At 40.0% G+C, this 62,400-nt stretch overlaps 1 protein-coding gene across 1 annotated transcript; it reads right to left on the bottom strand.

The window, feature by feature from the left end:
- Positions 1-6,771: 6,771 nt before the first annotated feature.
- On the bottom strand, positions 6,772-45,547 carry KIAA0232 (KIAA0232 ortholog). The gene is made up of 5 exons (XM_010157126.1): positions 45,042-45,547; positions 29,178-29,315; positions 13,090-13,156; positions 11,715-11,796; positions 6,772-10,135 (listed from the first exon to the last, which is right to left on the bottom strand). The coding sequence occupies exons 1-5, from the start codon at positions 45,270-45,272 to the stop codon at positions 6,772-6,774; spliced, it is 3,882 nt and encodes a 1,293-aa protein (XP_010155428.1). The 5' UTR covers positions 45,273-45,547.
- Between the last annotated feature and the right edge of the window lie 16,853 nt (positions 45,548-62,400).

Genomic DNA, 62,400 nt, shown 5'->3' with positions numbered 1-62,400 from the left:
ATTCTATGATTCTATGATTCATCAGCATCTAGCTCACATCTGTTCCTTCCAACATGATTTTATGTCTGTTTTCTCCCATTCACCTTCCTAAGAACCTCATACCACAGCAGGGCTGTCCACTTCGGTCTTTTATCCAACATCTCCACTGAAGCCTTCCCTATACAAAAAAAACACCATTCTCTACGAACACCAGTACAAATACTTTCTAAAGGAATAAAAGCAAGTACTAGGTTATTTTCAACTACAAATTCTAGTGCTGCCTCAAAGACCCAACTGCAGTGGAACAACCCTGTAATCTAGCTGGAGTAAAGCAGCTAACACCAAGGAGAGACTTTGTGAGCTTAGGTGGGTAACGACCATTTTAAACAGCATATTCATCTCCAGCCTCACTACGGAATAGCAATTCAGTATTTTGTTAAGGATCCAGTTGAAAAAAGGGAACACAAGCAGAACCATGAATGCCACTTCCAACAGCTGATGAGATTTCTCCTCACCTCTCCCACCCACACACATATCTGAAGCGAAGCAGCCACGGGCGATGACTGTCCTACACAATTTTGCTCTACCGCTGCTTTCTTCACAGGGCTGCTACGGACAGCACTAGGGAGTTCACCCGCTGATGAAGCTGCACCGCGAGAACGCAGCAGGATGTTGTATTACACTGATCTGGGGAAAAGGACACGCCGCTCTGGTGAACACACATCAGGCTGCAGAGCAGGGCTCACCAGAACCCATGCCCATTTTTCTCTTTTCACTGATTTTGCTTTCGTCAACTGTTCCACACTCCTTATCCAACACCACACTTTTCAGCTGTGGCCGGGAGGCAGCCCCCTAACAGCACATCTGAGTGGCACTGTTGGTTTGCTAACCGAAGATGGAACTTAATTAGCTGCTGTATGACGGGATACACTAAGCCTTTGGTGTACTTGTAGGAATATCTTTGACAGGGGTATTTAGGCAGGGGAGGAGACTGACTACCAAAAGTTGGGAAAGATCAGGTCTAGATGTCTGAAAGCAGAATTCAAGAAAAAATAACCCATTCATATGATAAAATGATAAACCTTGTACTGTCACATCTCCAATATGAGAGTTTATTATCTGAGTGATAAATGTGCAGATGGAAAAGCCAAGAAACAAAAGCTAAGAGAAATCTGGAGGGAACATGTGTGGGAAATTCCTTTCCCCTCTCATTATCTATGCAGACATATTTAAGGGAAGTTTTGTTGATAAATTAAAAAAAATTATTTGTATTTTGTCCTATATCTCTATATAAATATTTCTCCTCAAGTAAGAGCTTGATTACTCATACAAGTAGTTCATTAAGAAATCACTTTATTCTTTTGTCTTAGCAGAAAATAGCAGATAATTTTGCAACCTCACATTTCTTAGAGAGCATTTATTAGTACGCAACACATCTTTTCTCCACCAAGAACTGGTATAGGATGTGCTTAACAACTTACATGTTATGTATCAACAATATGCATAGGGAGAGATACTAGTATGATTTTTTTAATTTTTGCTGTTCCTTAATGAACAATTTTGTACAAGGCAGCAAGCAGTTTTGTTGATTCCCTTGCTTCCATCACAACTTTTTCCACAGTTACAGACAAAAGCCTACAGCAAGTTCATACGGCAGATTAGTCGTTTCCTAGCCATAAAGTTTGCATTGGTCCAAAATTTATTCTGCAAGCAGAATTTATGCAAAGCATCTTCTCAGAGCTGGGAGCTGGAGTTTTAAGGAGCTTCTGCCTGAAGGTCTTAAAACCATGGAACTTCCAGTGTTTTATGAAAAGTTTTATTACATTTTCCAGCTACCCATCTGAATAGTTCTTATTTTTCATCTGAATGGATATGCTTTTCAGGACAGACAGTTCGGGCTTTAGGCACCCATGTGAAAACACCAGCACTGAGTATTTCTACTCTTTCAGAATGCCTGCTGACAAGGGGGGAGGCAGTGACAAGTTTCACAGAACCCAAACCGAGTAAGCACTGAAGCCTCATCCCGATCTGAAGATTCTCTGAGGTGTTATGGCTGACAGTTTCACAGCCAACCACAGAAGAAGTAAAAGTCATACTAATCTGCAAGTACACATTTTCTCCAACTTGCTCTGCAACCCCTTACTATCAGAAACGATACATGAAACACATGAATAATTTAGAGGTCAAAGCAGCAAAGAACCCATTGAGTCCCACTTCAATGGATCACGTCCTAAGTTGAGTTCATCAGCTACCCAGGAAACAAACAGCTGGCTCGAGAAGCTGGTCATCGATGGACAAAGGGAGCCGAGTCTAGACTTTGTGTTCTTAAAACCTGTTTGGCAGTCACCTAGTTCTTAAATTTCATTGAAAATATATGTGTAAGGGACCCTATGAGATCACCTGGTCCCTACTCTTGCACAAAGCCAGAACCAGCTACAATGCACTATACCTACATGCTACATCTCTTCAAGACAGAATTTCCACTGCTTCACTCAAAATAATTGAGCCTTACAGTAAATTCCTTTTCTGGTTAGAATTCTCTTGCTTCACTTTCCCTTGCTGTGATTTAAGTTCATCACATCCACTTCCTTTGTGTCTGCCAGAGCCTACAGGACAAGCACAGCTTTTCCCATACATCCTGCAACTACAAACACAGCTTCTGCAAAACTGCTGGGTTCTTCTTGAAGTTTCTCATTTTCTTGAGATAAAACCACCCCAGTTCCTTCACTCTGTTTTCAAAAGTGGTCATCTTTGTGTTGTTCTCCTCAGGACATCTTTTTTGCCACAAGGTAATGGGAGCTGAGCCCACACGCCACTCTCTCTCACATCATTTCCTCGCCTGCCATTGTTACTCACTGTGTTTGTAGAGAGGATTATTGTTTGCTTTAGAAATCTGTGTTTGTCCCTGCTGGATTGCATTTTATTTGTCAAGACCATTTCTCCAATTTGACAACTTTTGATTCTAATCCAGTCTTCCAGTGTAACTGCACTTTCCCAGTTTGATATCATCAGGGATTTTCAAACACGTATTTTGCTCCCCAGAGGAGAAGAATTAATCATCTCCCTTGTCCTTTACTAAGCCACGGACTGTTATTTTGAGCAGGCTCACAAACACGCATTTTGCCAGTAAAATTTCCTCATCCTCAAATGCATTGTCCTAGGTACGTTCAAACCTCAAAAGTTTGGTACCCGACCGCACAAAACCCACAAGTCCCTTGATCTGTGCCAAGGACTCAATTACACAAGCATCCTTAGTGCACACCTACTGATCAGAGCTCACACAAAACTGCTGATGAAGAGATCAGTGTTGTTATATTAGAGACCGTCAACTGGACCAGATTGTGTACTTACCCAGGAGTCCACAGCTAAATGCTAAGAGCATTAACTTGGAAGAAAAAGGGCTGTACTAAAGGGGCTGTACTTCAACACGTATTTTTTGTGTTTTTTTTCTTGTTTGGGGAGGTGGTGGTTTTTTTCCTGGTGTTTGTTTGGTTTTAATCTTAAGGCTAGGTATACAATTATCCTTCACTCCTGAAGAACATCTCCAGGAGCTATCAGCAAATTCCTTCAGCAAAATGTGCTACAAGACTAAAAGAAGCGCTCTAATATCGACGGTAAGAGGGAGGAAACCGAACCAGATTCTCCTACACACGTGTAAGTAGGAGGAACGCAAAGATGTGTGTTTGCACAGCATGTATATAATTCAGGTTTATGTGATGCAAAACAGAAGGTTACACTGTGGTCTACATTAGTATCTTCACATCCATTAGTTATGCAAAATTATTAAGGTACCTCAAACACCACTCGAACTTTAGGTTAATAACAGTGAGTTAAACAATTTTTATCGTAAGTCAGTAAAAGGAAGCACAGAAGTTTCATTAAAAAACAAAACCTTTACAAATATTGATCTATACTAATCCATCAATTCCATAGCCTCTGCTCAAGTTGAAACTGTTTGCCCCATGCAAGTATATGTGGGGTATCCAGGAAAAATGCTTCTCCTAAACCACTTTAATTCTACGTAGTTTATATTAATTTTGTTTAATGAGCATGAAAATAAGTAACATCACTCTTAAAAAGAGAGAAGTTCGCACAGAGAAGACACAGTTGCATGACATTTGGGCCCTTCCTGCACATGGCCGTCCTCATCTTTACTGTCTGAAGTTTACTTCATAATCAACATGTTGTGCTAATGCTTAAAAAAACCCTCTTCTTTTACAGACAGAAAACTACAACAATCCATTTAGATACAAATTTCTCAAGCCAAAAAGCCCGTTATCTTCCGATGGCTCTCAGAAAAGCCCAGAGTGAGAACACACCCTCCTGAGACAGGCTAGACACAGGAGGGCTAGTTAACCCGGTTGTTCGGGGTCAAGGTTGTTGTCAGGCTCCTCAAGCCCCCGAGGAAGAGTTCAATGACAAACCAAACTGAAGTGTAGACTGCTGGGATGGCTGTTGGCCCTCTGTACTCCTTACTGACTTATCATTCTGAAGCTATGAAATGCCTACCAAGTGATGCAACCTGAGCAAGGGAAGCAGTTAGCTTTCCTCTCACAATAAGGAACTTAAAAAAAACTAAAATACCAGAGCTTTTTGAGCCCTATTCAGTACCAAGTTTTTCTTCAGGCCTCACAGCTCCCGTAAACTATGGAACCCCTGTAAACTTATACCAGCCTCTTAGCACTTCCTTGAATGGGTGGGTGGCGGAAGCAAAGATGAGAACAAATATCCTCATGGAGCAGTAAGCATCCAGAAAGGAGATCTGAAAAGGGCTGGAAGGAGCTTTAGAGACTTGCTGTCACAAAGAAGTGTTGGTATACCATCTGTTCATTCATTATGTCCTACTGCATGGTGAAGTTAGATTCTGCTTACTCCTAGTAAAAGGTAATTCCAGAATCTGTTCTGACTTACGACCATTAATTTTTTTGGTGACTGTTTTTGCACGGACTAGCACAAACGCAGCAACTTCCCAGACTCCAGAAAAGACTTTGAGCCACTTCATCTTCACTGACTTAACAGAGCAGCAGGAACCAAGATGCCTATAAGGGCCCTGGAAAAGTCACAAATTTCATTCTCTTGTGCAAGCACCAGACAGCGACTTAACTGACAGTGGGAGAAGCTACAATAGCCATTAATTTAAAGGAGGACGAGAGGAGAAACAAATAGGGAAGAAAGAAAATAAGGAACTGTGATTTTGTTCAGCAAAAAGGTTAGCTTTAGCAAGAAAGGTTAGCTTTCTCATACATGAATTAGTGTTTCAAAGCTGTAATTAAGAGTATGCAACTGTACAATGCAAGCTGGGTGCAACTCTTCAGCCGACAGTGAAAAAAATTTCCCCCTGATGTAGATACTACAAACTACTGAGTATGTGGAAGAGGAGGCTGAAGAGGAAAAGAAGAAGTAAGAAGCGACTTGTAACTAACCAGACGACATCTCTGGGCTGGCTGCACAGCTATATTATTTTACAAGAGAGTACACGAGGACACTTCAGTTGGAAGGGACCTGCAAGGATCATCCAGTCCAACTGCCTGACCCCTTCAGGGCTGACCAAAAGTTAAAGTCTGTTGTTAAGGGTGTTGCCCAAATGCCCCTCAAACACTGACAGGTGGGGGGCACCGCCCACCTCTCTAGGAAGCCTGTTCAGTGTTTGACCACCCTCTCGGTAAATCTTCCTAATGTCTACTGTAAACCTCCCCTGGCACAGCTTTGAACCATTCTCACGCATCCTGCCTGTCGCTGGATCGCAGGGAGAGGAGATCCGCACTTCCCTCTCTGCTCCCCATCCTCAGGAAGCTGTAGAGAGCAATGGGGTCACTCCTCAGCCTCCTTTTCTCCAAACGGGACAAGCCCAGAGTCCTCTGCCTCTCCTCACAGGACATCCCTTCCAGCCCTGTCACCAGCACTGTTGGTCTCCTCTGGATGTGTTCAAGGACCATCATATTGCTGGCCAAATATTCCTTCTCAAGAGCAGAGGGAGCTCACAGCAGGAACAACCTGGGTATTTCTGGCTGGAAGGGATTTTTGCTCTTGATCATTACTTCACCTACAGCTAAAAAGAAACAGTCTGACCTGCAAAGAAAGACTCTCAGCTTAACCCGAGGGTATAGCCAGGCCTCCTTACAGCGACGTGGTAGCGATGGGTATTTTGCATCCATGTTTTGTTTCTTTTTGTGTCTATGCTGAAGAAAAATCTTAATTTCCAGACAATTAGGCCTTTCCACAAACTCTTCTTTCCCGAAATTTACACCCAATAATTCAACTCCAAATTATTCTACTTGGAAGTAACTAAAATTCATACTGCAAAGACCCCTTCTGATCTTCCTTTTCAAAACAGGTTTGAAACAGAATCAGTAATATCTCCCTACTCAAACTTCAGGAGCATTCTAACATAGCATATGTAAACCAGATAAGCTAAAAACCTAAGGTAAACCGATTTTAAAGTCACATGATTGTACACATGCATGTATTTCTAAAGGTATGCAAGATGACACCGAAAACGCCAGAAGATGGTTAATTTTTCACAGAATGACTGAGGTTCAACAGGAACTCTGGAGGTCATCGTGTCAGGCTCCCCCTGCTCAAGCTGGGCCCCCAGGTTGCCCAGGACCACGTCCAGATGTCTTTTTGAGGATCTCCAAGGATGGAGGCTCTACAACCTCCCTGGGCAACCTGTGCCATAGCTAGGTCACCGGCACAGTAAAAAAGCTTTTCCTTACGTTCAGGTGGAACCTCCAGTGTTTCTACAAAACTGAGTTTTTTCTAGAGAACTATACAAACATTTAAATTGAACTGTCACATGACAAACCGCTGGTTATCGGCTGCCAGCTGCACAGTACATAATTCTATATATCCACATACCTCTTCAAGCTCTCCTGAAGAAACAGGATTATCCTCGTACGTGGGGAAATGGCACCCTGCTTTACAACTGCAAAACCTGCTAGTCTCCTCACGTGGCTCCACTATTCTGCAGTTTACTTTAGAGCTCTCCATCGCCCTCCCGTCTAGAGATTCTTTCATACTGCATTCTAAACAAGGATCTTGGTTTCCTACTGGCAACATCCCAGCCGACTCCTCTTGGGAATCCAACGATGTTTGCGCACTCTTCTCCATTCCAGACTTCTTTAATCTGGGAAGGAACTTCCCAGATTCAAGCTCCGATTTTCCGTAATAATGCCCTTCTTTTTCTGCATCTTCTTCCAGAGGTTTGAGATCTGCTTGCGGATCCTCAAATACGTCTACTTGAGAAGGGACAGCAATACCGCCCTCATCTTTTTCTGACTCAAATTCTGACTCACTTCCACCACCTGGAGAAAGTTCAGATGCAGATATTGGGCGAAAGTGAGTCCTTGGAGAAATCCGTATAGCCCTGTACTGCGTTCGATCAACACCGCTTATCCTGGGGTGTAAAACCTCACTGTCTGAGTCAGAGCACAGAATTGACTTCGGTTTAAAACTAGGGCTGAATGATGCAATTCCTTCTGGCTCAAACGAACACTCTACATGAAGAACTTGTGAAAATGGATTGTTCAGGTCAAAGGAAGAGAATGAGTATTCAAGCCCTGGTTCTTCAACTTGAAAGTTACCACAAGCTCCCAGTAAGTCTTCATGGAAGATAAAAGAAAAACCCTTATTTATTCCATTATCTCCACTCTTGGATTGCTCGTTCTGCTCAAATGATACAAATGGCCTCCATAATTGCCTATGGCCAGGGGCAAAGCTGTTACCTGGAGTCATGAAAACATCTGTACCAGCTATCGTCACCACGTCCGAAGCTGCACACTGCAATAAGCTCCCTTTAGAGTGACCGGGTGGCACCACCGCCCACTCCCCATCACTGTTAAACGTTTTCAGCTCCCCATACACACCGCCAAGTATAAACGAGTTTTCTTTCTCCTGGTTAACGTCCCAAGGTTTTGATGGTGTAGTGTAGTCACCACCATCTACTTTTGATAACTCATTTGAGACAAAGGCTCGCTTCTCTAAATTCTCCTTTTGACCTTCCCAGAGATGATACTCTGATCTCTGCACTGCTTTATTGGGCTCCTGGAGGGTTTCAACTTTTGCTTCTGTATCCAAACAGCAGCAATAGTTATTTACATCAGCTGGAAACAATTCATCTTCTATTCCTTCTATTTCTACCATCGCTGCAGAATTTCTGTCTGCCATATTTGTCCAAATATCTTTAATAACCCCTGAGCTGTAGCCATCTCCACGCGGACTGCTTTCACTACACCCTTGTGTAGTTTCATAGTCTTTGCTTTCTGCTTTTTGTTCTAGCTGAATACCACAGACAGATTCTAGCTTGGATTTTTTTTTGAAAATCAAAGTGGGCATTTCACCTAAAGTTCTAGCTTGTTGCTGGCAGGTTTCTTCTGGCAAGAAATCTAGAATTTCTTCATCTACATAACTCGAAGACACTCTAGGAACTACATAATTAATATCTTCTGCATTAAACTGCGTTGATTCTTCATATGGAATATTTAAAGTCTCATTGTCTGAACGTGTTTCTTCCGAGTGTGACCATGGACTACAGGTTCTTGTTGACAGATTGGAACAGTGTTCATTTTCATCAAAGGCACTATTTTTGGTCCATATTAGCAATCTAGACTGTGTTTTCCCAAGAATATTAGCAGTGCTACTAGAATCTGCATTTTCATTTCCCAAGTTGAGTGTTTCAAAAGAAAATGGTAAAACAGAGTTACTGCATTGCACTTCAAACACTGAAAAACAAGAGTTTATACCAGACCCTTCATTAATATCTGAAAAGAGCTCTTGATTGCCAGCAAGCATGTGTGAATTAAGCATTGTGCTGTCTAAGATGGGGGAGAATCTGATCGGAGAATCTCCTCCAAAACTTTCCCCGTCTGCATCACCAGAACTAGAAGATGAACAGCACTCCCAAAATTGAGCTAAATTACTAAGATCTTGCAAGAACCACCCTTCAGCACCAACAGAGCTGGTCGAATCTGTCCATATTGCACTTTCCCCTTGCAACTCCATTCCATCTAACACTATGCAACATTCTGCCTCAAAATCAGTTTTTTCTTTACTCTTCTGTCGAATCATATTTAAAATCCGACTCTCCCCTTGCATCGTATCTGAGGCACCAGGATCCAACATGGATTGATCAATATCCACTTCATAGAAGTGTGTTAGTTCTGACAGATGAACATCATCTAAGTATTTGTCGTCCTCTGGTTGAGAACATAGTGAGGTCCCAGCGAGGTCAATATCCTCATTTAGAACTGCAGGCATTTCTACAAAGTGACCATCGATGAAAGTACCTGCTGCGAGGTATGTTTTATGAATATTATTGTTGCTAATACAAAGACCATGCACTGATTCAGACAACTCTTCTACAGCCTCTGATGTGACGCCACATATATCTTCCCTGTTGCGGTATGTAGTCTCCAGCTTGCTTTTTCTGCTGAGAGGAACAAAGTACTCTGTAATCGGCTCAGTATACCACAAGGGTTCTTCTTTATACTCCTTTTCATTCCCGCTGTCGAGATACAAATCTTTTCCATCACTACCGCCACCTTCTTTTCTTCCGATTTCTTTTAATGGCCTTTTACCTCTTTTGCACAGCTGTTTGATGGACCCGCTGCTACTGCTGCTGCTGCTTCCGCTGGGGACTTTTCTATCAGCCTTTTCACCAGATTTCACGGAAAGCCTGCTTTGCCCATTACGCCCTTTTTTATTTCGAACCTCTCTTGTTTTGTGTCTTACTTTAATGCATTTCATTGATGCCTTGTATTCACCTTGATTACCACTAGAACTTGAGCCAGCCTCACTGGATCCAGATGACCAGGAGCGAGGACGCATCTTTCCCTCAGGCTTATGTCGGACTTGCTTTTTGTACAGAACAGGCTTCTCTTCAACGGTGTTGTTACTGAACTTGTTTTCTTTCTCGTTTTTACTTTTCTTCTGCTGTGTTCTTTCCTGTACAGTGGCAGATACCTTGTTACTTCTGTCTTTAGTTACTTCGCTTTCACTATTGCAGTCCTTCGGAGAAGATGTATCCGTGCTAGTTGGTGGAGCAGTGGATGAAGATGAGGAGCTAGAGTAAGAGCATACTTTGGATTTATTCCATACAGTCATAATTTCCTGCAGGCAAACTGGCTTTTCTGAAAGAGGAGGAAATGCTTCATAGTACCTGAAAGCAAGACAAAAAGGTGACATTCAGATCGCAGAACTTCAGTCGGGCATTAAGAGTAGAAAGTGTTACTGAAAACACATCAAAACATTACCCATCTGATTGCCAAAAAATCTAGTTTCCTCCACATATACACCTGCCACTCACTGCACTGTTTATCTGAATGATAACAAAAGGAAGATCAAGATAAGCTTTACGAGTGCTGATACATTAATATATGTTTGAAAAATACACTGCCATCTAAAACTGTCCCATTTTTAGGGAGAACCAAACTTCACTGCAGACAGAAACTGTGGATGCTTAAAAGAGTGAAGGCCTGACTCCAGATTTATTAGGTCATGTAGCAGTTCCCTACAGTCGTCTTAAACTCCTGTTTGATTTACAGTATAAATGACACAGTCCTGAATTTCAGTCAGTCCAGTCCTGAATTTCTGTTTTTTCAATTCTCCTTTCTGAAATGAGGCATCATCATTTAAGTTCTACATAGTTTGATCCCCCAGGTATTAAGAAAAAGCTATGCCAAAACACACTATTCTTGAGCAGTTTAAGATGCTTAACAGCTTTGTGCAACAGGGACAAAATTAAAATACGGTTTTCTGCAACATTATAGTAGCATGTTTGATAGTGAAGAGGTTTATACTTCAATGCAAACATACTAAAACTGATCCAGAGGTCAGTTAAGTTAAATGCACATTAGCACTGTCACTTCCCTGAGGAAGTATCATCCATTTAGCAACACCCCTACTAGACTTGCTACCAGTGGTCATTATGAAGAGATACAGATGCAGTCATAAGAGAAGCCAATGATAAACTCCTGGGCACTTCAGTAACACTGAACTCGGGTACTTGGTAACTAGTCTGGTTACCTGGTAACAGGTTGGTTATAGAGAGTTTCAAGGTTATAAAAGAGTTTCAGTTTCCCATTTCTGCAACAGAAAATAGAGTTCTGAACAAGGTAAGACAAGGGTAATGGTTTTGAACTAAAACAGGGTAGATTTAGATTGGACATCAGGAAGAAATTCTTCCCGGAGAGGGTGGTGAGGCACTGGAACAGGTTGCCCAGAGAAGCTGTGGCTGCCCCATCCCTGGAAGTGTTCAAGGCCAGGCTGGATGAGGCTTTGAGCAACCTGGTCTAGTGGAAGATGTCCCTGCCCATGGCAGGGGGGTTGGACTAAATGATCCTTTGTAAGATCCCTTCCAACCCAAACCATTCTGTGAACCCAGGAAACAGATTATTTCCCTGCAAGTCTAACGTGTTTAAAAGCCTTTGAAACAGCATTAATTATTTGTCTAGTTGACTTAGTCTCAAGACAACTAAAATACAGTATGTTTGAGTTCTGCACATAGTACAGAAAAAAAAGCAGTCAGGACTCTGCCAGAAATTAAACTAGCCCAGGGTACCAAATGTTCATGTTTAAATATAAAAGATTAACAAAGTAGAATGTCAGGAAAAAAATATATTTCTTAATACCCACAAAACTCCGTATTCCCCACTAAGTTAACGTCACCATGTTAAAATACGGGCATAAAAGAGAAAAGAGAAAAGCATCTCAGATAATAATAATAAAAAAATGCATACATTTCTACTTGATCCTTTGCTGTGGGAGATAAATCAGTCTCAGGAGACAAAGAGCCTTCTAACTTCTTGTGAATCTTCTCCTCTGTTTTGGAAGAAAATTCCGAATACGTAACATAAAAATTCACAAAGCCCGTGTATTTAATAACAGTATTAACATAAAGCACCAGGACATACACCTGCAACAGTAGTAAATTCCCATTAAACACTGTAAATAACAACAGTTCATAGCGTGGTTGTTATACATAAAGCAATTACAAGTTACCAGCCAAGATTCAAGTTTTCCACAGCTGTCTCCTTAAGCCCTGCATAACTGGCTAGCAGCTGCATGCAGCTTCATGGTCAGCAGTGCCCCCACTAGCAGACTTCCTACTGAATTTTTAGTTATTTCATATCCAAATCCTTATCTCCTCCTTGCATCACTACATATATTTAAAAAAAAAAGATTTTTAAAACAATCAACTATTTACTTCTCATGCATCTCACTAAAAGGAAGAGCCCCTGCAGCAGTTGCTGTGCTTTGGGTGGATGTAAGAGGTGACTGTAAAGATTCCTAATTCTATATATTGAAATCTGTAAAATACCAAAAAAGTGCTGTGAAATATACACTAATTTTACTTTTTTTCCAAAATACATGATCACCATCACCACAGCTCAGTGAAAGTCTCACAGCACAGCAGTATGAAATACTAAGAGCTGACTAGTAACTACTCTTGAAAAACAGAAAAGGGGATGGAAGCAGCTTAAAGTCATGCTCTGAGCAGGTGTAAACACCAGTAAATAAGGGAAAAACATTTACTACATGATAAGCGTATTAATTTTACCAAGTGCCAAAGGCTGCTGCTATGCATGTAAACAAGCATTTATGGGCTATGAACATTCACTGCAGACACCACAATCTTATACTGTGCTCCCTGCCCTAAGCCTGACAACATAGAGCCCCTGACATTCCCCTAAAGCCTGGAAATTAAGCCCAACTCTCTGTGATGCCTTCTTGGATGCTTTTTAGAGGAATAGCTAGTATATAACAATTTTGAGGCAAATCCACTCTTCAAAAAACAATACACAAAAGGAACAAAATCAAGTCTACTTTATTTTGGTTTCTTTTGGAGGGGAGTGGTGAATATGGAATATTTACTAAAAAAAGCAAGCATAGCTGGATATGAACAGTTACAGCTTTCCAGGAGGAAAGCTCCATTTGTGAAAGGCTATCTCTTAGGTAAACAGACATACTAGTGCAGACTGAATGAAGTTCTTCAGTGTACTTTCAAATTGCACAGCCTGCATTAAGAGCTACGGAATTCACAGCCTGCCCCACCACCCCCGCGTCAGTTGAGAAGTTTAATATACATCAGAAATGTCAAGTTTTATTCCTCACCTTGCTTACTCTGAAGGTCTTTCAGTCTGGAGCAAAGCTCCTCCACTAACGTTTCAATCCCAGAGCTCTGCAAAACAAAACCACGGGGAGGGGGAAGGAAAAAAAAAAAAGAAGAGAGAACCATAACTTAGTAAAAAGAATATTCATTTTATAGAAGGATATCAATTCAGGAAACATCTTAGCAGACATGTATTTTTCTTTTCGCATGGTAAGGACGCATTAAAAAGCAATAAAACTCATTACCAGGTATAAATCCATTCCTATAAACACATTAATTACAGGTCAAAATGATTCCATACGGTCAGAGAGAGGTTTCAAACTGCAAGGCACATTGTTGCACTACTGCATATCCAAGGTTTTGCTAACTGCCCTGTCACATTTACTGCACTCGGATTTACCCAAGAATCTCAGGAAGTTCAAGAATTAAGTGATCACCATGTTAAAATATCTTAAAATAGCTGTGAGAAAGGGACTGTTAAAAGGATGCAGAGGGTGGAAAGCAGAACACTATGAAGACATGTACACATAGGTGGCAGAGTGGGAGAGGAAATGCTTCCAGTGTCTTCATGCAAAACCTCTCCCATAGTTTTGCCAGTTTACAATGCCCAGCTTTTTTCTTTTTAAGCATCACGTTGTTTGCTCAGGAGAGCAGAGGAAAAAATAAACACCTTATTCATCCTCACTATAAACTTCCATTTTCCTCTTTTATTCCTCCACATAAACTTTCCATACACTGAAGCTTCCCATTAAATCTCATTTCCGTGGTAATCACACATGCTTCTGCTTCTATTATCTGCCTAGACTAGCAAGCAGTTCTAGGTAAAGCAGCAGCACCGGAACATTAAAATACTGAGAAATACACCACACACAAACCGGTACAAACCAACTGTCCCACAGCAGAAAAACACATGCCATCCTAATGGAATGAAAGTTGAATTCCAGTCAGCAAAATACCAGCCTACAGCCTGAAACACCCATTCCCATCGGCAGGAGACTTAGGTGAGGTGGGTACTGTGTCGATATGGAGTTGTTAGTATGTCGATGCTCAGGGGTTGTGTGGGAGACTGCACTCTGCACCTTCCCTGACTGCAAACAGAAGGCTGGAATCACGCTAAACGCAGCAACCTGAAACAAGTGAGGAGGAGGCACCAAGTGCCCTGCACACTACCACCCAGCTGGGACCGGGAGCGAGGGACAACCGCGCAGCTCCCTGTATCCTGGGCACAGTTTCCTCAGTAACAACTCTGGCATCTTGTCCCTATCACACTGGGACATTCCAAATCCTACAGAATAATCCCACCTTCTGGATTTGACATGATCTTGTGTGCAAAAAGTCACAGAACATGCATTCTCTCCGAAGGTAACGCAGATCAAACATCAAGTCACAGAAACGCATAAAAGAGTTTGATTTGCTGTGTCACTGTGGTGGTATAAGGATCCCATTTTTCCACAATCTATGAGTTTCTCCTCTCTCCTGATTACTGGCTAGAAATTACCGAGAAACGGTAATGTCGCTAAAGCACAAGACAGTATTATGGAAAAGGAATACTAATTTATACAGTGAAACTAGCTTGTTTAGTTCTCCATCAGAAACACACGCTTGAAAAATCATACACTGAAGCAATGACTTATGTGCCAACTTCTAAATTTTCATTATTTGCAGTCGAGTGAGAAAGCAATTTTCTACTCCTAACTGCACTGCTGCACTGAAGTGCTAAATATAAACCTTTATGCCACATACTTCACTGAGGATGACTTAGCAATATTAAACTTCAGAAGGCATCTTCTAAATCTGTAGATTTACCAACACCAATTTAACTGTTTAGGAAGAACCAAGTAGCACAGTAACATGGGCAAACTATGTTGTTATAATAATCGTCACTTTATGCCTCTACAGTCCTGACTCCCCCCTCCTTCTCCCCAAATGGGGAGCAGAGGAGGAGCTGGCCTTCTTTTTGCCCAGCACTCTGAACTGGCTTAGCAAAAGGACACCTGTAGCAAATAATATCTAAGGAATACAACAGATTCACTTCCTTAACTTAATCATAACATCATGCAAAAAAAAAATTAGATTGAAAACTCCCCAAGCCCAGCCATAATATGCTCACCATTACACCGAAGAAGTGAAAACTTAGGGAATCAAACGCTTCATTTCCCCCTGTACCATGAAACTAATACTTGAGTCAGCTGACATGCCGCACGCTGTCCTGCCTAGCACGCTGCTGCAGCTAGTGCTAGCTTGGAAAAAAAAAAAAAAGGGGGGGGGAAGGGGGGGGGGGGGGGGGGGGGAAGCCACTGTGCAGAATCTAGAGACTAGAATCTAGACACTGTGCAAGTCTCTAGAGACCACTAGATCAACTTCTTACTGCAGCATAGAAAAACCAGACTTAACGTAACGAATGGCTCAGCAATTAGTTTGTACAGGACGACACTGTTCTCTGCATAGCAGATTTAGTTACTCTATTTTTCACTGTTTAAGTTAACGTACTGTAGTATTCCAGGCACTGCTGGGTTCCGTAGGACACAAGCAGTTAACAACATGAGGTGATCTATCTGAACTCTTTTACTTACATTCAAATTTAAAGAGAGCTCCAAATAGTACAAATACAGGGGTACCTTAAAAACATTTTGCAACATAGACGTGCCTGATTATGATCGCTTTTGTAATTCCAACACAAAAGGCTTCAACCTCGTTACTATCTGTAAGATGATTTAAACTACTGACCCAGATATCTACTAACCCTTTTCTCCCATTCAAACTCCTAACGGCAGCACGTCAATGTAACAGAACTTCCTCCACAATGAAAACACCTTTTTCTTCTGCTCTACTTTTCCCCAACATCCCTCTATTTCCTTTCCCTGCTTTAACAAACAGCTAGTTCCATCTAAAGTTTTCTTTTGGGCTTTTCGTCAGCGGGCTGAAGCTAGGGAAGGACTGCATGAAGGATAGGTGTTGTGTTACTGGCACAGGAGTGACCGTCCTAACGGATAAATTAAGCTTCTGAACTCACCCAGCACGGACAAGAACAGTCAATCTGACTGCTGGAGCTACAGGACTCTAAAAGCCAGCGTCTTGCTTACTGACCAACAGGACTATTCAGAGCCAAATTAATGCATTTCTGCGTAATGAGGAATGACAGCAATTAAAAAACGTAGCACAGCTACACTTTTTTTTAATATATATGTGTAAGTGTATATATATATATATGGGGGGGGTGTTGTTGGCCTTTTTTTCAAACTATTCTTTTTACACACCCGCACATCTGTGTGTAATGTCAAATTTTAAATTAAAGGTCTTTTTAACATGGAAGTAGAGCAGTCAGAGATGGCAAGCCGTAACTCATTAGCCTTAAAGCAACCCAACTGCTCTTGTATGTATGCTCACACCCCCCTGTATAGCTGCAGAAAGTGTTCCCCGAAAGGATGAAACTTTTATATTTAGATACTTCTGGAATATTGTTATGAATATAAAATAATCAGTTGAATTAATTGTGAACCATGGAAACAAAATAACATTATGTACATCAAATTCAGATCCACTAAAAACTGTTGCCTGTGTTACCAGTGGGCATGGTATGTTCTTCGATGTTCTGAGAGTTTTCAGTAACAAGCTATGAAACACTAGCTCCTCTCTGATTCTTGACAAATCACTTCTTGCTGACATCCATCTCTGCGAGCAGGTTACTTCTGAATGGTGCAAATAAGCACTGCGCAGTCACCACTCAGGAGACTGAACATGTTCTTCCCGAGCTTGATGACAAATGCTCACACCCCACTTGTTTCACACGGTTCTGCTATGGAACTGAAGGTCGCATTGGTCAGCAGCAGGTTTGTTGTCAGTCAGCTTTCATCCCTTCCTCTAACCCAGTAATGATGGCTAGTTATGGCTCTCGTACTTCCAGCCAGAAAGTGCCATGCAAATATATACTCTGTTCTGTGGATCTGCACACATAAAACAGCCAAAAATTCCAGACAAAATAAGGAAAACAAAGTTGTGATAGCCAACATTTAGAACGAACAGGTTGCCCAGAGATGTTGTGGATGCCCCATCCCTGGATGTCTTCAAGGCCAGGCTGGATGAGGCTTTGAGCAACCTGGTCTAGTGCAAGGTGTCCCTGCCCATGGCAGGGGGGTTGGAACTAGATGATCTTTAAGGTCCCTTCCAACCCAAACCATTCTATGATTCTATGATTCTATATTTGATGTACCATAAACATATACAGAGAAACAGAAATTCCACAGGATTATACAACTCAAAGCCAAGCTTCCTCCAGAAGCTTTGAACTGTGTACCATAAATATTTACTAAACATGGCTTGTTACTTCAGGCCTGTCAGGTACGAGGAAAGTTCCTTGATCCTCTTTAAGCTTTTTGAGAAGACAAAAGCATTACACTTCATTTTACCTTAATAATTAAAGTAATAACTCCTTTGCTTTTAGGATTTTGAGAGCTTTCTAGCTTTTTTCTTCCCTACTCTTTTCCAGGCGCACAGAATTGTTTAAGTTGGAAAGGATCTCTGGACATCATCTAGTCCAAACCCCTGCTGAAGCGGGGTCAGCTACAGCAGGACACAGAAGCTCCTTTCACAGAGCGCGAGTTCAAACGATCAAGAAATTAAATCAATATATTCATAGTTTCAAATAATTCTTTTATCAGGGGTCACAGGACTCTCTAGACAGAGATGGTACTCTGTAGCGTACCAGGACTGTTTTCTTGGCATGCAGCCTGTCACCAAGAGCAGCATTAGGTAGCAGTTCTGTATGAATCAGCTGTTAAGCCACGTGAACTGAATAAGGCACAAAATGTGATTCATTGCAACCACCCATCTATTTCTGTATTTTGTAGGATGATGAGAGCTAGATAAAAGTCTAGGGTTTCATTTTCTAACATTCTGATATTGTATAATTCATCTGATTACAAGTACTCTCCAAAGAAGTGCTCAGAAGGACGGAATTTAGAAGAGACAGAAGGACTAAAAAAGGACTAAAATAAAATCCCTAAGCCCAAGATCACCACAATGTACATAAATTAATATATAAATCAATCCAAAACAGCAGCCTCCTCAGGATGCTCAACCCAGTCAGAGTTCAAAGGAATAAAACAAGGTTCCAGTCACAGAATCATAGAATCACAGAATGGTTTGGGTTGGAAGGGACCTTAAAGACCATCTAGTTCCAACCCCCCTGCCATGGGCAGGGACACCTTCCACTAGACCAGGTTGCTCAAAGCCTCATCCAGCCTGGCCTTGAACACTTCCAGGGATGGGGCATCCACAGCTTCTCTGGGCAACCTGTTCCAGTGCCTCACCACCCTCTCCGGGAAGACCTTCTTCCTGATATCTAATCTAAACCTCCCCACTTTCAATTTAACCCCATTACCCCTTGTCCTGTCACTACAGGCCCTTGTAAAATGTGTCGTCCCCCCCCAGCTTCCTTGTAGCCCCTTCAGGTACTGGAAGGGGCAATAAGGTCTCCCTGGAGCCTTCTCTTCTCCAGGCTGAACAAGCCCAGTTCTCGCAGCCTTTCATCATCGGAGAGGTGCTCCAGCCCTCTGAGCATCTTCGTGGCCTCCTCTGGACTTGCTCCAAGTGGTCTATATCCTTCTGATGTTGAGGGCTCCACAGCTGGATGCAGCACTCCAGGTGGGGTCTCACAAGAGCAGAGTACAGGGGCAGTCTGCATTATGGGATTTGCCTCCAGCATAAGATGGATGACACTACAAAACATTCAAGAGGATGTATTTGTGCAGCACCTTTTTGACCTTCTGGTAGCGAGAACACAATCTTTACCTTTTCACTTGAATAAATAACCATTTACAACAAAGACATTGGAGCAGTCAGAAAAACAAATTCTGTTTATTGATTTCTCTTTTGGGGCTCATGAATCCTTGATCCAAGTAATGTTCAACAGATGTGCAACCTTAGAGTATCTATTTCCAAGCCAACAAACTGACTGTATCCCAAAAATCCAAGCAATCAAGCAACATGCAACAGCTCTCCAACAAGGAGATAAAAATACTTTCTTGCAACCCTCTTACTCCTGTCTTCTGGCCTAAAACAGCAATAGGTAAGGTAAATCACCGAGGAACAGGCTCAGATTTCAGATCCGTAATTCACCAGTGTATGTTATTTACTGATTCTAGATAAAAGAGGCCAACTGCCAGCTCAAATGAACTTAAAATGAGCATGCTATTCCTAGATGTAGGTTACTAGAGCAGCTGATCTGACTTCTGTTATTTAAAACTTAATTCTTGTAGCTCCCTCCCATAGCAGGCTACACTGAGATAGAAGCTATCCCCCCAAGAAAGGGTAATTCCTCTCTAGAAACTATTTTTTATTATTATTCATTGCTTATAAACAAACATGCCAACTTCAAAGCCAGAAAAGACTTACTATCCTTGCAAATAGTGCTGCTGTGAGATTTCACTTCATCTCAGTGCTTCAGCTTGTGGATGCCAAAATGTCCTTACCTATATTACCAATGAAACAGGGCACACTTCATGCGTGTTCCTACCGACTGCGTGAAAGTTATTTTCTGCACCACGTGAAATGCAGGAAGGACACTTGGAATTTCCTCAGTATGTACTCTGACACATCCACTGAAGTTCGCTTGTGCATATGGTTAAGACCACACAGTGGACTCCAAAGTGTTGGTGAAAACGATTGCCCTGCGTTAATGAAAATGATAATCCAATAACACTGTCCTGTGATGAAACAGAAGGCATTACTCAGGAGAGCTCTGTAACGCGCGTTCCTGTCCGTAGCTGTGTATCTGTATCGTGTGCTGCCTTCTCCCTCCATGTAAAGTGCATGCAAAGACTTTCTGTCCCAGACCTACTGGGGAAGCTGCTGGTGAGAGAACTGCCTTGCCCCGTGTTACTTTGATTATCACTGGGAGCACATGCAAGGTGAAACAACTTTAGTCACACCACACAACTACTTTCAGCCCCTGAAAGAAAATTATTTATTCTGCGGGAGATACTTAAATAAAAGAAGCGTAAGATAAGCATGACTTTATTTTTGCTGGCTTGATGTAAACTGAGAAACAAATGCCCAAAAGTAAGTTATGAAGCAACTTCCGTGTAGATCAAGCTCCCAGAGAGAACTTCACCAGTTCAATATATACCTTTTCTAGATCAAGAAAATTCACACAGAAAGTGGAATAATCACAACTTTTGTCGACTTCCATTAAAGTGACTATTATACTCCGAGTAGCAGCTTCAGTAGCTTGACAAATTAGGTATGTGGTACCATGAATTTAGACACTAAAGTCATAGGGAAAAAGGAACAGATTTATTGCAGTTATTTCATTCTGTGATGCCTACCTTGGCAAGACAAATTCACTTCAATTTCCTAGACGGTATCTAAAGTTATAAAACAGCGGCTAACACAGTTTGCCAAACTCAACACCACACAGCTTACTTAGGATGTGAAAGGGGAAAGAAGGAAAACTTTTTAAGCCAATGGGTTCATAATACAGAGCCAATACAAACTCTCTTACACCAATACAAATTAAGTTATAATTGAAATACAATGACTAAGTGGGAAGAATAAAATCCTGTGGTGCCTTCTCACAAAAAAAGCTGCATGACATCAGTCCTAGCTTGATTTTGTATTTCAAAACATACATCTTGTCCACAATTCTTCTTAATTCCTGAAAAGTTTTTAAATCCTTTCCTAAATAATGCTGTGTGTTCTGAAAAAGTTAGCATATCCCTCTCCAGAAACCTAACTGGCTATGACCCAGAAGAAAGATAATATTCCCTGGTTTTGTGAAGTGTTCTGGCATTTCCTGGAAAACAATTGTGATCATCCTTAGACACTTCCTACTGAGCTAGGTGGGATATATGCTTCAAGAAGCATTATGGTTGTTTTGGAACTTTAACTTCATTTTTTTGCTTTAGTAAATTCAGACCTTTCAACAGCAACTTCAGCATTTCACCTTTCTGATGTGTTAAGGTGACTTTTACGCAACTTGCTTCATTCTTGTGCTGTCCTTTACCTTTACATTAACAGTGTTCATCCTAGCACTTTGTTACCCTCCTCACAGGGCTTTTTGACCAACTTTTTCCACTTATTTTTACAAATAAGACAAAATAAAATTAGCATTTTCTTTACACATCTCTTGTTCATCTCAGTTCTAGTTCTAAAAAGACGCATAAGTTAAATCACTTAAACCATCTGATGTTTACTACTTGATTCCCTGGTACCCCAGAGTAGTAATCAGAATGTATTACCTAACGAAAACTGGCCTACATCAGAGAAGCAGAGAAAAGCAGGAATAAATCAGTGATTAAAATTAATTTTAAATAATCTAGTTAATCTGACATCCTATGTAAGAAGAAATGCAGTCCCTGCGCTACAGGCTCCACAAGTCCTTTTGCCTCAGTTCTTGCACATCACTGTTGGCAAGTGCAAGACAGACCAAGGCATTCTTGCATAACCTAAACTGGCACACAGATACCGTAAGCTTCAGAGGCTACAACAGCTGGCCAGAGTAACCCACCAGTAAAAACATGCTCAGACATGGAGTGGTGGTCCAGAACTCAGTGCCTGAGTGGAGATCAGTAACGAGCGGCGTTCCTCAGGGGTCAGTGTTGGGACCAGTACTGTTTAACATCTTCCTTAATGACATGGATGATGGCATTGAGTGCACCCTCAGCAAGTTTGCTGACGACACCAAGCTGTGTGGCGTGGTTGACACACTGGAGGGAAGGGATGATATCCAGAGGGAGCTGGACAGGCTGGAGAGGTGGGCCACTGCCAGCCTCAGGGAGTTCAACAAGGCCAAGTGCAAGGTCCTCACAAGGGTCACGGCAATCCCAAACACAAGTACAGGCTGGGCAGAGAATGGATCGAGAGCAGCCCTGAAGAGAAGGACTTGGGGGTACTGGTGGACGAAAAGCTGAACATAAGCCGGCAGTGTGCGCTGGCAGCTTGGAAAACTGACCATACCCTGGGCTGTATCCAGAGAAGTGTGGCCAGCAGGTCGAGGGAGGGGATTCTGCCCCTGTACTCTGCTCTGGTGAGACCCCACCTGGAGTGCTGCATCCAGCTGTGGAACCTTTAACATCAGACCAGTTGGAATAAGTCCAGAGGAGGCCACAGAGATGCTCAGAGGGCTGGAGCACCTCTCCTGTGATGAAAGGCTGAGAGAGTGGGGCTTGTTCAGCCTGGAGAAGAGAAGGCTCCGGGGAGACCTTATTGCAGCCTTCAGGTACTGGAAGGGGCCTACAAGGAAGCTGGGGAGGGCGGCTTTTTACAAGGGCCTGTAGTGACAGGACAAGGGGTAACAGGTTTAAATTGAAAGTGGGGAGGTTTAGATTAGATATCAGGAAGAAGTTCTTCCCGGAGAGGGGGGTGAGGCACTGGAACAGGTTGCCCAGAGAAGCTGTGGATGCCCCATCCCTGGAAGTGTTCAAGGCCAGGCTGGATGAGGCTTTGAGCAACCTGGTCTAGTGCAAGATGTCCCTGCCCATGGCAGGGGGGTTGGAACTAGATGATCTTTAAGGTCCCTTCCAACCCCAACCATTCCATGATTCTATGACTAATTTGGATTCAGGGCATATATTCAAATGAAGTTTATGTGCAGAACTGTAGTAAACTAGATGGAAAGTTTGACAGTTCTGCACTTAAGAGTAAGAAAGATGACAAATGCTAAGAAATCTTCAACAGAATCTTATTTTAGACACATCTCCATTTTTTGCTGAAAGCAAGGTACTTTTGTGAACAAGACTACTTTCAAATTTTTAACACCACTGTTCATCAGAGCTACATTTGTTCCTCTAAGTGCTCCCGTGTAACACCACAGCTATCACAAGGGTCATACTGCCCCTCATAATCCAAAGCAAGAGAAGCCAATGCTCCAAGTAACAGCATGCCCCCACCTGACCACATTTCAGAGAAATTACTGTTACGAAGTTTCACCATTCGTGTTTCAGTGTTACCTCCAAGCAGTAGCCTCTTACAACAGTGGGATGGAAGGCACTGTTGGCTTTTGTCATGTTTATTAGAGCAGTGCTCTTTCACAATTCCTTATGGAATCTACCAACCAAGACTAGTTCTTCATGAGGCAGTTAACAGATTTTGAGAGCCTGGTTAGTTCCGAAATGGACCACACTGCCTGAACCCCATTAGGGTTCATTGCCTTGAGAGATCAGCACCACTGGACACCAGCAACGTCTCGGGATGCGCTGTGGAACCACTTAGGGGAGGTGGAGTCTGGGAGATCTGGCTGCATCAGCGCAGAAGGAAAGATACATAGGAAGCTGTCTCCTCTGCTCATTCTTAAAACGTCCTTGTAGAGCTCAGCAGTGTAAGGATACACCGACTGCTTGAACCGAAACGCTAGCACCACCTTGGGGTGGAAATCCACTACACATTACTAGAAGGGTTCAGTGAATGAACTATAGTAGACAGGAACTGCAGTAACACAGCTGGAAACCGGCTTGCTGTATTGAGCAATGCAACCTTTAGCAGAAAACGAGCCAGTTAAAAGGTAATTGAGCTTGCATTTATGACCAATAGGCAGGCAACATGAGTTATTTTATTACTATTAGTACTGAAAAGTCACATGCATCAGTCTCAACAAGTAACCTCGACCAATCTTGCTCAAACAGTATCCACCTTGCAAAAGTTGATTCCTAAACTATTACTGCCTTTATTTAATAAACTTCCAAGTCTCAAAGATAATGTTTTCTGTCTTGTTACTAGCAAGTTTCATTATTCAAACATAGAATAAATTTACAGACTTCCAGAATTAGGAAGCTTAAAAAAAAAAAACCCACAGTCATTTTAGAAACTGTACATGAACAAACTGACCTCCTTAGATTTAGGTGTACCAGACAGGAATTAAAAACAAAGGCCACTAACAAAGCAAAAGGACTTGGGGGTACTGGTTGATGAGAAACTGGACATGAGCCGGCAGTGTGCGCTGGCAGCCCAGAAGGCCAACCGTATCCTGGGCTGTATCCGGAGAGGCATGGCCTGCAGGTCGATGGAGGTGATTCTGCCCCTCTACTCTGCTCTGGTGAGACCCCACCTGGAATGCTGCGTCCAGCTGTGGAGCCCTCAATATCAGAAGGATATTGACCACTTGGAGCGAGTCCAGAGGAGGCCACGAAGATGCTCAGAGGGCTGGAGCACCTCTCCTATGACGAAAGGCTGCGAGAACTGGGCTTGTTCAGCCTGGAGAAGAGGAGGCTCCGAGGAGACCTCATTGCAGCTTTCCAGTAGCTGAAGGGGGCCTACAAGGGTGCGGGGAGAGGACTTTTTACAAGAGCCTGTAGTGACAGGACAAGGGGTAATGGGTTTAAATTGAAATCAGGGAGGTTTAGATTAGATGTCAGGAAGAAATTCTTCACAGAGAGGGTGGTGAGGCACTGGAACAGGTTGCCCAGAGAAGCTGTGGATGCCCCATCCCTGGAAGTGTTCAAGGTCAGGCTGGATGTGGCTTTGAGCAACCCAGTCTAGTGGAAGGTGTCCCTGCCCATGGCAGGGGGGTTGGAACTAGATGATCTTTAAGGTCCCTTCCAACCCTAACCATTCTGTGATTCTATGATTCTATGAAAAGGTCATTTTATACTGACAGAAACAGATGGTTTTACTTAAAATCTAAGGCAGTAATTTCAGGATAAAATTTCTTATTTTCCTCAAAGGACTTTCACGGAAATACTCCCCAGTCCTAAACAGTTTAGGGGTTTTACCCAACATTTTGATTAAAATTAACTATCAAAGTAAGGGTATCCATTCTAAAGTTTCTTCTAAGTAAGATAAAGTCTCTACTCAGAAGCTTTTTAAAAATTTAACAATTCTTCAGCATTTCTTTGAACTGCTATTTACACTCCATGCAAGTGTTTTGAAAAAAAAAAAAAACTTTAGGACTGCAGTAAAAATAACAGCTGATTACTACATGAAAATACTTGTCTTGAAAGTTCTTCTCACCATCATTCTGTTTTCATCTGCTGGCAAGCTGCAACGTACTTGCATTTTCTCTGTTTCTGACTGCACCGAGAGCATTTGCAGCCGAAGATTCATACAAATGCAGACAACTTGAGACACCAAAATGCTTGTCACACAAGAATTACTGTCCGCAGGACATACGTAAGTTAATAATTGGCTTTCTTACACATACCAGATAGTTTGTCAAAATGAGGACTCCTCTCACAAAAGCACTTCGTCCACAACACTTTGCCACTGCGAGCCAGTGATGCAGAGCAGTCAGGAATCTGCAGCCTCCCTGACTTGTCATACTCTAACTTCGGACACATTTTAGAAATAAACGCCGAACTGTAGGCTTTCGAAAGTAAAATGTTTTGTTTTCTGCACCACAAAATTATTACTAGTCTTGGATTTCTGTCTCTGACTAATGCTTTAGAGCGTGACTCTTTTTTAGTAAGAGACAAAAACTGAATTCAAGCAAAACTAAGCTACCAAATCCCTAAGAATGAACACTACGTAAATGAAAATCAACAAGAGTCAAGATATCAAAATATTTTTCAATCAATAAATGAAAGACTGTCAAAACAGTATTTAGTGTTATCAAGTCAATTTTCATCTAATCTGTTTTATGACTTTCTTCCCCATCAAGCATCTTTTTGAAGTGATCATCCACTTTTAGGGCCTTTGATTACTGTTAGGGGGGAGGAGGCATACCCTCTACAATTTCTCAACACGTTACTGGTTTAAATAAATATAAACATCAAAATTATGGTACCTGGATCTCTGTCATTTACTATGAGCCTTCGAAAAGTTATTAACCCTCAAATACTCTTTCATCCTCCACACATCCTTCCCCCTAAAGTAGATCAGGCTGCAGAATCCTAAAATCTTCATGTAATTGTCTCCCTATTTTTGGTATGGTCTCTGTGTGTGTACACATACATGTGTGTACACATACTGTCTCTACAGACACACACAGGGTAAACATTCTAACCATTTCACTTAAGTATATTCAAATAAAATTGTACTTAAGTTCAAATTCCCTAAGCCTTCTTTCGATTACTCCCTCAACCCTGCTTGCCTTGCTCCACTGCTAGGCTGAAAGAAGAGGTTAGGCTGGGAGAGCAAGCACTCCGTATCTGCATGAGGATACTGGTATTTCTGTATCCACTTACTCTGAGAAAAGGATCACAGAAGAATACCAAACCAAGAGCTCCAGAACTGCACATGTGGAGCACTGTCAGACCCCTTGCAAGAAAAAAAACTGGGAGAACAAAGATGCTAGTTGACATATTTATGAAGATCCTGATGAACACATCCAACTTCTACCTATCTGACCAAAAACACACCCCAGGTTTACAGGTAAACATTTTCAGATGATTCCGAAAACAATAATTTAAAAATACTCAAGTGACATTGGAAAACAGTATTTATTTGTATCTCCACATCAATTCTGGCTACAGTTCAAGAGTGTTTTCAATCTTTTTGTAGAGATGAAATCATGAACATTGCATGGGGCAGCCGGAATGCCTCAGCAGAAACAAGCATTGTAATGCTATGTTTCACAGTCCAAAAACTACTAATTGTTCCCAACAGATTAGCACACAAATCTAAAGTACAGAAACCCAGCCAACACAGGAAACGTGTTTGAAAAACAGAAAGAAGAGATACCTTACAAGTTACTTTAAATCAGCATCAAAGCAGGATCTCCTTTCCCCCTCAACTCTGGGGGGGGAAATATCAGTCTTTCTTACGCAATACAGGTGTTAAACTACCTACAGAACAGCATTAAGTAAAAACTTTATTTAAGGTTTAAGGGTTCCACCCCGTGTTTTAAAATACATTTTAATGAAATATATAACCTACTATTTCCTTCAAGACAACAAATGTGCAAGCTGAATTGTCTAGGTGTGCAAAAGAAGCCAAAATAGCCCTGAAATAACACAAGTCTGCACGTTGTAGATTACAGGTTAATGCTTAACACTAAAAATCTGACAAGGTGGCAGGAGTCAAAGGAGGAAGTTACTTGTTCAACCTTTCAGATCACCCATCTTTTTAGTCTTTCCAAACTCTAGTTGAAGGGTTTCTTCCCTTCCTCTGCTTCAGATTATACGAACCTTCAAGTGGAGGCAGACCAGGGATTATTACTACATGTTTGAAAGATCTTGTTGGAGCAGAGTCCAGAGTAGGGCCACGAAGATGATCAGGGGCTGGAGCACCTCTCCTACAGGGACAGGCTGAGAGAGTTGGGCTTGTTCAGCCTGGAGAAGAGAAGGCTCCGGGGAGACCTTACTGCAGCCTTCCAGTACCTGAAGGGACCTACAAGGAAGCTGGGGGGGACTTTTTACAAGGGCCTGTAGTGACAGGACAAGGGGTAACGGGTTTAAATTGAAAGTGGGGAGGTTTAGATGAGATATCAGGAAGAAGTTCTTCCCGGAGAGGGTGGTGAGGCACTGGGACAGGTTGCCCAGAGAAGCTGTGGATGCCCCATCCCTGGAAGTGTTCAAGGCCAGGCTGGATGAGGCTTGGAGCAACCTGGTCTAGTGGAAGGTGTCCCTGCCCATGGCAGGGGGGTTGGAACTAGATGGTCTTTGAGGCCCCTTCCAACCCAAACCATTCTATGTTCCTATGTTCCTATTTACCTCCTTCCTTTTTCTTTTCAACTGGATTACTCTGTATGATATAAATTTAATTCTAAGTGATTCTCCTTGATTTTCAGCAATATGACGATTCATCAATTTCTACAGCTGAAAATCATCAGTATTCCTGTGGTCTACATATGAGACTACTACTTTTTGTTGTTTGTAAAATGGGCATACAAAGATAGCCATATCCTCAAGAAGGACTTGAATTCCCACAATTATTTCTTCGGATTTCAATTAACTTGTACAGTAGTCAGAGTGCTGACCTCAATATTTTGTAACTATGAAAGCAGATCAAATTACCAACAAAATTTTGCATCACTTTGTTTGGATATTAAGTAATGGGAAAATGGGAGTTCAGAAAACTGCCAATTCATCAATTAGCACTTTACTAACTGAATAAATGCTCAAGTAGCTTCACAAACGGTAAGCCAGTACATGATGGCAATGCTGCTGAAGGTGGTGATGGTGGGAACAACCACATAAATCGACTTCACTTCCTTTATTATTCTTGGCCACATACCTTCCCCACTCTTGCTGGCACAAGCGTCTCTGCTACAAATCTGACCACGAAAACTCCCTGGGTTAACATTTCCTCCACCCCAACCAGGTTAATCTCAGGCAACTGATTCACTTTCCCAATCCAGTTCTCCACACAACCAGAGAGATGCTTGTGCAAGCACAAACTGTGACTAGGAAGCTGTATGGAGCAGTAATGTCCTGAGGCTGCATAGGCAAGGTAGAGTTTCTTCTTACAGTAGAGGCAGATCAAAGTACTTGTAGTTCTGTAAACTAAAAGATAGACTTTCTCATTTCTGCTGTCTGAAAAATCTCCCTGAAGAGCTTTCATTGACCCTTGCTACAGGTTGTTATGTTGTTTTTATTTTCTTTTTCAACATTTCCTCCAACGGTCTCTTCCTTTCTCCAGTTTTCCACTCAGCTACATGGTATCTGCTGCCTCTGGTATCTTCCTTCCACCTGCTGCTTTCATCTCTCCCCACCTTCTCCAGTCAGTGCACTTCAAGTCCACTTCCACCCAATGATGTATTCTAGAAAGTGAACATTTGCTAGTGTACATTGCATTTTATTCAGCTAGTCTGGTCTACACATACAGCATGCACAAAGCAAGATGGCTTTCTGCCCCTATGTTCCATTCCTTGCTGCACTACACACAACACAAAGACAATTTACAATTTTAAGAAATATCTTTATGCAAACCTTTGTGGTTATTTCAACACCAACTGTTGCGCTGCAACTGCCCTGACAGGAATAGTTGAGGGCTTACAGAAGGAAAGCATGACACTACATAGCACAGAACCTTTTGTGAAATCCTGCTGCCATACACAGATTTCATCATTTCCTAAAGAAAAATAAAGAACTCTCAGAGAACTCTGGAGGAACTTGCATTTTAAGAAGCCACAAATTAAAAGATAAGCATCACAAGCTAAATATATCTATCACAAAGAATGGCATAAAGCCTAAGAACCCATTCAACAGTCCAAACTTACTTCATCAGATGCAGAGCGAAGACACTGGACAGCAGCCTGTTTTTTCATTTCCTCTAGTGTTAGATCAGAGCGTTTTTTCTTGCTCTTTCCCCATTTCTTGTAAGCTCCCTTTTCCCAGCCCAGGAAGATGTCATTCTCCTAAAAACAAAATAAAGAAATTACATTATTTAAAATGCAAGATATCTCAATAATATAGCAGAACAGGACTGCAAATAACATCCTGTTCAAAATATAAACAACCTCATCCTAGCTACTAAAAACTACTTTTTCCCAAATTAGAGATTAGTTTGATTACAGAAAACTTGCACTTACTACTCAAAAGCACATATATTTTCCAAAGGACATGGAAACTACTCACACTTCACTGCAGTATTTTCCAATTGCTAAGCATATCCATAAAGATCATTTTATGGCCAATTTATGGTTGAATGTATTACTGTAATTTACAAAAATAGGCTAGAGTTTCACTGATCTCTGAGATAACAAGGATGAAAAGCAAGCAGTTCAGAGTTAGGATCCAAGCTGATAAAGCTAGACGAGCCAAAAGACAAAAATGTAATGTTAGATCCCAAAACTTCCAACGCAGTCTCCCAATGAACATCATGATGACTAGAGATAGCAGTGCCTGTCTTAAAATGAACCTGAACTAATTTCAGAAGAAAATTAGACAGTGTGGGGTGGGGTGCTGTGTGTCTCCCGTACATGTAAGAACATTTAATTAATAATAATAAAGAAAGCTACTGTATTACATGTAATTATCTGAGGATACCTAGTATCCATTTTATATTGCTTTTCAGGATTTATTATCAGACTTACTTTTCACTGTCCATTCGCATATATATACACAACTCAAAGAAATATTTTCTTCTACCAGCAAAATCATCTTCAATGCCTTTTAGTGTACACTGGTCTAAATCATCTTCTTCAGAAAGATCCACAAACACCTGACAACTTTCAACATACCTGTTTCATACTTTTCAACATACCTGTTACTGCTTCTAATGAAATCCAGGCTAAGGCCTAACCTCATTTAAACCAACTCCCAATTCCCCAAGGCTTCAAAATGAAGTAAAAACAAGTTGTCAGTGAAACGACTTGTCTCTGTGCAATCAAAGAAAAAGAGGAGGGAGAAAAAAGGGGTGGAGAAGCACCAGTCACCTTCAGAAGCAGCCTTTGAAACAGCTGCCATTCATGATTTTACATGACAGAGTCCTTCAGAAGAGAGTAATTTGCTGAATTTATTTCTTCAAGTTCTATTTCATCACCAAAACTGGAGAAATGGATTTAGTTCTGAAAAAACCCAAAAAGCTACCAGTCACTCTGGTTTTCCTTATACTTGTGCAAGACGCCAGTGGCTCATTTAAAACAAGAAATTTTAACAGGCTACTGTTCTGTTATTAGAAGGGCTAACAGAAAAAGAAAACAGAAAAAATATAAGAAAAGTAAAATTCTCAGAAAAGAGGTTCCATGGCCTCTGTGCGTCTATACTCCATTTTTTAAAAAAATAAATTCCTAAGTCTTGTCCTAAATTGTAGGCTATATATTTCTTTATACACAATGAGGCTGTAGAGCACTAACTCTTCCCAATATACACATGAAAGTGTACAAACTGAGACCCACTTACCCCTCCCAGCTTCCAAAGCCAGTCCTGCTCATCCACACAGGCACAATTAGAAATGAAAAAAATACATATCCACTCGCAATACCTTACTCAAAATGAAAACCCAGACACACCAGCAAATGTTCACCTAAAAGGAGTTAACCCAGTGCAAAGTTGGTTAAGGCAAAATCTACACAAGGAAAAAGTTACCAGAATGCTATACATTAAACTACTTTTAACTACGCTGACAAAGCTTTGCTTTGTACCAGTACGTGAAAGCTAACCCCTGCAAGAGGAGCTTTGCTGGCTGTCTACGCTACCAGCCTGTCAGCAGAGCAGGGAGAACCTTCATGCCTACAGAAATGTATCAAGCATTTCATTCCGTTCTCCACACATCTCATCTGAAAGATACCTGACATGTCTATAAAATGTGACACTTTTCCATTTTCAAAACCTTCATCCTTGTAACAAACAGCTGATTTTTGTAAAGAGGGGAAGGGACGCTACGTGGAATTCTCTCAGGCACTCACCACAGCACTACGTGTGTCATGGTCTCATGCCTCTTTCCAGAGCAATAAGCACTTTGGGATCAACACGGCTCATCCTGTAGGATTCAACTGAGGACAAAGCTCCTGTAGAATCCTTTCCTCCTTTCTACCTCTTCACACAATACACAGAAATTTTGTTTCTGAACATACAGTTTTCAGCCACACATGGCTGCCAGGGCGTCACACTGCAGTTTTTATAGGGAAAAAACCAACCGTTGAAAACTTGAGGTTTGGAAATTTCTTTTCCTGGGCAAACTTGCTAACTTTTCACCATCAGATTTTACAGGATTAGCAAACACCATGGATTACAGCTATTTCACATAAAGTTCTGAAGTTTAAAACCCTCATATAAACTACAATATTTATGAGTACTATATATGTATTTGATACAGCCAGCCTAAGTTTATTGAGAACCTTTTACTTTCTGCACACTAATCAAACATCGCACCCACAAACACAAAAAAGCATTGCAGTAAAACAGATAAGAAACAAGAAAATGTCATATTCCCTAGAGTGTGAGTTTGTAGAACTTGAGGTGTGACACCCAAACTGAGTGGAATTCTGCTTTTCTGATGACTAAATTGATAAAAGACAGACAAGCTAATAGTTTCAAATGTTTAAAATACTGTCTTGGGGTATTTTTCCCCCGCTTGTGTGTGTGTATGTGTTTTTGTCCCCAGTAGTCTGCAGCCCATTGGAAGGTTTATTCCTTAGACTGGAAAATATGAAGTCCATGACAAACAGGAAAGAAACCAGTTCAGCAAAACATTCTATATGCCTGCAGGCAGGTAAACTAGTTACTTCACATGGAAAGAATCACTGAGGGCTTCTGTTCTCTTCAGCTACTAGATGCCTTCATTTGCCTTCGTTTCCAAAAAGAACTACAGATCATATGACAATGCTCGTTTTAATGCAAGAGCCCTACCATAACTCTCAATGTTCACAATTCTGCTCAGCAGTCATTGAACGTTTCATAAAAGCAATGCCACTCCAAACTTAACATTTAAAAGGCATGCATACATGCAGAAGAAAAACTAATACTTGGCTTACAAAATTCTAATATTTAAAACAGGTTACCATTACTTAAATTTTTAAGGGCCGACCACCCAATATTACATAAATATCAACAAGCCACCTGGACACCGGAAGAATTCAAGGTTGAATATCTAAACTGCTGTTTAACCACCTGTTCTTCAGAGTGCTACTGTGCCTACCTAATCCATAACTAGATAATTTCATACTAGAGATTTTAAATTTTGAAGACTCTAAAAGTGACAAGTTTCATGGCAAGAATAACATAAGAACCACAAACACGGATAAAGAAATGTTGGTGAAATATCTGTATTCTTTATGCTAGTGCTGCCTCAAGAAATCCAGTATTTGGAGTGTTTAGTAATATACAGGTACAAATTTTAGAAAAAGATTTCTAAATTGTTTCTCCTGCTCAACTACACAAAAGCAGCAAATCCACCGCTTCCCTCTGCCCTCCCACAAAACTGGAGAAGCAAAAGAAAAGCAACTTTGGCAGTGAGGCTTCATACTTCCCTTTCTTATAATGATAACAGAGAAATATACCTACTGTCAGTAAGAGAACAAATGTGACACTTGTGAGAAGACTCATAGAAACCTGTTTTGAAGCTCGTAGCCTACATACACAGAAAATCAGTGTTAAAACATACTGCAAAATTCTTGCAGGAACTACCCATATTTCATAAAAGCTGAAGGCAAGTTCACTGACGCAGAAACATCAGATGACCTAATGTCCCGGTTTCTATTCAGGTAAGTAAAGGGGCTTAAATTTTGCCTTATCAGCAGAACACACAGGAAAGGAATCAGGTTTAATAACCTAATCAACAAACTACCAAAATAAGAAAATCAAATCAGCAGAAAAACGTTCGGTTTTCTAAAAAAACAAACAAACAAAAAAACCCCACAAAAACCAAAACCATCACAAACACAGAGATTATTTTTCTTCAAATAAATTCAGGAAAACTGATTCCCCGAGATTGTCCCTGCATAAATGCACTACAAATTGAATTAGATACATACTAAGATGAAGAAATATAATTAATATCAAGTTTTCAGGTAATGTATTGAACAGCCATAATTATATATGCAACTGGCATTTCTATTTTGAACTACATATGAGACACTTACGGGCAAGAATTTACATTCTCAGAGGAGAAAAGAAAATACTGACTTAAAAAAATTCTCAACCAGAGAATTTTGAGGAACTCCTTTTTTTTGAGCATTTCGTTTTCAGCACAAACCAGTTATTCCCAGCTTGGCACTTCTTGCTCTCACAAAAGTTATTGCTGGCCAGCCAAAACGTGTCACTTAACCAGCGAGTTCTAGCATCAAGTTCATACAAAAAATAAGAACTCAGCATCATAATTTCTCAAATACAAAAATAATCACACACACAGAGTCTCTCCTTGTAAGAATCCAACTCAAAGTATACCATCAAAACAAGTAACCCAAACATCCAGACAAGATCATCTAATGTGAAAAAGAATTCCCACAACTGTTATGGGAAGCAAGCAGAGTCCTGAGAAACAGAGGAACCTATGTGAATGCTTTTTCCTTCTTATAATTCTCAGTTGATATTATGTACAGAATAAAGAAAAACAATTTTTTTTTTTTTTTCTAAAAGGAGTAAACATTTGCCAAAGGCTCAGCAGAACTGTTGATTGGTATTATTGCCCTGAAGAGTCTGGAGTTGCATGTCTACTAAATGGCTGGCCAGTTCCTGCCCAGTGCAGCACATAAGGATTCATTTTTGTCTGTTTGTTCCAAACTGAGGCATTAGTCTGCTGACTAATCTTCCTCACAAAACTTTAAAAGGGCATTAAAATAGATCATCAAATTATTGGAGAGGCCAAAGGGCAAAATAGAATAAGTGCTCACATGGAGAGAGTGAGCTCCATCGACCTGTTGGAGTGAGTCCAGAGGAGGCCACGAAGATGCTCAGAGGGCTGGAGCACCTCTGCTATGGGGACAGGCTGAGAGAGTTGGGCTTGTTCAGTCTGGAGAAGAGAAGGCTCCGGGGAGACCTTATAGCACCTTCCAGTACCTGAAGGGGCTACAAGGAAGCTGGGGGGGGACTTTTTACAAGGGCCTGTAGTGACAGGACAAGGGGTAATGGGTTTAAATTGAAAGTGGGGAGGTTTAGCTTAGATATCAGGAAGAAGTTCTTCCTGGAGAGGGTGGTGCGGCACCAAACCATTCTATGATTCTATGAATGGTCAATGCATGTGCAAAGAAGCTCCAAAAGACCTTTATCCTACCTATGAGACAGGCTATTCTCAACTAAAGCCAGCAGCATTCTCCAAAGGCATGCACATTCTCTCTCTCCACAAACACACCCAAAATAATTCCTGTACATCAACACGCAGCCCACAAAATCTCACTGCTGAAGTCTATCATCAGTATATATTAAGACAGTGACTGCTATCAACAATTGTAGTGAATACAAGGACTATATAATCTGACAAAATGAAAACCCAGGTAGTCTAGCAGTCCTCTTCTGGCAGCAACAGTATATACAGCACTGATGTTTAATTAAATGCAATGTTTGCATGGGCAGGTATAAACCATTGTGCAAGTTTTCACAGAAAGTTATTTGAAGTACTCCAAAAAACAACTCTGGAGATATTTGGATAAGCAGGGAATGGAAAAAAATAGGCATAAATTGTATATATATTAAAAAAAAAAAACCCACCACACAACAGAATAGGTGCTCACTACCTCTAGCAGGGTCTCATAGTGGAGAATTTGTGTAAAACTGCAAAAGATTACATGTGTATTTCACCTTTTAAGATTGCTCAAGAAGCAGACTGTATAAATACCTTCAGTGACCTTACCTGAAAAAAAAAAAAAAAATTGCCCTAAACTAAGATTCAGGAAACTCTCACAAATTGCTTAGAGCCACAGGGACATGTACCTTTTCATAATTGCTTCTGTGAAAATTTTAGGAGACATTGCATCTCGTTATAATTAATAAGAAAGGTCTAATGGGCCAGGATCAGCTCATACATTCCTCACAAGCTGCCTCAGACTGAGACAAAGATAATGAGATAATATATACCTAAGACAATTCAGAAGAAGACACGAGAACAGTGGCACAAACTTGGCTTATATTCTCCAAAAAACATGACACAGCAGACAAACAGCTGGTTAGCACACTTTCAGAGAGCAGCCTAAGTTTTCTCCATGTAAAAGGCCGTGATACCACAGGGTGGAGAGGACTGGACAACATCCTTTAATGCCAGACTATTACACCAAATCCAGGTATTACCAGGGAAAGAATTAAGATTAAGATTTTTCATGAAAAGCCAGAGAACCATCTAGCCTGTACAGTCACCTCTTTCCCAGCTGCGATAGCTGGAGCATCACAATCCTATGCAGTTGGACCATAACAGAACAGCTGATAGCATCAGACCACATCACACAGTGCTATGACTTCAAGGTCCTCAAGGCATTGAGGATTGATGACTCCACTATTTGTAGGTGAGAAAGAACTTTATCTACTGAAACCAATCAATCTGAGTATAAAATCCTGTAAACCAAGCTTCTGTCAATTTTTGCTTACAATCCTACCAACCTGAAAGGGCAGTCTATGTGCTGTTCACTAATTAGAAGTTAACTCTAGGCTGAAACCAAGCAGAAGAAACTTGATCACACCCACTCCCAAGAGCGAGAGAACATGCAAATGCTGCATCTGTTGAAATCCCATGTTTGTTGAGCAGATTGCCTTTAGAGTTTTCCCATTAAAGTTAAAGCAGAAAAGAAGAAAATTTAGCAAGGCTATAGCTACAGCTCTAAAGAGATCATTTTTTTCTTGCACATCTTACGTCCGTGGCAGAAAACAAAGCCAAGGACTCAACAGAAACTGCCACTACAGAATGCAGGTATCTGAAAGGAACATGTTATGACTGGAGAAGTTATTTCACATGATTTATGGTTGCTCTCTTGGACTTATGAATAAAGTTGTGTGGCAAGCATCACAGACCACTGCAATAATCTGATTTCAGAGAATACAGGCGGTGCACACCTTTGCTTGGAGACGTGCTGAGTGTTGTGTCACACAATGGCCTCCTGCACAAAGCACAAGAAGGAGGTACCTCAGCTAGCTCCAAAATCCACCACAGTACAATTGTATCAGCAAAGAGATGGCTGCAAACAAATCCTCCCTGCTAGGAGGACTAACCAGCCTGGCATTTAAGCTTATCTCCCTGCTTTGCACTCTAAGTCTTTGTGAGAATACATCAGTAGTCATAACTTAACAATAACAAAGTGAATCTGTTACTCTTTTTTGCATGACTGAGATTCTAAATAGCATCTAATGCTATTAGGGTGTAAGTCACAAATGAAACATAGTACTGTTTTAAGATAGCTTTGACTACTTGGAGCAGAAGCCAATGGTGACATTTTAGCTGTATTACACAGATGTTACTACTTCTGTGGGACAGCATGCAAGATCGGCATCGCAGAGCCTACGCAAGTTGGATGTCCTGAAACGGACATTTCACACACAGGAACAGACGTGTTTGCAAAGGAATCAGCATTTTGATATGATCTATTGCACTGGTGCAAAGGCAGAAGACAGTCTGAATGAAAAATTTCTTAGATAACCACAGCCCTTGAGAACAAATGCTTTTGTTTTGTACTAACATATCAGCTGAAGCTGGCTACCCTGAAACCTGTACAGTTTGAACAAATATAATGACCCTGACAGCCTACTTCTGAGCTCCAACCCCTGCCACTGCAATTCCTCTCCCTACAGTGGAATAAAGAACACAAACGCGTAGTCCATGATGCTCCAAATCTACCCCACATCTAACAGGTACTGAGACAGCAATTCAAACAGAGCAGTTTTAATTAACAAGTCAAATGCCAACTAGTAATTTATTCATTTTAGAAAAAATTAGAGAAAAATTAATAAAAGTAAGTCCCACAGAGACACTGTCAGCACCAACTTGAGTTGTGTTGGTCAGAACTGTTACAGCTTTGGTTCTTGTACTGCCAGCACTTGCAAAGGCACCCATCCTAAATGACTTCAGCACGTGCAAAAGAACTGCAGGAGCAGCTGCTCTTCTCATGGCCACCCACAGGTCCTTTCACAGGACAGAAGCCCATTGCACTGGGGGACTCACCTCTGAGACCAAAACCACGAGCCCCTACCCTGCTGCACACACAGCAGTTCAGAGAGGGTCTCTGGGTGCTTTCAGAGGCACATGCCTTTACAGTAAAGCCATTTCAGTTATCTTCCACTGCTTAACTGAAGAGGAATTCACACCCTCCCAAGTTTTCTCACCAAGTTAATATTGTATAGAAAAGATTTCTTCTCCCAAGTTTAAATATGACAGTGTGAGTTACATAGTCCTCATCTAGTCACTGCTGAAAGGAGGGGAAGGAGTAGCACAACTAAGTTTTCCTCTAAGTTTTTGAAGTTAGTTATCAGAGCTTTTACAAACGTTAAACTGTTTTCTGTGAATAAATAAGCTTTATGGGTATATAAACGTGAGAATATAGTATTGTTTTCTAAATATGATAAGTCTGCTCTTTCTTCAGTTTACATGTTTATGTATGAGAAAAAGAGGGGGTTGTCCCCAACCATGCCAACATGTACACATCTGAATACCCTAAGGACTTCAAAGTAATCATATGAAAATGTACAAGCAGACATCTTGGCCCCACAGTGCTCTTTCCTACCCAACTATTCTACATACGCAAATTTCCATAACTTGAATTTTACACGCCCAAGTTTGAGTAATGATTATATAACTAAGGTCAAAAACTTGAAAATTTGTTCCTACAGGAATGTTACACAGATTAATAAGCAGCAACACAAATACAAAACTAAATTAAAATGTTTTGCATTCCAGAAATTTACTTCCACATGTTGCTGGATAACTTTGCAACTTAATGACACAATGGCGTGCAGCAGTCACACAGCATTACCCTGTTATAACTGAACAATACGCTGCATATTTTAATGCATTTAAAAAAATTGGGCTTGAATGATCCACAGTTATTTCGTAGGGATGATAAAAGAGCAGTTGCAATTATAGAACCTGCATTGTCATCTTTCGTTAAATAGGCATAGCAGCCAGCTTAATATTTAATACAGGTTTAGTGTAGTACAGAGGACCAAATCCTCCTTTCTCCCCCTATCTTTAGGATGAGATTTTCAATTCAAAACAAACACAGCAAAACACATCCTCTTCCCTCTAAAACATACATGTGAAAAACTAGATATCCATTAGTAAACGACAAATCTAGACATCAGGTCCCTCTACCGGGTTAAGATGGGATGGCAGGAAAAAAAACAACCACCCCCTCATTCTACTGGATCTTGCGACGGAGCAGCAGGTACTGTCAGCAGAAAGGATTCTATGGCACCAGCACACACCAGCCACGGGCAGAGGACCTGGGAATATATCTCCATCCCAGTGCAGAGTCATAGGCCAAGAGCATTTACAGAGACAATACCACAGAGTAAAGACCTAAAATTTATCATATGTGGGCCGAGGTCCCTTTTCCACCACTCTGTTCTTCTCATAATAAACTGCATTTTGGACTTTACATACATATGTGCTAATGATGAAAAAGCAAGAATAAAAACTGCGATCAAGTCAGCAGAAGGGTGGCCATCATTCTGAAGAGGTAGTGTATCCCTCCATGTAAAAGATAATGAATTGAACTATTTCAAATCAGTCCACAAATAGTTTTGCAGAATGAAACTCTCCCTCTCAAACTGAAAAATCAAAAGGAAAAACCTCATGCTGGTCACAGCACAGCAGGGTTTGCAGTACAACAGCTATTTAATTCTGAGAGTTAGGAAAACACTCACTTTTTAAAAAATTTTTTTAGGATTTTCACTTTTGAGGGTCAGAAAAAAAAATGTCAGCTTCCAAAAATGAGCTGAAATAAGTAGATCAAAAGCAACAGAAGACACTTAATATGAAAAGTATGCATAACACGCATTTAGACCTTCATGCTGCACGACCAAAGGCTTACAAACAAAGCCTCCGCCTCGCAGAGTGCCTAGCAGTTGGGTTTGGTTTTTGGTCGTGGGGTTTTTTTTCTTAATAAAGGGTCCATCCCTTCAAAAGGGAGAACAGCCCGCGGGCAAAAGAACATGAACTTGTTATATTCAGAAACAGCTATGCTTACACATAGTATATAAAAGATAGAACACTGATTTTAATACTGCACAAATAAAGAACAATGCAAAAATGTTTCACACAAAATATATTTTAAGGCAATGCCTTCTGCTTCACACAGATTATACTATCTGAATGCAATACTTCCGGTATCACTAACTGCTTTGAGAACATGTGTATCTACAAGTATTCTTTTAATTAGCATTTAAATAACAATCAGAAATCTTAAGAGCATCCAGTTGGTTTAGCATCAGGAAACTAAGTGGAAGGCATTCTGATTAAAATTCAATCTACTCTCAAGCCCAAACGGCTGTCTCACAAGATTCAGATCTACCCCAACAGAAGGTCTGTGGGTCTCCAAAAGTTAAAGATTTGTCAGTCATTTTATGGGGTTTTCTCCTTAATGTATCATTTATTCCAAAATAAGAAAAATCAGTAATAAAATGCAAATAATGAAAGCATATATACTTAGCAGAAACATTCTGCACTTCGTTCCCACCACAGTCTTTCAATTCATACTTGTTTCATGAGGTTTTCCTTAATAGATCGAAAGTACCTAGAAGGTCATCTACCTCAGAACAAAATACCAGCAGTTCCCAAACATTTTGAACAGAGACCATTGACAGGCCTCAAATTTTAACAAAACAAACAAAAAACCCACATACAACCAACCAAAACCACCTCTAACACCTAAACAATTCACACAATGTTATATAACATGGTTGAACTTTAGTCACTGTGCAAATCAATTTGAGAATCACATTCTCTAGAAAGTTTGTAAGCAAGAAATTTCTTTGACCACAGAGAAAAAGAAGGGCAAATCTACCACTAAAGTCTCCACTTGTCTTCTAATAAGGCAGACCTAAGCTAACTAGCCACAAAAAAACAAACTATTTCTATGAACATCTTACTGTGTCACAGTAACCAAGGAAAATGCACAAACCCAACTAATCTTTTTATTCTCTCCTCCATCAGCCTAAACTGGGAAAATATCCCCAAGAGCCTCCTGCCTTCTGACATCCTCCCACCAGCAGTATCACTGCCACAAAACAAAACCAAACACAGGCACACAAATAAAGGCAGCATGCGCTGGGGAGACACATGACATAACAGGGGACAGATCACACACACACTAAGAAAAAAGTGCGCACGTAAAAATGAAGGACTGCTTACGAACTTTCACATCTTAAGCTTTTAGACTCATTTCCAAAAAGTATGCCTTGGATAAGACTTATGCTATAAATAACAGTGATAATTAATGCCAGTATTTCAGTATTTTAAAAAAATAAATAAATTAGAAGTGTGTATATTTAGGAGGTGCTACAGGAATTCTTGATAGGTATGTGTAACATCTGTATAACCATAGTAGCCCTGGAATACATCGATACTACAGTACAATTTACCCTAAAGAAGATTTCTTTCTTGAAAGCTCTCTAATACTTTGAAACATCGCTGGGCAAAACATACCTGCTTATCAATTTTCCCAGTCTCAATAGATATTTCAGTTCAGACCAAGGAGTCAAAACAAAAGCTGCAAACATTCCAGTAAAACTGGGTTGCAGTGCATTAGGGTTTACTTTCTCCTACATTAGCGGTACTGTACCTCCACACACAACTACTTGCAAAAAGCCCCTATTCAACTCTCCGAACTCATCACTTACGAATCTATCATTTTGCAATATTGAGCCTGCATCCATATAATGATACCCAGTAGAGACCACTCTGATTGGGCAAGGCACGGAATTAACAGTTAATAATTAAAAAATAGACTCCCAAAAACCAGACTCACACATACAAAAAACCCCACAGACTCCCACCAAACATACAAAAAAACCCCAAAACCAAACAAACAAGCCCCCCCTCCCCAAACACATTTTATCTTCTATGCACATACCACACTGCCTTCCCCTCCAGAGACAGACAGTACCAGAGGAAGAGAGGTCAGGTGACCAAAGCCACCAAACTCTGCAGCAGACTCAAGACCAGAAACTACACAGTATATATTGCTAACAAACCAGAAGGGAACATCCTGCTTATCCTCAAAAATACCCCTGAAGACATGGTCAACCAAGACTCCCATATTCTTTCAAAATACTTATTTTGCATATAAACAGAAGTAACTGATAACACAATAACACTGATACCTTAAAATAGCAGGGTAAGTCTAGTAAGGCTGGGGATGTTTTTTCATTCATTTTATATTTTAAGTCTTCCTGCACTTACCTGACAGAACCTTGGTCCAGGACTTCAGCATTCCATTTCCCTGCTAGTGTTGATGACAACAGAACACCATAAGGAAAGCATGAAAGGAGACGCCCTGAAGTGACTAAAACAGTGCTAATGATGTCATCAACATTCTGGTGGAAATATCATAATGACCATCTTAACCTCAGTTTAAAATATTTCTAATGAAAATTATTTATATAGTATCCGTAAGATTAATACTTCCTAAATTTGTCCTCTTCATCACCCCCACCCCCCAAAAAAGTGCATTACAGTGGATTGTTCAGGTGTATAATCCCATTCCAGGTTATTTAGAGACCACAGATTCTTTCTAACCTGTTCAAAGTCACTGCTGTATTTTTGGGAGAAGTGATGGCCAATCACTCCCCACAGAAACAGAGCTCTAGAAGCAAAGAATAATACAACAGCTCAGATTGGAAAGGACCTAGAGAGATCATGTGATCCACCCTTTCAAGGGAAAGGGAGCCTAGATGATCTTACCTAGCACCCTGTCCTACTGCATCTTGAACCTCTCCAGCAACGGGAACTCTATCATGTTCCCAAGGGGGTTGGTTGATCCAGTGAACGTTTGTTATCACAATTTAATAAAATAATTTTTTCTTCCATATATGGAGCTGAAACTTCACCCAGCACCACTTGTACCTGTTCTCCCTTACCTTCTCCATGTGGCTTCTCGTGAAAAAAGAGCTTGTGTCCTCTTTATAGATGTCCCCTACGTTGGGGAGACATCACTGCAATAAAAACACTATGGAGAACAATTCCTTCTCTGGAAACTGCCACCCTTCTCAGGAATCAAAGAAATCGTATAGGAGAAAAAATTCCTAAACGCCAAGAACCAACTTTTCCATGGGAATTAATCTGAATTAAAGGAGTTCAGCCACTCTCAGTATTTTACACCTAAATTATTTCTCATTTAGACATTTAATTGCTGCACTGTACCCTGATTTCTATTTGTAAACAGCACTACTATTTGTTTATGCTCTTTGTCAGTGTTGTACCCACCACCAAACTTGATTGAAACCGCTTATATGCAAACATATTTTCTTGTTTGAGTGACTTAAACCAAAATTAGTTTTAAAATGCCAGGTCATACAAATAACCAATAGGCAATAATGAAAATAAATAAAATAAAATTTAAAGCACATCTGTTTTAAGATTTCCTCAATTCTCCAAATAAGAAATTTGTATTTGCAGTCTTTAAAGCAAAGCTGCTTGAGAAAGGAATTAGGTAGCAGTATGTTTCACAACACATGCATCCAATCGTTATTACAGAATATCACCCCAAGACTAAATTGATATTAGATCTCAAAACTTAGAAAATGGTTGTTTGAAGTAGAGGGAACAAATGCCATAAGAGTATGTTTTAAGCAAGATTAAACTGGAGAAGGTGAAAACTTCCAGCGTCTCCAAATCTCGCTGTCATTCAGAAGACAACCTGTACCCGGCTCAGCATCATAGGTCTTGCCTACCCTATTAGCATTTGGTATTCTTCACTCTTTGGCTCATTAGCTTCAGATAATCAACTTGAAAGAAAACCAGACACACTCCTTAAAGTTCCATTATCAACCCACAAAGCACCCAGTTACAGTATGGAAACGAGAAATAAACTGAATGAGGTTTTCATAATATGCTTCTAGCAAAGCCTGATGAAAAGAAAACTAATTTTGGCACATCAGTCGTTTCAAATTACTACAGTAGTGACTTCAGAGTTACAACTACGCTTAAAAATGGACTGAAAAGAAACAAGTCGTTTTTCCCCAAGGCCACAGGGCTATACAGCTCCTCAAATTCTCATGTGGTTTCACTTGGTTTCTTTTTTCTGTCCTCGCCTCACACCCTCCTTTCAAACAGGTTTTAGAACGTTTTTCTGTCCCCGTCTAAAACACAGCTATTCATGTCTGACCAAGACCTAGTAAGTTCACTGTTAAGGTACATTCTAAAGAGTGTTTGCAGAGTTGGGTTATTATTATTATTGTTATTATTATTGATTATGAGGTTGTTCCTGGTGAGCTCCACTGCTGCCAGATAAACTTTTGACCAAAATGACTTTTTCACATAAAGGTTTCTGGTTTGCACAATGGAAGCATGAAGGCTTTTATGCACAGTAACGGTTGCTATAAGTTCAGAAACGGGCAGCATCTGACACCAGATTTTTTTCTGCTTCAGCTACTTGTACATCTATTCCACAACACCCAGCCCTGCTCTTGCTGCGTTTTTTAAAAAAAAGTCCACTAGAAAACAATAAAAGTTCTGAAGCAGTTCGGTAGCAACGTGTGAAGCGTAACCAAAACAACGGCAACAAAAGAAGAACTAGTAATTAATTCACCAAATAAGAGGTATTTGCTTTCCTTCTTTCCCACTGTAATTACAGCCACCTTATAAGACAGTGTATGATCAACAGCATATTCATCCCTTCTTGAAATCACCAGAATTTCCCCGAGTCCTATATCCAGAAAACTCCACTATTACAAATGTTTTGATACAGGTTGATGCTGCAGATAAATTACAATTATGAAAGAAAAAAAATTGTAAGATAAAAAATATATAAAATAAAAAACATATAAAAGAAAAAAATATTAAATAGAAGGAAAAAAAAGGTGAGATCGAAAGTCTGCTGAAGGGGCATATAGAATCCATAGCAATAAAGGCACAACCAGAGTTGTGCCCATCTGATACGCAGATTCACTTACTTCCCCTGCCCTTTTTGCATTACAGCCGTGTATAGCAACTCACTGTTCCACAACTGTTGCATGCCTTTTACCAGCATTCAGCATTAACATTCTTTTAGAAGAGATGATTAATATATGTGCCATAACGTATTTTAAATACTTGAATACTACCAAAAAGAAGTGGGGTTTTTTTTTATTCCTTACTGAAAACAGCACAACATGAAATCCATGAGGAGAAGAGATGGGAAATCTACAAACTACTGTGAAGCAGGTCTATCTGACACACAGTTTACAAGAATTACAGTAGTTTACTAATGTTCCAATATTAAATTAACTTTATAATAATGAGTACTGATGCTCTGCATTTATGATACAGAACATTCCAGTGTTAATTCTGGTATCAACTGTAGCAATGTCAAAATTTTGTTTAATGTAATTGCTTATACAGCAAACTAACTACATGAATCTCAGTTCACCCACCAAATTTGATCCCCATGTGATTTATACCCCCCTTCCACCCACACACTGAAAGACATCCACCCCCCCCATCTGAGCCATAGCCATGTAAAATACACAAAAACATAACTGATACAAGAACTCACTTGCACTGGACAACATCTAAAATATGTAAATACCTGTTCCTGCAGGTCGTAGTCATAGCTATCATGCAGCAGAAGACTGAGGACATACCGAGTATAAATCATGGCATCAATGCCACACTTCTCTAGCTCTTGTCCCAGCCAGGTCTGCACTGGACCCAAAGCATGTAGCAGAGACATTTCAGAAACAGATACAGGGCCTGGATAAGAGCTTGAGGAGCTTTCAGATGGCAAACCATCCACAACAACTGTACAGATAGGGCGCATGAATCTAGGTGGTTGGCATCCTTATAAGATGAATCATTTTCTGTAGTTGATATTCCGTCGGTATCTGGAGGTGATTTTCACTCCAGTAAATAGGAGAGAGGCTTGACTTCTAGGACAATCATTTATATTTCCTGGCAGTTAGCCGTCTAGAGACGAACATCACTCTTCAGGCATGACCAGTGAATAAACTAAATCCTAATAGCAAACACATATGTAGATGTGTTTTTCTACCTTAATTTCACATTGAGGCCAGATGCAAGTCCCCAGCAGGACCTATAAAGAGGAAAAAATGATAAGTTGTGATAATGTGTATCCATACATCAATAATATTACACAGTGAAAAACACACCCAATGTGGAAAGCAGTCTTTTACATACTGCTTAATCCACATATACAGTACACCTATTCAGTGTCATTTTGAAGAGCAACAGGAATTATTCCAAGTTTAAAGGTGACTTTTAGAAAAGGTACTTTATTGCAGGAAAAGAGATTTTCAAAAACTTAACAATGAATCCATTGACTGAAATGTATGTTTGACCTCAGTTTATGGGAAAGTTGAGATTTTATTACTTTCACTATCAGCTGAAAAAAACCCCACTTTGATTTTAAAAAGGCCACAATCAATGTTACCTTGAGTAAAGACTGACTGTATATTTTGCATCACTACAAGTCAATATAATCCTACTGTTTTGCAGTGATTTCATTTCTGGAATAAAGTGTCTTCTTTATAAAACACTGAATTTATGAAATTAATCTGGCCAGGAGTTTCATAAATCCTACCACTAAATAGTTGCTATCTTTGGGCTTGGGGTTTTATTTTTAGTTTCAATATTTGCCTTGCCTCAGGACAGCAAAGCATTTTATCATCCAAAGTCTGCCCTCATGAAAAGATAAATCTCTGGAATAACTTAAAAAATTTGAGCAGAACATAATTTATCAGTGCCAGAATTATCATTTATCCCTCTTTATAGAAAACATACACCAGTCTTACCTAAGAGCTTACACTCTAAACCATATCCTAGAATAGACAAACCCTCTCTACACCGCCCACAATCCCAAATCAGTGTTGGTAAGTAAGGGGCAGAAGGTGCAAGCACCACACGCAGGTATTCTGCCCTCTATAACCCAAAAGCAGTCAGTCCAAAAAAGCTATTTTTGAACCAGTGTGCCAATCAACCACATGCTGACCTGGCATTTGTGCAGGCTGCCTCTCTCCTCTCCACCTTCTCAGCAAGAGAAAACAAAACTCAAACCCTAGCAGGACATATCCCTTCACCGAAAAGAAACTCAGACTAAAGGATGTAAGCAAAACCTTGTTTTGTTTCAAGCCCACCGAAGATGACCAACACACTCCAAACAGACATCAGCTAATCTAACTATATAAACTACATACTGGAGGCAGCATGTGTTTTGTGGCCAAACAACACTGAAAGGTGACCTTGCAGTTGATACCTTTGTCCACAAAACGAAACATCATAGTTTATAGGAGCTTTTTTGCATCATCACCCAGTCAGAACCCTGTATTCCCGGTCTTTACTGCGTCAATTGCAACACCAAAAAGAAACCCACTACAATCAGTTTCTACAGAGCTGACAAAATTCTACACTAGTCTAAAGCCTCGAGTTGCCTGATGGCAATGTTCATTTTGAGAAAGTAGGTACTGCAACAGTATTCAGTCTCTGTCAGTAACAAGTTCGTTTTTAGTCAGAATCTCTTAAGTAAGCACCAATAACAGCAGATAGAAACATTCGGCAAAGGGCCTGAAGGTTACTGCTTTCATCACATAATTAGAGAACAGAAAGTATGAGAAAAGTCTGATATTGCAACCAAGATGCTCCAAATCAAGAGCCGCAAGCCCAAACTCTTAAGCAGTATTCTCTTAATTGTCGAAGAACAACACTCAAACATCTATTTCCTCATTCTCCTGTTGGCACTCCGCATCACAGCATGCGATGAACACTCTCGCTAAGTCAATGCCACAATCCCATTCGGCCCCTCAAACTCCGTGTTTCAAACATCTGGGAAAACTGACAGTCTCGGTATGTCCTTTTTTAGACATGGAACAGAACTACCTGAATCAACTAATTCTTGACAGAGCTGACAGGAAGTTCATCTAGAAAGGGTAATTATGAAAGGGTGGATAGGGAGGAAAATCAGGGGGAAAAAAGTGAGAAAATGACCAAACAAGAAATTCATTTATTCTAAATTCAACGTGTCTCCCATCTACCCATCATCTTTTCCTTTACACAGTGTACAGAGAATGGAGAGGGACAGCAAATACACATTCCAAGTAGTCTTTGGTTTGCAAAGATACAATCAAAAAGTCCAGAGAGGAGAGATGGTGAGGGCTTGATTAATGTGATCACATCTTGCAAAGAAGGTTTCGAGTATCCAACATAGCAAAGCAGCTGGCTTCTGGAAATTGAGTTCCTTAATCAAAAGCGACTGCACCAGTAGACAATGGAAGAGCTATAGATGTCACCTACCTAGACTTCTGTACGCCTTTGACATGGTCCCCACACAACATCCTTGCTGCTAAATTGGAGAGGTACGGATTTGATGGATGGCTTATTAGATGAATAAGGAATTGGCTGCATGACCGTGTTCAACGACTTACAGCCAATGGCTCAATGTGCAAGTGGAAATCAGTGATGAGTGGCGTCCCTCTAAGATCCATACTGGGACCAATATTATTTCATACCAATGACATGGTGGGACTGAGTGCACCCTCAGCAAGTTCACAGGCGACACCAAGCTGAGCAGTGAAACTGATTCGCTGGAGGGAAGAAACACCAACCACAGGGACCTCATGAACCTCAGTAAGGCCAAGTGCAAGGTTCTGCATGTGGGTTGGGTCAAGTCCAGCATCATTTCAAATTGGGGAATGAATGGATGGAGAGCAGCCCAGTGGAGAAGGGCGTGGAGGTACTGGTAGACGAAAATCTAGACATGAGACAGAGCTTACAGCCCAGAAAGCAAACTGTATCCTGGGCTGCATCAAAAGAAGTTACAACCAGCAGCTGGAGGGAGACAATTATGCCCCTCTGCTCTGCTCTTGCAAGATCCTACCTGCACTACTGTGTCCAGCTCTGGAGTCCCCAGTACAAGACAGACATTGACCTGTTAGAGCGGATCCAGAGGAAGGCCACAAAAATCAGAGGCATGAAGCACCTCTCCCATCAAGAAAGACAGAAGAACCATGGTTGTTCAGCCTCAAGAAGAGAAGGCTCCAAAGACAGTTTATTGCAGCCTTTCAGTACTTAAAAGGGAGCTTCCAAGAAAGACGGGGACAAATTTTTTACAAGGGCCTGTAGTGACAGGACAAGGGGCAATGGTTTTCTCAAAGAGAGTAGATTTAGATTGGACATAAGGAAGACATTTTTTACAATGATGGTGTTGAGACACTGGAACAGCTTGTCCAGAGAAGCTGTGGATGACCTGTTTGAAGTGTTGAAGGTCAGGCTGGACAGGACTTTGAGCAACGAGATCTAGCGAGCTTGTCCAGAGAAGCTGTGGATGACCTGTTTGAAGTGTTGAAGGTCAGGCTGGACAGGACTTTCAGCAACGAGATCTAGCAGAAGGGGTCCCGGCTCACAGTACAGGCAGTTGGTCTAGATGATCTTTAAAGGTTCCTTCCAGCCCAAACTACTCTATGGTATAGCAAAGCAAAGGGCTTGGTGAGTCATTTCAGTCAAAACTTAATAAGACACATGGTTTAGATTCTTAGCACCTAGTAAAGACTGAGTTTATGCTTCAGCTTTTCCCTGAGTGAGGTGATAACATCGCCTCTTCTTTCTATCTTAACACTTATTTTCATGAGGCATTTGAGAAATTCAGATCTAGGCTGACAAAATTTAATTTGCTTTGGCTAACCAGTTAAAGCACGTCTTGCATTTTTAGATCAGGACAAGAGGGGAAAGACGGCAAGACAGAGAGAGGTTATCACAGGAATTAAGAAATGAGACAACAAAATTTCTATTATGTTCAAATAGCATAGTCGAGCTTTTTTGAATGCCCTAATCAATCATCTATTTTAACTTAAGTTTCAAAACACATTCATTATCCAAAAATTGGAAATCCAAATAAAATTCTGAAATAATATTTGAGTTCTCATTTTACAATTGTCAAGCACTTTTTTTTTTTTACAAAAAGTCTTAAAATACCTCCATTATGTTTTAGAATTAACAAAACTTCACACAAACTATTTTCCCATCCCAATACTAGCAAGAGGCTTTCTGTATCAAATTAATTCAAGTCACTCAAAGAACAAACATTTTGGTTAATAGATATGTAGCTTGATTTTAGAGGTCTTTTCTGACAAATATGTTATCATCCCTTTCCAATCTTTTTCAAACTGTCTTGTTAAAAATAACTCTCCATCCTCACAATGACCACAACTAATCCTAAGTAATTATTGCAAGGCTAGTTATTTTATCTAGCAAACTGGAAAGAATTTTCCATTTCAAGCTATAAAATGTAATGGAGGAAAATTCCTTATAAAGAGAATTACCAAACAAAAAATTACACAACTCTATCGACAGTTTGTGAAAACTACTGATTACTTACAAATCCTAAAATTCAAAATGTATGATGAAATTCTTCAAAAGAATTTCTACTTACTCCACTTCCTAGTCACATTTTTCCTTTTAAGTAACCTTCAGTTTCTGTAATAGTAATCAATGAGTTAACAAGGTCACTGTTAGATAAGCTGTCAACAGCTTAACAACTATAGGTACAAAAGCCCATTTACATGTGTTTTGTAAAGGAATGAGAATACAATATTGTGTAAACAGATTTTACTTACTGTAGTACCTTATAATAGATACTCTTCCTCAAAATTCTACTCAGTGTGATAGTCACTAAACATTCTTTTGACCTAATAGACAGGGAAGACAGTAACTGAGTTTTAGTCTCCTTAAATCTAGTTATGGAAAAGCAAAAAGTTATATAATCTGTAACAAGAAACAATAAGGAAAACCTATGGTACAGAAACTGATGCTGGAATACTCCAAGTCCATTCCCTGCAATAGAGTTGTTCTTGATAAATCATATTGTTTGAAGACTAAATAATCCTAGTCTTCCCCATAAGTGAAATTGAGTGAGTATTGTCATAACAAGTATATAAAATAATTTTTTTATATAAAGAGTGTCTTGGTAATAGGGCGATCAAAGTCACACAAACACCTTCTTGTGACAGTTGTGTTTACATCAATACAGCATTATGGTGTAAAATAACACTACGAGTGCAGTAGAAGAAAGTACTTAAATCACTCTTTAAGGAAACTTGATAAAAGCCCATCAAGAAAGTGCTAACATATGTAACTGTTCTTATCAGACTACCAACAGGAGTAGATTGACTAATATCTCACGCCAGGCAAGACATTTACACGTCTTCAACAGCTTTTTTCCTCCATAATTCCCTTTCATACCAAAAAAGATTGGCTAAAATCTCATGCCATGCAAGACATTTACATGTCTTCAACAGCTTTTTTTTTTTTCTCTGTAATTCCCTTTCATACAAAAAAAGAAATTAAGGAACTTAAAAGCAAAGTCTTTTTTCCAATCACTTCTAATCTTGGAAAGCAGTGACCAAAGCCAAACCACAAAACCCACTAAATTAATCTAATGTAACCTGATCTGCATTTTATCAGCACCAAGAGGCCTCTGAAAATTATGTATCCATACAGCAAGGTTCTGAACAAACATTTTTTGTAAATGAAAAAAGTAAGTAGATTTAATGCTTTAACAAGTTTTCAAGTTTCTTAAAGATATATCTACTATCAAGTCTTAAAATAAGAGAAAACACTGGAAAAGCAGAGTAAAAACTATACCACTTACTCCTGTCCTTTCAGGTAAACCAGAAGTCCACAGACTATTTCTTGGAGACTGCAGATCATAAAAGGGTAGCTTAAAAGGAAGCAAATTGTTTGCAGACTAAATTCACTACATTGGGGTCTACACTCTCAATAGAAAAATAAATAGCAGGATCTACATACTGAAGGAAGTTGAAAACTAATGTATTGTTTGTTTCTATCATATGCATATAAAGTCTCTCAAGCCTCAAAGTTACTCTTTACATTCTGATACATCTACTACAGGTAAGTCTATCTCTTGGATAAATTTACAGATACCACCTTTTTCCTTCCTCCCATTCCTACAAGGGATAACATTTGTGTTTCCGGTGCTCCATTCTGCCTACTGCTATATGTTCACAATTAGACCAAACATACTCTCACTGAATAGTTAAGTCAACTTCTGTTTTATAGAGTTTCCCCTACTATTCTGTGCAATATGCCAGTAAATTACATAGTTTACAATTAACAGCTCTCATTTTCAAAAGTATTTTTCCCCACTGTGGGTTTTCACAACATATGACAATTTTTCAATGCGGGGGGGGAGGGGATTTTTTTTTTAAACAGGGATAGAAGTGCGCACATATTTAACCTCAAAGTTGGTTTAGAAGTGGTATTTTTCCCCAGCATGGTTGTATTAAAAACAAACAATACTGAAAACTACATATAGCAAAAATATGCAAATCCTAATTAGTATAAATCAAAGTGAAAATTTTACCAAGTTTGGTCAATAACATACTAAAATCATGTATTCAGTAAATTTCAATCCCCTGGAGCAGACTGATAATCAAAAGCACTGTCACAGCATATGATGGTAACAGAAGTCCATTTTTTTTCCTCTATATTATGGAGGAATCAGCCACCACTTCTTTTGTTTCATTCAGTGAAATATCTAAACAAATCCTTAACATACAAACCAAATAGGCACAGACTGGGGAGGGGCACTGTCAAAGCCCAGAAACAAAGCCTATTTAAAATCTAGGGAACAACGGATTCTGTGTCCTTAATAAATTTCACATGGCATTTAGGAGATGTGAATTCGGAAGGAAAAGAAGTTGGGTTTTTTAATCACATTCCTCAATATTCTAAGAAATTTGGCTGTATGCTCTTTACAGCAAGGACAGCTTTTTCATGTGTTGATATTTGATGATATTGTACAGCATACAGCAGAGCAGGGACTTCACTCATGACCAAGGCACTGAAACACTACCATAAAACAAAAAAACCCTGTAGTACCCACCACGAACAAACCTCTCCCTCCACCCCAGTTCTGACAACTGGTAGCACAGAGCTTCATGCCGCACCATGAATACAAGGACTCAACACCTGGCTGCAGCCAAAGCAAGCAACACTAGACGCCCTTGGAAGCACCAAAGCAGCTCTGCGAATCAACCTCTAGATATACATGGAATTTCCTTTAAGAACTATTAGGGGGAAATGCAAGAGTGATACAATTCCATCTGTAATGGATAGATGTTTCAGTGACTGATGCTAGCGTAACTCAGAACCCAGAGAGAGGACAGAAACCAGTCTGTGGGCGTTACTGCTGCATTTTTTTTTCTTGTAAATCTGCAAGCCTATTTTCATAACACTTATCCAAATGAAAATCTGGAGCTGCTAATCCTGTATAAAAGCCTAATGGAATTACTCAAAGGATTCAAGAGCTACCATATAAGCCTCATTTACTTAGGTTAGGAACGAAAAAGAACAGATATACAACCAAGATGACATCGGGGAGTCACCAGCACAGCTCTGCAGGATTCTGCACTGGGACCTGCACTGCTTAACAAATTCATAAGAGACCCAGAGGATGGTATGTGCAACACAGTTAACAAGCCACCAAACGACAGCAAGCTATCAGGGATAAATAACTGAAAAAAAAATTCAGAAGGACCTTATGAAATTGGACTGGGCAACAGAAAGGCAGACAAAATTCACTGTAGATAAACTTGAAATGCGACAGCAGAGGAATAATAACCTCATGCTATTAACACATAGAACAATGAGTTGTGAACTGACTACTAAACCCATGATTTATTTCTCCTAAGTAGTATGCTAGATATTTCATGAAAAACTCTAAGCTCCAACCCAGCAGCAGTCAAAAGAGCAAATCACAGAACAAAACTAAAGTCAACTTTGTGTCACTGAACGAATGTTTGGACTGCATACTGTACGTAGCATGCAACCCTGGTCCTGGAATATCAAAGACAATGTGCTTCTCCATAGATAGACACTAACTGTTCAATGTATTTTTTCAACAGAAAGTACCAACGAGTTATTGAGAGCAATGTACAAAACTTCACACAACAGGTACTAGGAAGTCCCTGCCAAAAGATACTGAGGGCTAAAAAAAAAAATAAATTTAGATGGGCCTCAAAGGAAATTGAACAAGAGAGATCCCTTGAGCTTCCAACCAGACAAACCACACCAGGCTCAGGAAACCCCCTAGACTGAAAATAGACAGGCTGAGGGAGTATTCAGGAGAGGTATCACATACACTCCCCCTGTTCTTTTCTGTCCCCAACAGCTCACTTACAGATGCAGTTATGGACAAGTACTGATTTGACAGAGCCTTTGTTTGAACCAGTACAGCTGTTCTTATAAAACATTCATGTTCACCATAATACAAGAACAACACTTCAAAAACCAGTAGCTGGAGGAGTTCAATTAGCAGCCCCTGATAACAGGGCTGCACATGATTAACATATATCAACTGTGTTACAAGGCATCAGAACATCACCCTGTCAGAGAGCAAAAACTGAGCTATGGGAGACAACTGCTAACGGACTGCAGATTAGCAGGTGAGGCACCTGCACTACGGGTTCAATCCAAGACCCCAAATTCTCAGTAATCCGAATATTCTCCACTTCCTCAAAACAAACTTTTAATATAAACTGGAAAATGTACAGTCTGTAAGTTAGGGAAAAAAAAGTTAAGATGGAAAGAGGAAAAAGCATGACCTAGCAGCAAAACATTGTGAAGAACAGTCACTGCATACTATATATCCACCACATTCCAAAACTTTATCACTTTACAGATTGGTAAGAAGGTCTGAAAGTGCCTTCATAAACTGACTCTTTTGAAATGGTTCCTATTACGTAAAGCAGACTTGTAAGAAGCATTTCTAAATAGTGGACCCCTAGGAAGTAGTTCTTCTCTACATGTAGCATGACTTAAAAATTCAATTAATTATCCCTAATAGTTGGCTCATTTTGCAGATCACGGTTCAATAGGTGCCTTGATAATTTAGTATGCAAATTTTACCTTCAAGACAGAAGCATTGTTATTTCATAGCATCACTCAGGAAACTGTTTCAGGAGGTCAAGACTCAACATTAAAGATGTATAAAAAAAAAATCAAAGGCAAACACTTCATTATGCAGCACATAGCCACCACTTTCATAAGGGAGCCCAGAGCATTTCTGACAACATAAAACCTGATAAATAAAACAATTTCTGGTACTGCTGTTTGTTGTGCAGTTGTACTAGGTAGGTGCAAGTACATCAGATCTATAGCCTGCGCCCTCCCCCAACCCAAAGCATTACGTCTCACCAATTTCAGTATTAATTTTAAGAAGGGCTTATAGCTGTTAGAAAAACCTTCAAACACTGATCAGATTTAATAAACTGAAAAAATATTTAGAGTGTCTGAATCTAGAGTGAAATACTGTTTCACTAATTTCAAAAACCCAGTTGTTACAACAATTGCAACATTTACATTATTTTAGTAAGAATTTGTCCAAACAAAGTTATCCAGTTACTAATACAGTCCTAATAACTCCATCCTATTCTTAAAAACGATGAACATAAACACAAATTTTTTTTCCAGTTTAGTTTGTTATTGTCCAGACTGGATTTTAAACTAAATTTCAAGCTTGCTCAAAACTGGTGTTAGCACCATTAGTTTTGCCAGTACAAGTACCAATTTTTAAAAACCCAAAGTGATGGGTTAACCAGCAGTTAACTAACTCTGTAGAGAATGACACCACCAGCAGCATCTTGACAGAGAAACCTGTATGGCTGATGACTCGAAGGTTAGTTATCATAACAAACTGCACCACAACTCCATCCTGCCACCAAGAGAGGATGTTCTACTGTATCTCCCATTATCCCTTCCTGGTCCTGGCATTCTCACCCTTTTGTCCTCCTACTCACCCCACCCACCCACTGCGTAGTTGCAGGAACAAACTGGATCCGTTCCAAATGCAAAAAAAGTCATTTTGTGGTGGGCCAGTCATCAAAAATACAAATAAGCAATCCCCTTACCCCACTGCCACAAAATTTCTACATCTGGCATATGAAAAGAAGTGGGGTTACCCCTTTCAGCAGCAGCCCACTGTTAGATCCACCTACGATCAACAAGAACACGTTAGGAAGGCAGAGTGCAGAACCTACATTTTAGCTGATTCAGATGCAAGCCTGACGGACCACCATTACTCTTTGGAACATGAAATGTGGAAGCGAATCCAAGTACTTCAACTGATAGGGTACGTACTTCCAACATTTTAACAGAAATTCTCTACTGACTCATGCAACAGTGCCCCTTGCTTATACGAATCAGCCTCAAAACACTCCCAAATACTGTTTGCTTCAAGACTGGTAAGGGAGGGGCAAGTGCTGCACTGTAACTAGCCTAGAACATTATGGATCACTAAAGTGGGGAGAACCCAAAAGAAATGGTGAATGCTAATGCAGAAGGCAGCATATGTACACCTCAAAAACATAGACACTGCCTCAGCTCATACTTTACAGTACTCCCCAACCACCAGTGTAATTTCAGTATCGCTGACATCAGGTTTCAGACTGTTCTGTTACATTGCATTTTACCACTGAAGACATTGGTATGATTTAAGCTTTTCCTATTTAAAACTGCAGATTTTATCAGCATACCAGAGCAAAGCCCGTGACAAAGATCTTGCTCTCTCCCGTTTACCTCAAGTCCATTCCACAGAGGGACTGCCTGGACTGCCTGCCTCAGGGCCTGAGAGGTCCTAGGAAGAAATACCTGTCTAGCTGTAGCTTCAAGGAGACAGTCTATTTTGCTCAGTCCCAAGAGAATCTTCACAGGGACACTATTTATCAGAAACTGTATCTCTTAGGATGTACACAAGCAACAGACCGCACATGGTTGATTACCATCATCATACTCCAGTAACCCTTTCTCAGGTTTAAGGAAACATCAATGGAGTCAATAAAAACCAAACACAAATATAACTAAGATCATAAAGTGTCCACACATTTTAAGCTCAGCGAGACATGTACCTTCAGCACTTTCAGCATGTAAAATCTGTAAGCTTTCTGCTACTTATATCTCACTACACTTCCCAGCCTTTCTATCAACCAGAATATATGCAGGGCTTAAGCACGCCACAGAGGATGCAGTCAAGTAACGGAAGATCAGACACATGCTCTTCTCCACCGTGCTGATCACGTGCCTTCCTGCCCCTCCCTTCTCCCCATGTCTTTTAGAGCTGTCCAAACTACCTGTTCCTAATAGTTACTTGCCTGGATTTGAACCCCCTTCCCAAGCAGGATGGTAAGGGCTTGGAGGCCTGAGCACCAGGTTACATGTGAGTCCATTAAAAGAGACTTGTCTCCAGTTTCGTCAGCGCAGAGAGACACCAGTGTGTCCCAACAGGTGCTGCCAGCCTCCTCCGAAGCACAAGCAGCCACCAGAAGGAATCACCCCCAGGACACCCCTGATAAAACACACAGTGCACTTCACATCAGCTGCAAGGCTACTGCAGCACCAAGCAGCTCAGTGGCCACTCGTTTAGTGCCATCATACAGGATTTATTTCAATTAATATAGAATTTATTCTTAGGCATACACTGCATCTTTCCATTGGGGAGGGAAAAGCAGAATGAATTACAAATTCCAGAGATCCTATAACCACTACCCATTTAAAGGCTATGGTATTTCTCCAGCTATTTATAGTTCCAAAGTTAATAAACCAGCTGTATATAAAAATCTAACTAGTTAATGACCAAACTACATGTTTTACTTTATTAACTTCTTTAATTTCTATGAATGTCTTCTCTGAATGCTTACTACTGAAGTCTTCTATATTTAGTCTGCGATTAAAGGAGTTAATTACTACTTTTTTGAAAAGCTTAAAATAGTCTCATGAAGGGTTTTAAAACAAATATAACTATTGACAAACTACATAGTCTTTTCAACTGCTCTTTTAATTTAAAAAAAAAATGTTACCATAAATTCAGTTGGAAGTCACATACAGACAACGTTTTCATTAATGACTGTGTAAAAATATACAATGGGCCAGCCATAAGAAGGTCAGTAAGTGCAAAGAGTTCTGACAAGTTGAATTTGCAAGCTCTAGGACTTAAACCAGGAAGCAGATACCGACTACTGACTTTGCAGCAATGAAAATATGGCAGATCTACAAAGGAAGTTGTTTCAAATGCTCTTCTGCACTTCTACTACCTCTAATTTTTATTCCAAAACATTAGTAAATTAAATTGTATATACTTATGAAATTGGTACCAGAAGTAGGAGATTGTAATTTTGAACAGAGTAGCAATTCACGTGAAAGAATATACATTTTCTCACTTGATTGCATTTGCATAGGCACTGTTTGTTCAGTTTATGTTCTAAGGCTATCAGAAAAACAACTTTTTTTATGGAAAAAAGAGGAAAGTGGTGATATTTGATGCCATTTTCCTCTTTTTTCCATAAAAAAAGTGGTGATATTTGATGCCACATCATATCTCCACTTCTGTCATTATGTTGCTTAAAAAAACTATTGCCTATTTAAAAAAAAAAAAAACAATCCTCCTACAAACTGAACAGATAGGAGAGGTTAATATTGCTCTTAAAATAATAAATTTGCTGTTTGATAGTTCAAATGACAGCTAGAACTCTTATTTTACTAAAATAAAAAATATTTAACTATTGCCACCAGAAAACCTCTTACAAAAACAGCAGGTCAGCATTATATTACTCCTCTTCAAGAAAGTTACGGCACTGTTAACCACGGCATTTCTTTCACAACGCAAGAACAAAGTTACTAAAACCTGGAACTCTGAGGTTTCTCTCAAGCCAGTAAGCTTTCCTGTTCAGAGAAGCTGAAGAAAAAACGAGCTACATAAATACGAAAATTAAACTAATACCTAGAATTACAGAAGCACGTTAAAACTCTTGTGTCACCCCACACAGTTCAACATGACTTGCAGCAAAGCAGCTATAAAAACTTCAACAAAACTAGAATTCCTATAGGTAATTCTTTTTCACTGTTAAGAGCAATAGTCAAATAAACAGCAGCGTGAACTTCTGCCCCAGAAGGCTGAATCAGGAGAGTAGGAAGTCACTCAACAGCAACCTTTAGCTAATTAGTAACAGTCATTATCTCAAAATCTTCAGCCGGCAGAATTAAAATATCATTAAACTTAGAGTAAGAGTTTTTCCTGAAGCTCCGTAAGTAAAAGTTATCAATCAGATAAATCAGTGGAAGCTGGCTCTGTTTCAAGATACTCCAGTGTCCTAAATTCAATGCAGTGGTTTAATGTTGCGCTCAGCCACAGACTTCAGGTTTGTTTCAAGTTTGTAATAACAGATTACAGTGGCACAAGGATTTAGTGAGAATTACTTACTCATCCAAAGGCAGCAATACGCATTACCGAGTTCTTCATTAGAGATGCTTCAAGCAGCCTTTTTCCTTTAGGCTAATAAAACACTTCATTTTCTTTATAAGCACATATGACACACGCTAAATGACCAAAATAATTTCCTTAATCACTCTGTGTATGTTTTAGCACGTTTTCTCACTTTACTGTTGAAGATTATCTCATTTTAAGTCCTTACTAAGATGACACTACTGGGAATAACCTTGCACAGGGTATCTTGCAACTGAAGCCCGCTGTTCTGATGTTAACACTGCACAATCTTATGAAAACTTGCTTTATTTTTTTTTCTGGCCTTCAGGTACCCCTAGGCTCTTTCTTCTCTCTCTCTCTGTACTTTCTTCCACAGTCTATGTATGCAAACCTCTTCTGCAATGCAACTATGGCTCCCTTCAGAATTCTTCTATAACCAAGCTAGTTCATCTAACCAAACCATAAAAACAAAAAACCCACACTCTCACAACTCAGTAACATATAAAAGGCATAACAGCTTCTCCTTTTCGTGCAGGATCTTAAACACAGGCACATTAAAATGACAATTTTCTTTAATTCACTCGTGACAGAGCTGACAGAAAATTGCAGAACTTCAATCCTAGTCCAACGTTCCATCCTTGTTCCTTATATAAAAGTAATAGTAACCAAAGGAAGATTTTTAAAAGTTACAAAAAGAACACTGACTAGTCAGGTTTCGTCCCTGTTACAATTTATTTTTTATTTACTAACAATTTTTTTCCACATAGTATAAATTTTGACATGCAATCCTTTCTAGAATATGGCCTAGAAAGTTACAGACAAAAGTAAAATTAGCATGGACCACATATTTGAAACTTTTTCCTCAATAAAGTAAAAGAGAAATTTAAATTATCCAAGTCACATTAAAAATGAAAACTGTTATAGCAAGCCTAAGCACAGACTAAGCACAAACTTAGCAGAATATAATTCGTTTTATATCTAAATATTACCACAGTGAAAAACTAATTTAAATAATTTATAATTGAAATTTCCACACTACTGCCTTAGAGATAAATCTCTAGAAGACAGATACCAAAGTGTAGGTACAGAAGCTAAGTTATGAACAGAATCTAGACAGTGCAGAAATAATAAATGGACAGTTTTACGCAGGTAAATCCAAACACTTCCATGTGAAATTATAAAAAAAAATTAGCTGAATAAAAATATTCAGTAGCTTCCAATAAAGCTAGAGAAATAACTTCTAGTAAGAAGCCTGTGAAAGAATAATCTTTGTACTGAATGTTCAAACCACTCAACACTTTATCCCACCCCACCTACCATGTCCCACTAAGATACACGTTCAATCCCTCAGCACCCATTATAAATGCACCCAACCAACTTTGTGGTAAAGTAGAAGAAGACGCTTCTTAGTAAAAATATTATAACTAGCTCATCAAGGTCTTATCCTGCTAAAACACTCTAACAGTCCTGAAGATTACCTAGTATTTCTGCCTAGAAACATTTGGTAAATTATTTCCAAATTATGAACAAACATACTTTTCCCTCCTGTTAGCCAATTTTCTTTTTGTCTGTATATTGAAATGCAACTGAGCATTCAAATATTCATTTGAACATTTTTATTTTGTAACATGAAATTGACTTTTACTCAAAAAAACCAAAACCCCAACTCTTGGGGCAGGGTTGGGGTGGATACACATTACTCCTAGTTTCTATAATTACATTTACAAATTACCTAACCAGCCTGTCACTGTTCTTGGGCTTAAATGAAGGATTCCATTCCACAATACAGAAGAAACTATTCCAATAAATACAGCATATTAAATAGCTTCTACAATGCTGCAACACTGAAGAAAATAAAGAAGAAAAACAAGCTACAATGGAATAACAAGAAATAAGGGTCTTTTACTCTCAGAAACTACAGAAAATTCCATGTAAAAAAAAACCCTCAAATTTCTTATTTTCACACATTAACATTTAGATGACTTGAAAAGGAAATACTTAACACATACTACTTTCAACATCCATTATTACAAATTTTGTAAGATTCTTTACGCAAAGCTTATGTTAAAAAAAAAAAAAGACACAGCAAACTGCTAGATGATTTTGCTAGGATTCTAGCTAGACAGAAAGTCTATTCTGATGCTTCAGCACTATGCCTAAAACCCAGTAAAATTCCTCAGAAAATTCACCCATGCCAAGTATAAAACCAACCTCCTGGCTTGCCCTTCATTCCCTTGCACCTAGAAACAAGATTCTCAGGAAGGGCAAATGATCAAGTTATAAGCAGTACCTAGATCTTCCTCTGCCCCTATTCCTGCTAGAATGCACAGCAAACAAGCAAAGGAAAATGCTGACATCATGTTACCCCTATGGAATTTCATGTACTTGGGAAGAATAACGGATAGAAACAACCACAAATGCAATGGGGAATTCAGGCTATGAAATCAGCATATGAAGATAGCAAGAGAAGTTTAAGGCCTCCAATTTTTCCTTTTGGGTCACATATGAATCTGTTTGCCCTTCCGTTCCTTCTGATTCCCCTGCTGGTGAGCAGATAGGTTGGAGTGTCACGTATCTAATACAAGTTTGCAGAACCCGTGGTCTCAAAGAATCATTACCCCCACAGTGCACAAAGCAAATTAACAGATAAAGTTCTGTGACTCTACGTGTGAGAATATCTGCTGAACAGAATATGGCAGGGATATGAACTGCTGATGCTTCCGATGGAGTATACGAATGAGGATTTCCCCTATAGTTCTTAATCTCTGAAAGTGAAGGCCATTACAGATATAAAGTGTACTACTCATGTTATTCAAGTTACCTACATTCCCTCTTATATCTCCATGATCAAAACAGAAGATTTTGATACCTATACAATCTGCCTTACTGATTGGAAGGGAGGGGTCGTACACTACCACTTCAGCATATCCATACTGACAAGAAACAGCAGATGGAGGATTAGCACAAAATCAAATCTGTCCAGCTACGTGTCAAGGAACAATCAAGTTCCGTGTCATTTACATTTCTAAGGCATATTTTTGTCTTAAACTATTAATAAAGAGAAATGTGAGTTTCAGACTGCCATGGACTGTGAGAAGCCTGCAATGCTTGGGATTTAAGTACTGCAGTGAAGTAGTTTGTTTTACCTACAATTACCTACTGAATCATCACGAGCTCACTTTCGACAGCTAAGAAACCAAATTTGATCTGCAATTCCCACCTCATCCCAGGAACAGATGTAATTACAGAAGTAATATAACATATGCAACAGAAGGGTAAAACCCTAAGCATTTTAAAGGGTTTGCACCAGGAAAATCAACTACCCAGGCCTATGAAGTACAACCCATACTACTTATATACAGAAATCACTGGAATACAGGAACGCCTTTTCTTTGAAAGGACAAGCAAATCGTACTACTTTCACCCTTCAGATCAGTCTCAGGTACTGCAATGAGTAATTAAAACAAAGACAAAACCGAAATAAAGCACCGCACTTCGGCTTTGCTCAAAGTTTAATAAGACGACTTCGTAAACGCGTAGTTTTAATCGAGGCGACACGAGGAGAAGATGGAAACGAGTTTGCTGGAACGCAATGTCAGTTTGTGTCACTTCTGCATTCGGCTGTAACCTTCGCCAAACCTTGCCGCCCCCCCTTCCCCCCCTC

Source organism: Eurypyga helias, unplaced genomic scaffold (genome assembly GCF_000690775.1).
Source record: "Eurypyga helias isolate BGI_N326 unplaced genomic scaffold, ASM69077v1 scaffold11418, whole genome shotgun sequence".
Classification (NCBI taxonomy): domain Eukaryota; kingdom Metazoa; phylum Chordata; class Aves; order Eurypygiformes; family Eurypygidae; genus Eurypyga; species Eurypyga helias.
This window is presented reverse-complemented; position numbering and strand designations above follow the sequence as displayed.

Bases quoted from the DNA above. Each gene is read 5' to 3' on its own strand.
- KIAA0232 (XM_010157126.1), bottom strand. From the start codon at position 45,272: ATGCGCCCTATCTGTACAGTTGTTGTGGATGGTTTGCCATCTGAAAGC. The intron at 13,157-29,177 runs GTAAGTTTGGAC...TTTGTTTTGCAG, and splicing joins TTCGCTCTGCATCTGATGAA to AGCTCTGGGATTGAAACGTT. The intron at 10,136-11,714 runs GTATGCATTTTT...TCTTGCTTTCAG, and splicing joins GCAAAGGATCAAGTAGAAAT to GTACTATGAAGCATTTCCTC.